The sequence below is a fragment of the Pongo pygmaeus genome, chromosome 16, assembly GCF_028885625.2.
Source record: "Pongo pygmaeus isolate AG05252 chromosome 16, NHGRI_mPonPyg2-v2.0_pri, whole genome shotgun sequence".
In the NCBI taxonomy this organism is placed as follows: domain Eukaryota; kingdom Metazoa; phylum Chordata; class Mammalia; order Primates; family Hominidae; genus Pongo; species Pongo pygmaeus.
This window is the reverse complement of record NC_072389.2, coordinates 44242247-44314335: the sequence shown is the minus strand read 5'-3', so window position 1 is coordinate 44314335 and position 72089 is coordinate 44242247.

Genomic DNA, 72089 nt, shown 5'->3' with positions numbered 1-72089 from the left:
ATTTGGCTCTCAGCTTGAATGTTATTGGTGTATAGAACTGTTACTGATTTTTGTATATTGATTTTGAATACCAAAACTTTACTGAAGTCATTTATCAGTTCTAAGAGTCTTTTTGGCAGAGTATTTAGAGTTTTCTTGTTATAGAATAATATTTGTCCATGAAGAAAGATAGTTTGACTTCTCCTTTTCCTATGTGGACATCTTTTATTTCTTTCTCTTGCCTGATTGCTCTGGCTAGGCTAGGATATTCAAGTACTATGCTGAATAGAAGTGGTGAGAGTGGGCATCCTTCTCTTATTCCAGTCCTCATGGAGAATGAGTCTAGCTTTTGCCTTTCAGTATGATGTTGACTGTGTGTTTGTCATAGGTGACTCTTATTATTTTGAGGTATGTTTCTTCGATACATAGATTCTTGAGGGTTTTAACAAGAAGGATGTTGGATTTTATCAAAACATTTTTCTACATGTACTGAGATTATTATATAGTTTTTAAAAATTCTATTTATGTGGTTAATCACATTTATTGATTTGTCTATGTTGAACTAAACTTGTATCCCAGGAATAAAGCTTACTCGATCCTGGCGAATTAACTTTTTGATGTGCTGTTGGATTCAGTTTACTAGTGTTTTCTTCTGGATTTTTGTGTGTATGTTCATCAGGGATATTGGCCTGTGGTTTTCTTTTTTTGTTCTGTCTTTGCCAGGTTTTATTGTGAGGGTGATGCTGACTTCATAAAATGAGTCAGGGAAAAACCTCTCCTCCTGGATTTTTTGGAATCCTTTCAGCAGTGTTTGTACCAGCTCTTCTTTGTATGTCTGGTAGAATTTGGCTGTGAATTCACCTGATCTGGGCCTTTTATGGTTACTAGCCTTTTTATTACTCATTTAATTTTGGAATTTGATATTGGCCTGTTCAGTGTTTCAGTTTCTTCCTGATTCAATCTTGGGAGATTGTTTCCAGGAATTTATCCATTTCCTCTACAGTTTCTAGTTTGTGTGCAGAGGTGTTCAAAATATTCTCTGAGGATCCTTTGTATTTCTGTAGGATCAGTTGTACTGTCACGCTGGTCATTTCTGATTGTGCTTATTTGGATCTTCTGTCTTTTTTGTTAATCTAGCTAATTGTTGATCATTTTTATCCTTGCAAAGAACAAATTTTTGGTTTTGTGGAATCTTTGTATAAATCTTTGGGTCTCAATTTCATTCAGTTCTGCTCAATTTTAGTTACTTCTTTTCTTCTGCTAGCTTTGGAGTTAGTTTGTTCTTGTTTTTCTAGTTCCTCTTGGTGTGGTGTTAGATCATTAATTTTGAGATCTAACTTTTTGAAGTAGGCATTTTATGCTATAAACTTTCCCCTTAACACTGCCTTTGCTGCATCCCATAGATTTTGATATGTTGTGTCTTTGTTTTCATTTTTTCAAATATTTTTTGAAATTTCTGCCTTGAATTCTTTGTTTACCCCAAAGTCATTCAGGAGCAAGTTGTTTAATTTCCATGTAATTGTGTGGGCTTAAAAGATCTTCTTGGTATTGATTTCTATTTTTATTCCACTGTGGTTCAAAAGTATGCTTTCAAATTTTTTGAATTTATTGAGACTTTATGGCTGAGCATGTGGTCAATCCTGGAGTATATTCTGTGTGCAAATGAGAAGAATGTATATTCTGTAGTTGATAGGTGGAATATTCTGTAGATGTCTGTTGGGTTTAATTGATCAGGTGTCGAGTTTAAATGCAGAATTCCTTTGTTAGTTTTCTGCCTTGATGATCTGTCTAATGCTGTCAGTGGGGTGCTGAAGTTCCCCACTATTATTGTGTGACTATCTAAGTCTTTTCATAGGTATAGTAGTACTTGTTTTATGAATCTCAATGCTCCAATGTTGGGTGCATATATATTTAGGATAGTTATGTCTTCTTGTTGAATTGAACCCTTTATCACTATGTAAGGTCCTTCTTTATCCTGTTTTTTTTTTAACGTTGTTGTTTTAAAGTCTCTTTTATCTAAGAATAGTGACCCCCTGCTCTCTTGTCTTTTCCATTTATATAGTAGATCTTTCTCCAACCCTTTACATTAAGCCTATAAGTGTTGTTGCATGTGAGATGGCTCTCTTGAAGACCGTAGATGGATAGGTTTCCTTTGTTTATCTAACTTGTCACTTTATGCCTTTTAAGTGGGGCATTTACACCATTTACATTCAAAGTTTATATTGATATGTGATGTTTTGATCCATCTTGAGGTTGTTAGCTGGTTACTTTGTAGTTTCTATTGTGCAGTTGCTTTATAGGGCCTGTGGGCTATGTGCTTACATATGTCTTTGAGGTAGCAGGTATAGTTCTTTTGTTTCCATGGTTGGAACTCCCTTAAGGATGTCTTGTAAGGCTGGTCTAATGGTAACAAATTCCTTTAATGCATGCTTATCTGGAAAAGATTTTATTTCTTTTTTGCTTATGAAGCTTGGTTTGGAGAGAGATGGAAATCTTGGCTAGAATTTGTTCTCTTTAAGAGTACTGAAAATAGGCCTTAAATCTCTCCTGGATTATAAGCTTTCTGCTCAGAAGTTTGCTGTTAGCCTGATGGGGTTCCCATTTTGTGTGATCCACCCTTTTTCTCTTGCTGCCTTTAAGATTATTTTCTTCAGTTTTGACCTTGGACAATCTAGTGACTATATACCTTGGTGATGTTCATTTTATATAGCATAAGCATTCTCCAGATTTTTTGTATTTGAATTTCTACCATTTCTAGAAAGATAAGGGAAGTTTTCTTGAATTATTCCCTCGAATATGTTTTCAAAGTTGTTTACTTTTTCTGCTTCTCTCTTGAAAATACCAATAATTCATAGGTTTTGTCACTTTACATAATCCTGTATTTCTCAAAGACTTGATCATTTTTTAAAATTCTTTTTTCTTTATCTTTGTCTGACTGGTTTAGTTCAAAAGACAAGTCTTCAAATTCTGAAATTCTTTCTTCTGCTTGGTCCAGTATATTGATAAAGCTTTCAATTGTATTTTGAAATTCCTTAAGTGAGTTCTTCAATTGCAGACACTCTGACTGATTTCTTTTTAAGATATTTATCTCTTCTTTCATTTCTTGGACTGCTTTATAAGTTTCCTTGCATTTATTTTCAACCTTGTCTTGGATCTTGTTTAGCTTCCTTCTAATCTACGCTTTGAATTCTTATTCTGTCATTTCTGAGTTTTTGATTTGATTAGGGACCATTGCAGGGGAGCTCGTGCAATCTTTTCGTCATGTCACTACATTCAGATTTCTCATTGTGCCAGAATTCTTGCACTCATTTCTTTTTATCTGGAGACTCTGGCATTTTTAATTTTTATAATTATGTTCATGTGAGTGGAGATTTTTCTTTTTCTCTATTTCTTTCCATATAATGTTGTTATTTTCTGTTTCCCTTTTCACCTCTCCCTAGGGGATATGATTATAGAGAATGCTGGATAGGGTCTTTTGGGTTGCTTCTATAGCCCTGCGCATTTCTTTCAGCAGGTTTTATATTGGGAAGTGCAGTTTGACCCATAAGCCCATAGATGACACTTATTAGTAAGAGCTGGCTGCAGCCAATGTGGCTGGGTATATACTTGATTATTCCTTACTGGCAGAAGTTCTCTGTTGCCTCAGGCAATGGGCTGATTCATGGAATACACAGTCATCTGAGCTCCCTGCTTAGCCCTCAGAGTGCAGGGCCCACTAAGTGTAGGACCAGACCAGGCAGGGCTGCCTACAGATCCCTCAATGGAAGGCACAAGCACCAGCACTGAGGGAGAATCCAGTGGGCAGCCATGAAGCACCTAGAGATGTGCCTACACATGGAGCTGGGAAACCTCCTTGGCCCCAAGTTCTCTGCACCCCTGGGTGGGGAATGGCCTAAACTTCTAATCCAGGAGGGTGGGTGCTCCAGTTACCTGGAGATCTGCCTAAGCATGAAGCAGAGAGGATCCCCTGACACCAAGATCTTTGCACAGGAGGAGTGGGGTGACTCAGACTGCTGAACCAGGAAATCAGTTGCTCTGAGTGACAGGACATCTGCCTGAGCATGGAGTGGAGAGGGCCCCCCCTCCTCCCCAGCCCCTGCATCAGGATCTCTGCACAGGACAGGTAGGATAACTCAGACTGTTGAACCAAGTGAACAGTTCCTCTGAATGCCTGAAGATCTGCCTGGGTGGGAGGCAGAGAGGGCTCTTCTGCACCAGGCTATCTGCACAGGAGGGGTATGGTGACTCAGACCACTGATCCAGGCAAGCTGGTGCTCTGAATGCCTTGAAATCTGTTTGGGCATGCAGTAAAGGGAGACTCACCACACAGGGTCTCTGCACAGGAGAGGTATGGCTAATCAGGTTGTTAGACTATACAAGTAGCTGCTCTGAATGCCTGGAGACCTGCCTAGACATGTGTCAGAGAGGACCCCTGCACCCCATACTACAATCTATGTCCAGGAAGGGTTGGGTGGCTCAGGCTGCTGAACCAGGCAAATGGGTGCTCCAGATACCTGCATTCCTGCCTGCATGTGAAGCAGAGAGAGCCCCACTGCACCATGATCTATTTTGAGGAAGGGTGCTCAAAATTTCCTATTTTGCTGAACTAGGAAAATGGGTGCTCCAAATGTCTGGAGATCTGCTTGGTCATGGAGCAGAGATAGCCTTGCTACACCACAATCTATGTACTTAAATGGTGGGGTGACTCAGGCTGTTGAAGCAGGTGAATGAGTACTCTGAATGCCTGCAGATCTGCTAGGTGTGGAGCAGAGAGAACCTGACTGCACCACAATCTATGTCCAGGAAAGGTGGGGTAGCTCAGGCTGCTGGTCCAGGCAAGCAGGTGCTCTGAATACCTGGTATTCTCTCTGGGGATGGAGAAGAGAGGACACCACTTTTCACCCCAATCTCAGGAAAGCAGGGTAGGTACACCAGCAGTGGCACATGCAGATCAGTTCCTGGTTGCCAAGCTGGCCTTTGCTGCAAGTCTTGCCACCCAGGAGAAACTGCAGCTGTAGCAGCTCTACTCCTGCCCCAGGCTTGGGATGGGGGATAGCATATTTCCAGGGTCTACTTCTGAGGCATTTCCCACAGTTGTAGCTGTGGATGTCCCATACCCTGCTCCAGAGCAGATGCTCCAATTTCTGGCCTGAAACTAAAATGCTTGCATAGCCAGGCTGCCAGGACACCAAGAAATGGCTGACTTTGTATGCACCTGGATTAAAAATGGCATCCTGCTTTGAATCTTGGGTCTAGAAAAATATCTGCAGCTTTTCCTGGTGTCTTTTCTTCACAGAGTCTTTAAGCCTCTCCCAAGTTAGCTGCAGGGCTTGGTAGAGACAGTGGAAAGGTGAGCCTGAGTTATTCCTATTCCTGATGGAAAGGTGATTCACAGAGAGAGGCTTTCTGCCTCTCTTGTGTGCTGGGGTTTCACTCACTTTTATCAGCTGATGCTGTCATGTGGGCTGTTTGCTGGCATTCTCCTTTCTAGGACCTGCAGTGTCCTTCCCAATTCCAGTGGACTCCCATTATCCTTCTTGAATTAAAGCTCACAGAGTTTATCTTTTTGTACTATCTTGCTATTTCCAAGTGGCTGAGTCATGCTGAAAGCATCTAATATGCCATGTTGGGGGAAAAAACCCTTACCGTCACAAAATCTTCATCTTCTTTGATTTTTGAACAAATGACATGAGCTGTCTAACATAAACAGGGACCTCTTGATCCTTTTAAAGCCATCCTACCCACTGGCTTCTAAGACACCAAATCCTCTGCTTTCTTCCTTTCCCTCTGACCCTTCCTTCCCAGGCTTCTTCTCTGTCTCTTTCACCTCTGTTCTCTGTCAGAGTAGCCTGGGGCTTACTCCCTCTACATGCTCTTCCTATGTGAATTCATCCGCCAGTGTGGCTTTAAATAAATAACTTCCCCATGTTGATACTCCTGAATCTTTTCCTTTACTTTTTTCTTTGTGTTATAACCTCTTTGCCATCCCCACTTGCATATCCTAAAACAAATACATCTAAAACAGAGCACTTATTCTTCCCCAAACTGCTCACTTGATGTTTTTCCCCATTTCAATAAGTCATACCTTTATTGACCCAGTTGCTCTTGAAGAAGCCCAGGAGTCATCATTTTGACCCCTCACACAAGCCCTTAATAGATCATATCATTTCTGTTCTGAAATAGATTTTTGAATCTGCCATTTTCACTGCCACTATCCCAATCCAAGCCACCATCATGTCTCATGTAGACTTCTGCAATAACCAGCTAACTGGAGACCTTGTATCTATTTGCCCTGTGTCCAGTAATTTCTCCATTCAACCATCAGAGAGATTCTTAAAAATATATATATATCAAACTGTGATACATTCCAGTAAAACCCTGCAGTGGCTTACCATTGCATTTAGAATAGAAACTTAAAATCCTTAACATGGCCTACATGACCCGCATGATCTGACCCTCGCTCATTTCTTCAACTTCATACTGTTCTAACATTTTCTTTCAATGCACTAGCCATAAGGACTTGCTGTCTGTTTCTCAAACATCTAAGCTATTTTTTGATTCAGGGCCTTCAGATGTATTGTTCCCTGCTACCTGGAATAGCCTTCCTTTAGACTTTCCCTGTGGAACTACTAATTATCCTACAAGTTTCAGCTGAAATGTCATTTCCTCAGAGAAATATTCCTTAACTCTTGTGTTAGTCCATTTTCACACTGCTATAAAGAACTTCTTGGAGACTGGGTAATTTATGAAGGAAAGAGGTTTAATTGACTCACAGTTCCGCATGGCTGGGGAAGCCTCAGAAAACTTACAATCATAGCAGAAGGCGAAGGGGAAGAAGACACCTTCTTCACAAGGCAGCAGGATGGAGATGAGAAACTGCCACTTATAAAACCATCAAATCTCGTGAGAACTCACTCACTATCACGAAAACAGCATGGGGGAAACTGCCCTCATAATCTAATCACCTCCCACCAGGTCCCTCCCCCAATACATGGGGACTACAATTCTGATAACAATTTGAGATGAGATTTGGGTGGGGACACAGTCCAGCCATATTAACTCCTAAATAAATTAGATTGCTATTTGTGCATATTTTACGTATGTTTAATACCTACATATCTTCCTAACTACTAATTTTGAAACATTTTGAGAATAAGTACTGGAGGACTGTAGGTCACACTCCTCACTATATATTATATTTCACAGATAACATAGTACTTGGCACATAATGGGTAATGGTTTGGCTCTGTGTCCCCACCCAAATCTTATCTAAAATTGTAATCCCCAGATGTCGAGGGAAGGACGTGGTGCAAGGTCACTGGATCATAGAGGCAGTTTCCCCCATGCTGTTCTTATGATAGTGGGGGAATTCTCATGAGATCAGATGGTTTAAAAGTGTTTGGCAGTTCCCCGCTCATGTGCTCTCTCTATCCTGCTACCTGGTAAGATGTGCCTTGTTTTCCCTACAACTTCTGCATGATTGTAAGTTTCCTGATGCCTCCCCAGCCATGTGGAACTGTGAGTAAATTAAACCTCTTTTGTTGAGATATATATATATATATTTCTTTCTTTCTTTCTTTCTTTCTTTTTTGAGGCGGAGTCTCACACTATCACCTGGGCTGGAATGCACTGGCACAATCTTGGCTCACTGCAACCTCCACCTCCCAGGTTCATGCTATTCTCCTGCTTCAGCCTCCCGAGCAGCTGGGATTACAGGTGCATACCACCACACCCTGCTAACTTTTTGTATTTTTAGTAGAGACGGGGTTTCACTATGTTGGCCAGACAGGTCTTGAACTCCTGACCTTGTGATCCACTGCATTGGCCTCCCCAAGAGCTGGGATTACAGGCATGAGCCACCAAGTTTGGCTGGGTAATATCTTTATAGCAGTGTGAGAATGGGCTGATAGAGTGGGCACTCAGTGCATCTAAATGGATTGATTGACTAAGATTTGGAAGCTCTAGGGCCTCTACAGAAGACTGTCTGATTAAAATTACAGAAGGCAGCTATGAATTCCTCTATTCTTTTCTTCATTTTCAATTCTAATATTGTCAGTTGCCAGGTGTTCTGTCTTCACAGTCTGTTTGGACTATAACAGTAGATCTTCTTATGAAATTCTTCAGACATAGATTCATAGGGTAGATGGAGCCTTCTTGAGTACTTAGTCAAATTATTATCTGGTATGTACATTTCATCTTCAAAATACTCAGCATGTAACTACCCTTTCTCTGCTTGAAAACTGTACCTGCAGGGACATGGAATGCTTTATTTTCTTTGACAGTTGATTGCATCTTTGGACATCTCTAATTGTTATAATGTTGTTTTTAAGTATTTATATCAAGTCAAAATTGATCTTCAATTCACCTGGAACTTCTATCCATTGATTTAATCATGCTCTGCAGAGTCAGAGCAAATAACTTTTTAGCTATAGTTGTCCTGACTCCACCAAAACTTCTGGTCTCCAAAAAATTAATTGCCAGTTTCTTCAGCTATTTCTGAAATATTAATTTTTTGATCAATCTCAGAATTCTACTCTTGGTTTTCTTGTTACAAAACAGTTTTCCAAGGCACTAAAACTTGTGTGACTCAAAACTGACCAAAATACTGGAGCCTTATGACAGGAGTAGAAAAAATCGTGCACCAAGTCACTTTTTTAATGGTACCATTGCTTTAATTGGTAGCATGCGTGGGCATGTGAAGTGGGCACAGTGAGCCTGGTGGGCAATATTGCCTTCTGGATCTTTGGTTTGGATTCGGGATGGGATGTTGAGTGTTTGTAGTCTGTAATTTAAGTTATTCCTACAAGGAAATTATATGTGAATTTGATCCTTAAAAAGTAGTAATCACCTCGGTTCCATCTCAAGAGTTATGGTCTTAGAAATCAGAGCAGGCAGCTGATATAAAGTGGAAAGAGATTAGGGCATGTGCTGTTTAAATGATCCACGGTAAGACAGTCTTGGTGGTAGGAAGAGCATTTTTTTTCTTTTGTGGTAAGAGGATAAGAAATGATGTGCTTTATATGCTGAAGGAAGGGGAGATATGAGTAATTCTTTCCTATGCTTTGGGATGGTGGTGGTGGATGTGCAGACAATAGACACAGAATGCCTTGAGCTTGAAATCACTGCTTGAAATGGAATAGTTAGATACCAGCCAGTCAAGAAAATTCTCCATTTTACCAAATTTAGAGATCTGATCTTGAGCCCTAAGCCCAGGAGAAGATGTATATAAAGGTAGAAGACGTGAAGGGGCCTTCACTCTCAGCATGAGATGCTTCCTTGATGAGGAGGCAGCAAGTCTGGTTTTCATTTAACTGCCTCCTGCTATCATAGCATATTAGAAATAAAATTACATTGACATCCAGTGTAGAGGAAACATACCTCCTCATCAATGAGACTTGTCAGTCGGAGGTTTTGCGTTTGAACCAAGGTCTTTAGCAGTTACCATATAGGTTGCAACTGTTAGAAGAAGGTAGGGACCTTCTGACTAAATCTGATGGCATATGTAACCACAAATATGGAGGAGAAGAGATGTATTAAAAATCTCCAACCTATAGTTTATTTTCTGACAATCTGATAAGAAACATCTCCTAAATTTTCTGGAATAAGTGAAAATTCCATGATTCCCATGGTAGTCTTAGGATCATTGCCAATAGTGTAGAAGTGTGGCCTGGTTTGACAAAGTAATCATCTCTCTTCCCAACACTCCTAGTACTGAGATGGAGACCTCACTCTGGCCTTCAGTCATCTATTCCACCTTTATACTGCTGTGTTAGAAAAATCTTCATGGAGTGGCAAAAGTTGTTTACCTGAAGCCCACAAGATGTATCCAGAAAAGATCACCAGTGATCAGATCAAGCCTGACCCTCGTTTTGTAAGTCAACCTGTCAGCTACTTGAATATGTTCTTCATGTTGCATAGGTAATGTAGTGGTGAGGTGTTTGGCTTTGGAGCCAGACTAGTGCATGTAAACATGGGGAACACTCCTTACAACATGGTAAATACACAGTAAGAATAAGCTGTTATTTTTATTCATATTCCTAATTTTCTCAAATTTTCTTTACAATATGATGTGCAACTTTGAGCATACAGACCTTACTTCTCTATATATTCAAAGTACAATTCTTGTCCTCATAGTGAAATTAGGTGTCAGTGTTCTTAGAGATAGGGTGGACTGAGACACTCAATCATTACCTACCCAGAACTTCTGACAGTTATGCTAGGGCTACGGAGAGAATTCTGGAGATGAGTCTCAAGTCTCCAAGCACTATAGATATGAGGCTTTTATTATCTGGCTCCCATTTGCAGCCCGCCATTGGTGACAGGTCTATTGTAATATGCCCAGAGAATTGAAATCTTTAGTAAAGTTACTAAACTCATGAAAGGTTAGATAAGGTGGATTTTTGGTGAAAACCAGAGAAGAGTCTAATCTTTGTGCCTGAAATGATGCATACAAAGATGTTCATGCATGGAGCAGAAAGAAGCATGAGGAATGAGCCAATGCCCAGAGATCAGGGGAAGAGCTGTGGGCAGTTGCAGTTTGGTTCAAGTTTAATAAGATCTCCAAGGTGCAAGCATACCTCAACTAACATTCCTACTTTCAATTCAATTTATGCCCTGATTGAATGCACTTTGTCCTAGCTCTTCCTTGTTCTCTCATATCAACATAAGAACTGTGACATGTTCATCTACTATAGTAACTAAGGTCTACTCTCCACCTGCTTGTTCTGGGCCAGTCACTCTCAGGATTTCCTTCTATTTCATTTTTCTGTCTCTCTTAAGTACTTCTGCGCTTTACCTCTCTTTCCCAAAGAGAATTACATCTGAAGAATTTGCAATGAAAAATTACTTCATGAAAAATGAATGTAAGTCTTTTATGGCAGTTCTACAGAATGCTGAGTTAAACAGAAAAGACTTTGGAGTTTGCTTCACTGAAGGGCTTCCCTGTGCCATTCGGTCTATTTTGTTTAAACATTCTCAAAGACCAGGAGCTCATGACTTTGGCTGGTTCCATTACTCTACCACTGGGCAATTCTGGTTGCTGAAAAGATGTTTCTTAACATCAGCAGAAATCAGCTTCCCTGTATTTCTTCTTGTTGGGACTAATTCATCTACTTGGAGCTATACAGAAATACCCTGTTTCTACTCCCACATAACAGAAAATACGTAAAGATAGTTTTAACATAGCAAGCCCCACTTCCTGTCAACTCTTCTGCTCCCTTTCTGCCTCCTGCCCCTGCATACACACACACACACACACACACACACACACACACACATGCACACACATATGCACAGGCATACTCGACCAATTATTCTTTTCTCCAGGCAAAAATCAGCCAGTTATTTCATATATTCTTCATATGACTCAATGAACCACTGATATGTCACCATTCTGGTTACTCAATCCAAAAATGGTTGAGCCAGCCTCATTCCTACAGCCAATTTAGCAAAGATGGTTAAGAGTGAGAGAGGAAAGTTGGAGGGACTCATATTTATGGAACACACTTACCAGATTCTTCAGATATCTTGTTCAGTTCAAGTTTTAGTGGGCCCCTCCACCCTTGGCCTGGTTGACAGAAATCAGTCATGCCTAGATACATAAAACCTTTCCTGCTTGATCCTGAATTGCTATTAGTTGATAACTCATGGCTCCTCCTGCTGTGATTTTGCTTCTCACTTTAACTTTTCAAGACTTACCATCATTCTTCTTCTGCAAGACAGTTGGATTAAGTTCCATTCTTCCAGCAGATAACATGAGGGCTGAATGTAAGAATTTTCTTCTTTAGCATTAAAGCCACAGAATGGAATTCATATCCTGAGCATTGAGTTGGCAAAGAGCTGCTGAATCCACCATGAGGAAATATTGGCAGGGAGGGGTAAACGGGAGAATATAGATAAAGAAGGAAAAATTTATCTGTACTGGCCCCGTACTCATCTTGGGGATAGGCATCAATAAATATAGTCTCTGCCCTCATACAGAAATCTAGTTCAGAAATGTTAGGCCACTGATCCTCATGTAATCCTTCCATAAGAAAAGCAATATGGTATCATGAAAAGTGCTAAATTGGAAAGTAGAAAACTGTGAACAAAATCTCTGATAAGTTGTCTTACTCTTCTTGGCCTCCTCCTGTTCCTCATATATAGACAAGGAAGATGGCACAAATTGAAAGCTCTGTAAGGACATTGGAATACTAAGGATTGGTGATTCTAAGGTTTTTAATGCATAGGGATTGTAAGATAATAAGGTAAATTGGAAGAAAAGCTCTAGGACTGAAATAGTTAATTCGTGACTTCACATTAAAAAGCATTCATTGAATATTTAACATTAAGTAGATATTAGCTGTTAATCTTTAGCCGGGCTGGTTTCAATATTTGACATTTAAATTAAATAATCATACCACATTTAATAATAAAGTCACTGTATGTTAAACAAATACTACTTAGTTATTGAAACCATATGTTAGTCTAACCACATTGTGAGGGATTCGCATGTTTTCAATAACCATCTGATCTTATTTCATGTAGAGCACAATGCATGTACTATACCATGAAAAGCAGAGAGGCTATTTATGTCGGCCCCGAATGATTTTAAAATAATTATATTGAGTTTTACTTTCCTACCGATCCCCCTATCTAATAACCTATCTACCCATTGTTCAGGTGCTGTCAGTGAGGTTTACTTGTAATAAACTGTCTTCCTGGGTTATTGTATTGTACCTGCATTGCCCAAGTGAGTACCACTAATGCCAATCAACCCTTCCCTTTGTTCATATGGTGCCAAACCACTTTGTTGAGTTGATTGGCAGGAACACAAGCATTTCTATTTTTAATGTTTCTCTGGGATCATAAAAGACAGACATTGCCTTAAACAGAGTGTTTCCATTTCTATTCTTCTCTCATTTAAACAAATTCACAGTTACCAAATAGGAGAATGTGAATGAGTTCTTATTGGGTCATTGTACTCCATTTTCTCAAGTACTGGTAATTTGTGTTTTTATTATGAGTGTATTGACAATGTCTTTGCAGCCCTAGTTTATACCAATGATGTACTAGTTGTGCCTAAAGCATCTGAGGTAAACGAAAGAAGAGAAAGCAGTGGGGAAAAGTCAGAAGAACAACACACCTCCCTTAAGATATTTTGGCGTGTTTCCCAGCCTGCTTTTGAGGTAGATCTTTTTGGGGAAGGCTGCATGTTTGCTAGAGTCAGCTACCTTGTTGAAGTCCTATACAAAGTCATATAATTTAATGAACGACTTGGAAAAGACTCCCTATTCAATACTTGGTGTTGGGATAACTGGCTAGCCATACACAAAAGATTGCAGCTAGACCTATTCCTTACACCATGCACAAAAATCAAGATGGATTCAAGACTTAAATGTAAGACTCAAACCTATAAAAACCCTGAAGACAACCTAGGCAATACCATCCCGGACATAGGAACAGGCAAGATTTCATGACAAAAACACCAAAAGCAATCACAACAAAAGCAAAAGTCGACAAGTGGGATCTAATTAAACTTAAGAGCTTCTGCACAGCAAAAGAAACTATCAACAGAGTAAACAGACAACCTATAAAATGGAAGAAAATATTTGCAAACTATGCATCTGACAAAGGTCTAATATCCAGAATCTATAAGGAACTTAAACAAATTTAAAAGAGAAAAACAACCCCATTAAAAAGTGGGCGAAAAACATGAACAGACACTTCTCAAAAGAAGATATACAATCCAGCCAATAAGCATATTTAATAAACATCAGTATCACTAATCATTAGAGAAATGCAAATCAAAACCACAGTGAGATACTATCTCACACCAGTCGGAATGGTTATTAAAAAGTCAAAAAGTAACAGATGCTGGCAAGGTTGAGGAGAAAAGGAACACTTATACACTGCTGGTGGGAGTGTAAATTTGTTCAACCTTTGTAGTATGGCAATTCCTCAAAAAGCTAAAAGCAGAATTACCATTCAACTCAGCAATTCCATTAATCCCAGGTGAATATAAATCATTCTACCATAAAGATACATGCATGTGAATGTTCATTGCAGCACTGTTCACAATAGTAAAGGTGTGGAATCAACCTAAATGCCCATCAGTGACAGATTGGATGAAGAAAATGTGGTACATATGTACCATGGAATACTATGCTGCCATAAAAAATGAGATCATGTTTTTTGCAGGAACATGGATGGAGCTGGAGGCCATTATCCTTAGCAAACTAACACAGGAACAGAAAGCCAAATAATGCATGTTGTCACTTATAAATGGCAGCTAAATAATAAGAACTCATAAATGCAAAGAAGGGAACAACAGACACTGGGGTCTACTTGAGGGTGGAAGGTGGGAGAAGGGAGAGGAGCAGAAAAAAAATAACTATTGGGTACTAGGCATGGTACCTGGGTGATGAAATCATATGCACAACAAACCCCCATGGCATGTGTTTAGCTGTGTAACAAATCTTCACATATATCCCCAAGCCTAAAATAGAAGTTAAAAAAATAAAATTAAAAAATTTCTAGGAAGTATATGAGATCAAGGGATGAATATACATTTTATGTTGTATTTCACATTAGAAATGACAAGCACTGGAAAAAAAAATCAGTGGAATGGAGCTTTAGAGACTAGTCCACATTTGCATTTTGTTTGTTTGTTTGTTTGAGATGAAGTCTTGCTCTGTCACCCAGGCTGGAGTGCAGTGTCACGATCTCATCTCAATGCAACCTCCACCTCCTGGGTTCAAGCGAGTCTCCTGCCTCAGCCTCCTGAGGGAGGCTGGGACTACAGGCATGTGCCACCATGCCTAACTAATTTTTGTATTTTTTTTTAGTAGATGAGGGGTTTTGCAATGTTGGCCAGGCTGGTCTCAAACTCTTCACCTCAGGTGATCCACCCACCTTGGCCTCCCAAAGTGCTGGGATTACAGGTGTGAGCCACCGCCCCCGGCCCACATCTGCATTTTAAAGATGATCAGCTATCTACAACATTTAAAGATTTGCCCCAAATCACACAGCTAGTTAGTAGTAGAGTTTGCAGTCAAATCCAGGACACATAATTCATTCCTTCCAATACATTACAGGGCTGTCAAATTCTGCTTGTCTTTTCAAGTCGGATTCCTATTCTTAATTTTTCCTTTTCTTAAATCAGCAGAGTAGAAGTAGTTGTAGTCCTGGTCGTCTCCTCCTGCTCCCACATGGCTGTGAACACTTTTTTTTTTTTTTTTTTTTTTTTTTGTCTTACACAGTTGCCATCTATTCTATCCCTTCCTTGAGTTCAGCCATCTGATCATGAGAACTTAGAGAGACAGGGAGGTCAGCATTGACCAAGGATTGTTTCCTCCTGTTATCTTACTTAATCTCCTTTTTCTTTTAGGAGGTAAAGGAAGGAAGAGAAATGGATAGGAATGGGTCAGAGGAACAACACACACTTTTAGGAGAAAGGAGATTAAGTAATATCTGCTTCCTGTATTCCATTGTGGCCTGAATTTCTCATGAATGTGGGCCCACTCATTGATTCTCTGCAGATGCAACACATGAGTTATCCTGGGACCTAAGATACTTCCTAAAACTTAGGCTGAATCTATGAAATCAATAGATAAGTCCTTCTAGAACAGTTACAGCTGCAAATTTAGACCAAACTAGTCAGTAACAGTGTCAGCTTGGTGACATGATTGAAATGACTGGCACCATTAGGATTCTATGAATGGGGCTTCTAGGCAGAACAAAGCTAAAGTCAGAATTTGTATTGTAGCACTGCACCTGATTCCTTAAACTAATTTATATGACAGCATAATGGATGCCAGGACCTACTAGAACTTTCTCAGAGAAAATGGTTTTGATTGGGGGAAAACAAAACCAAACTGAAGAAACTACAAGATGATCAGGGGAATCTGAACTCTGACTAGATGTTTAATGACACTAAGGAACTATTGTTAAATGTTTGTGGTAGGCTGAATAATGCCTCCTCCTCTCAAGGATGCCCATGTCCTAGTCTTTGGTACCTATAAATGTATTACCTCATATGGGCAAAAGGAATTTTGCAGATATAATTGAGTTAAGGATTACTCTGGCTTATCCAGGTAGGTCCTACATGTAATCGCAAGGTGTATTAGTACATTTTCACACTGACATATAAAACTGTGTGAGACTGGGTAATTTATAAAGAAAAGAAGTTTAATTGACTCACAGTTCCACATGGCTAAGGAGGCCTCTGGAAACTTACAATCATGGTGGAAGTCAAAGGGGAAGCAAAGTGTATTAGTCTGTTCTCACACTGCTATAAAGAAATACCTGAGACTGGGTAATTTAGAAAGCAAAGAAGTTTAATCGACTCACAGTTCCACAGGGCTGGGAAGGCCTCAGTAAGCTTACAATCATGGTGGAAGGGGAAAGAGGCACCTTCACAAGGTGGCAGGAGAGAGAAGAGTGAAGAGCAAAGGGGAAAGAGCCCCTTATAAAACCATCAGATCTAATGAGAACTCATCACTATCACGAGAACAGTATGGGGGAACCGCCCTCATGATCCGATCACCTCCCACTGAGTTCCTCCCTTTACATGTGGCAATTATGGGGATTCCAATTTAAGATGAGATTTGGGTGGGGACACAGAGCCAAACCATATCACAACGCATGTCTTACATGGTGGCAGGAGAGAGAGAGAGAGAGAGAGCGTGAGCGCAAAGGGGGAGGTGCTGCTCACTTTTAAACAACCAGATTTCATGAGAACTCAGTCACTATCATGAGAACAGCAAGTGGGAAGTCTACCCCCATGATTCAATCACCTCCCATCAGACCCCTCCCCCCACAGGTGGGGATTGCAATTCGAGATGAGATTTGGGTGGGTACACAGAGCCAACCCATGTTACAAGGGTTCTTAGAAAAGGGAGCCAACAAGGTCAATGAATAAAAGACCATACAGCCACAGAAGCAGAGGCTGAGTGATATAGCCAGCATCCAAGGAATGCCATTTGCAGGAAGAGGCAAGGAATTTATTCTCCCCTGTGGAGCCTTGAAAAGGAACCAGACCAGATAACATCTTGATCCTTAAGACTCATTTCCAACTTCTGACCTCCTGAACTATAAAATGATACATTTTTGTTGCTTTACGCTAGTAAGTTTTTGGTAATTTGTTACAGGAACAATAGAGAAGTAATAAAATGCAAGAAGTCTATTATTCTGTTTTAACAGTTCTTGTCTTTTATAAGTTCATGGTATAATATTTATATGTGAATAAAACCATGTCTTAGATTTGCTGCAAAATAATCCAGTGTATATGGAGAAAAGAGTGTGTGTGGTGGGGAATATTGATGAAACAAGATTGCAGATGTTGATAATTTTGAAGGTGGATAATGGGTACATGTTTAAATTTCTTTGCTCTTGTTTATATTTGAATATTTCTAAATTTAAAATTTAAAAAGTTAGGGGCATAATGACAAGTTTTCCCTATTTAACAAATCTTCCTAGAGCCGACTTGCCTGAGACGGTCATTTTGCCTGCCTTCATTCTTTCTCTTTCCCCCATCCTCAATATTCTTAGCAAATAATGAAGGAGGAGTTCTGGTAAGATTTCTAGTGACCTGGCAGACCTGGTTGGCAGGCAGGGTATGTAATTGCTACAGGAGAATCGTTCTATTTGGATACAACGTCAGACTGGATTTCAACGGTGCTGGGGAATCTTTCATACCACTGGTCCCTATTTTCATACAAAACTGAAAGAGAAAAGGTAGAGAATACCACTGCTTCTGTTATTCATGGTGAATTTATTTAATTCGGCATTTTTATAATCATAGGACATACACTAGGACAAAAAATAGTTCCATTTTCTTTGTTTCTCCCTGATAAGAATTTTGAGCACATTATCAGAGAAATGTCTGTCTATTCTTCAACTCTTTACATAGACAATTTTAATACAGTGGTTCTCAGTAGAGCTATGCATCAGAATTAACTGTAGATTTCTAAATTTTAGAATAATTTCCAAGGCTATACCCTAGTCAAAAATCAGAAGCCCCAGAACAACAGGGAAACATTTTTTAAGTACAGAAGTGGCACGATTAGATTTTGTTTTAGAAAGTCAATTTTGACAGCTGTGTGAAAGATAAGCTACAGTGGTGAGACACAAAAGAGAATCCAATTAGGGGAGTATTTTAGTAATGCAAGTGAGATATGATGTGCAGATGAAATAAGGAAATGTTATTGGAGATGGAAAAGAGAAGGTGGATTTGAAAGAGAAACAATACGTTTTGGTAACTTAAATGATGAGAGGAAATAAGTAGTGGAGATACATATATAATGTATGTATAGGTGTGTGCACATACACACACACATATATATACATGTATATAAAAGTGTATATAGACACATATATAAAACGTGTATATAGACATATGTATAAAACGTGTATATAGACACATATATACCTACATATTTCTCTATATACACATATATACATATATAATGGCGTATATATGTATGCATATATGTATATATAACTATATACATATACATATGTTATATATACATATATATGTATGTATATATACCAGGATAATTCTTGGTCCTGTTGTGATAACCAGTAGAAACACAGAGATGGCTTTTCTCCACTGTCCCACCATCTTCATCCTTCCAACTATAAGGAAGAGAATTCCTTCTAAAACATGCTCTTGCCTCTTTTTCCAGAAGGTAGGGAGTGGGACAAGATTTCCATGGTCTTATGCAATTTGTAAAGAAGAAAGAAACAACTGGAGAGGTTCCTGGGAAGAAACACAAGGTGTGGAAATGTGCCTCCACCAGGTCGCAGGATCCCTCAGTCTTCTTAATTTCCTCCTAGTGGTGATTCCAAACGCACATCACTCTCTTCATGACCATTTCTCCTTTGCTCACTATCAATGGCACCTTTCCAGTCATTCTGGTCTCTGGCTAACCTGGAAGATTGCCAGCAGCTGTGCACTTTCTGGACCAAGACTTCGTCCTTGGTTCCTACCACTGAGAAACAGATCCCCAAGAGGAAAACCAACTGTCTGAGTCTTTTCTTTTTCCTACATAAATCACTATTCTCTGCATAAAAAAATTAGAGTGAAAACATGTATATTTTATTCCTATATAACTCATAGCTAAAGAATGTCTCTAAACAGAGAGTTACTATTCACAGCCTAGTAACTCCCTCTCTAAACAGGGAGTTACTATTCACAGAACTCTAATTAACTAGAGTTCTGTATATTCTTTTACTGTCAAATGTAATATCTGAGTTTTCCTTAGTTTACTACAGCCAGGACATCCCGTAAGGAAGAAATGCTGCACTTGAAATTCATGAGTACATGTGTGCTGGATGAATATTCTAGCAGAAGCCTACCATTTGTCAGCATTTTCATAAAAAAGAAGCTCTCATGACAATATATGATGATACTTAAGCTAATAATTGCCTCTCCTTCCTAATGATGAGGGGACTCGGATAGATTATTTTAGTAAAATTTGGTCTTAACATAGGTTTCTTCATCTAGGGAGTTACCCCAAGCTGTAGTAATACCACAGTTATCACTCCCCTTGCCAAAATTTGATGGGAATGCCCTCAAGGTGGGAGAGACTCACCAGAGCTGGATGGACACCTTGGGAGTGAGTGAAGGACAGGGAAATGCTGCATAGCAATGTCTTGGACCATTCTTTTTGATAGAAGAAAAGAACACAGTGGAACATTTTGTTATCATTAGCTGTCAGGCTGTGGCTATTCCACGGTTACTAGTCAGAAGGCAAGATGGCCAGCTTTGTTAAATATAGCAGTAAATTCTTTCCACATGTGTTAGGAGAGGGAAAGTGAAGTAGGTAACAACATTTGTCAGACTACTTCGTTGTCAGCTTCTCTGATGTGATAAAAATTGTCTAAATCCTTCCTGGCTTGCCTTTTCCCCACTTTGAAGGGCAAATATTTTAAAGACAGGATTTCTTAGGATTCTTTGCACAATGGGAGAGCCTTTAGATAATGCCATAATGCCAAGTTGTGTTTAAATCTCCAGCAGCCCTCAAGTTCTTCACAAAGAGCCTCAGAAACCTCCTCACTAGAATGGCTTTGGTGTGAAGACTGGACTGACTCACTCTGTTTGTCACTAAAGGCTTTGTGCACTGGTGCTTCTGGACAGTTATAGAAGAAATTTTACAGTGAGACCCCTCTCCAGCACTTTATGTTGGTAATCATAAAAACAAGCCATTCTTTGCCTTTACTTTGCTGACCCATTGCTAGACAGTTTTCTCTTATAATATCAATGATGTTGCCACTCTTGAGGAATAACCCGTTTTTTTTTCCCATTGTAGTCCTCAAAATACCATGAGTATAACACTAAGATTAGTGTAATTAATTAATTAGCTACCCCAGCACCATTTATTGAATAGGAAATCCTTTCCCCATTGTGTTGTTTCTTTACTTATTTCCTATTACTAAATATTTTGATTTATTCATTGGGAGAAGGTTCCTGTCCATTGTTTGGCGTAAAAATATGAATGAATTCTCAAGTTTAAGCAAATTTCAAGAATATAGAAATATGTGGAGTCTGCTCTCATCTTGGGCTAATTTTGAAAGTTTGACAAAATTACAGTAATTAATTGTGACTTGTGACTGTAGTCACAAGTACCTTTGTACTAGGTGATTGCCGTTACCCATTCTTGTACCTAACAGCTAATACTGTTTTGACTTCTAATGATATCATCAAATAACAGAATATAAAAATGTTACAGCCTCTACTTGTTGATGATTATAATCCAATTCAGTTGTTTTGTAAAGAGTCTGAGTAGGCAAAGCAATCCTAAGCAAAAAGAACAATGATGGAGGCATCACATTACCTGACCTCAAACTAACTATAAGATTACATTAACCAAAATAGCATGGTATTGGCAAACAAACAAACAAAAAACAGACACATAGACCAATGGAACAGAATAGAGAACTCAGCAATAAAGTTGCACATTTATAGCTGCTAATCTTGGACAAAGTCAACAAAAACAAACAATGGGGAAAGGTCCTATTCAATAAATGGTGCTGGGATAGCTGGCTAGCCATGTGCAGAAGAATGAAACTGGATCCCTACTTTTCCTCATATACAAAAATTAAATAAAGATTGATTAAATATTTAAATGTAAGACCTCAATCTATGAGAATCCTAGAAGAAAACCTAGGAAACACCATTCTGGATATTGGCCTTGGGAAAGAATTTATAACTAAGTCCTAAAAAGCAATTGCAACAAAAACAAAAATCGACAAATTTGGACCTAATTCAACTAAAGAGCCTCTGCATAGCAAAATAAACTGTCTACAGAGTAAACAGACAACCTACAGAATGGGAGAAAATATTTGCAAAGAATGCATCCAACAAAGATCTAATATTCAGAATCTAGAAGGACCCTGAACAATTGAAAAAGCAAAAAGCAAATAACCTTATTAAAAATATGCAAAAGACATGAAGACACTTCTCAAAAGAAGATATACAAGCCACCAACAAACATATGAAAGATTGCTCAATATCACTAATCATTCTACCAAAAAGACACATGCACTTTTATGTTCATCAAAGCACTAATTCACCATAGCAAAGACATGGAATCAACCTAGATTCCCAGCAGTGCTGGATTGGATAAGAAAATATGGCACATATACACCATGGAATACTATACAGCCATTAAAATAATGTAATCATGTCCTTTGCAGCAATATGGATGCACCTGGAGGCCATTATCCTAAGTGAATTAATGCAGGAACGGAAAACTAAATGCTGCATGTTCTCACTTATATGTGGGACTTAAACATTGGGTACTCGTGGACACAAAGATGGCAACAATAGACACTGGATACTAGGAGGCGAGGGCGGGAGAGAGTCAGGCAAGGATTGAAAAACTGTTGGGTACCATGCTCAATACCTGGGTGATGGGACCATCCATATCCCAAACCTCAGTATCGTGTAATACAGCTGGGTAACAAACCTGTACATGTTCTCCCTGAATCTAAAACAAATATTTTTTTTCAGTTGTTTGGTGTTGTTTCTTTACTTCTTTCCTATTACTAAATCCTTTGATTTATTCATTGGGAGAAGATTCCTGTCCATTTTCTGGCATAAAAACATGAATGAGTTCTTAAGTTTAAGCAAAATTCAAGAATATAGAAATATCTGGAGTCTGGTCTCATCTTGGGCTAATTTTGAAAGTTTGACAAAATTACAGCACTTATTGTATAAGAATACTGAATTTTAGGTGATATGTAATCAGCTGTTGCTGTTCAAAGACTAACATCATTGCAGCCAATTTTAGAAAAAATTTAGTCCATATTTTTGCTAGTTGCACTCACACCTAATATTACTTCTAATGACACATCTTTTAACCTCCATAATGTTAATTATTGTCAAAGTTATTTCACTGATCACAATGTGTCAGGCACAGTGATATTTATTATCTTCCTTAATCATCACTATTACCCTAACAAGTAGCTTCTATTATTATTTTCATCTTACAGATGAAAAAGTCTTAGCAAAGTTAAGCAATTTTACCAAGTTTACATCATTAGACTCAACTGTGCTGGATGCTGAACCCTATGCTTGCTACACTAATGTTTTACTGCTTAATTGTGCAACTAGAAAGTCATTGTCTCACTAGGGTAAACCATAGCAGCCCTAACTGCTTAGGAGTGCTAAAGTGTCTCATTATTAACCATTCTTGATAGAACTCAGTGCGTTTAAGCATGAGATTATTGGTACACAGAGCAGAAGGCATGTTTCAGTAAAGGGCCCTGAGTTTCAGAATCAACCTGCCCACATCCCATCCCTTCTATTGTTAAACATAAATTCATTATCAAACCCATGACTGCTCCCTTCCTCTAAAGTAGCTGGAGTTGTGAAGGCAGCCTATAGTTTTGGAAGAACAGACTAGGCTTATGCCATGGCTTATGTCATTACTTGAAGTGAGTACCAAGTAGCCACTAGGTTCTTTCTAACTCAATATCATCTATTTCAGATTCATCTGAATTGAACAACAGCTGAGTGCCCAGAAATTTGCTGGGTGTTGTAGGCTACATTTTCACAATTTAATGCTCATGATTACTCTATCCTTACCTTAAAGAAGAAAAAATTTAACCTTAGTAGTAAAATGACTTTCCCATGATCAGAACAAGTGGATAGCTAAGCCAAACTATGAATTTCAAGTCTAGTACGTGTCTGTTTCCTACACTGCTTCCTAGGACATAGGTAAATCCCTCTGAAACCTAATATGAACACTGCATATTCTCATTGTTTTGAAGTTTATTGACCTCTTTCTGGGTATTTGACATTTTGCTAATTTTCTTGACTGTTTTTTTTTTTTAAACGTAAGAAAAAAATTCTTTTCCAGTACTTCCACGGAGTAGTATTTTTAGAACTTTCAGTGTCCTGGGTCCTTAAAAGTTGAAGAAACCCTTAGCAGTTTTACAGTGGTCACATGTTGAGAGCAGAAATCCCATCTACCATTTGCCCTCACGGTACTGACTGGGCCATAGACCCAAAGTTTGGGGCATTAGGGTCTTTGTTACTGCTTTCTATTGGCTGTCCTGTAAAATTGGGCTAAGCTGCTGGTCTGCCTCATGCTTTGCATATTTGTGAGTCAGTAGGATTTGTTTTCTGTTAAACCGCTCAATCACAGGGAGGGATGGGGGTAGCAAATTCACCTTCTATTTACTGGTTTGACCAGTTTAAAGTGAATAGGAGCCCAGAGAGATTTCTCACTTTCCACATCCCGCTGTCAAAGTAAGCAGTGGATCAGGGGTGTGTTTGGAAATGGCAGCTGTCTGGTGCCTCCAGGGCAGCTGAGGGGGAACAGTGAAAGAAAATCTGGCATGGAGAGACCCACAAGTGTCCCATTTCATCCTGAATCCGGGTTGGTCTGTTCAAGGTCGTGCACAAAAGCTGAACCAGTGACCCACAATTTGATTCCTTCAGTTTGGATATTCAGATTTGAAAAGACTTTGCATTCTCTGCTCTCTGCTTCTCCCTAAGCCTCCCCAGGCCTCTCTACTCTCATTCATTCACACAACACCCCATTCTTTGAGCTGTAAGAATAGCTTCAGTTTCAGGAGCCTCAGGGTGCCCAGGTGAATGCATCTTCTTTGGGGATTATTGTTCCTTTTCTGATTAACATCTCCGGACAGTTAAAACCATTTTGTATCACCAGAAATATCTTTAATCATTCTCAGCTTTATTCTTAAATGGCTGCTGTAGAGTTTACTTTTTTTTAAGCAATGATATTAATGAGATGACTAAGCTGGGCAAGGGAGAACTTTCTGGAAAGAAGCACAATAAAAATATTTTCTCCTTTATAGAGGTGTTGCTGGCTCAAAGAACACAGGTGAGGGAAAAGAAAAGCAGTAACAAACTGTAAACAAAGGAAAATCCACTCTGAGCTCGCCTTACCCTGCCTAGCTGCAAAAGGCAGTGCTGAAAACTCAAAGTATACACAAACAATAACTCTGATCCATGGTTTGTCTGATTTATATCATATTCCACTCCTCCAAGCCAGCATGATCTTTCAATCTTAGTCCTGACTGATACTCATTTTATCTGTGTATTTCTTTTGCTTTTTAATCTAAGTTACTTTTTAAATCTGGTATTATATGTAACATTCTGTTAATTATTTTATGTTCCTTTTAGAATAAGGTTGAAATGCAAATAAAATATATACTATATGCATGTATATGAATTATAAGTATAAATTATACATTTACATAATTATAAAATAGATGAACAAATTAATAGTATTTTATTTTGAACTACCAGTAGTAGCCTTTTTATTTCTAGGTTATATTAATGCAGTTGTTTTCTGCCTGCCTATAATTCAGAACACTTAGGGAGATTTCAAATATATAGTTCTGCAGCCCAGACCTACTAAATCAGAATTTAGATAGTTAATATCCACAGGGGAAGAAATGCCAGGTGACTCCTTATTAGCAGTAGTTAGAGAAGAATCATTGCTTCCTGCTCTTTTATTCACTCATCATTTAGTTTTCCATTCAATTGCATATGAATTCATGCATTCAAGGATATAGAGACCAAGTAAACACTTTTCTTCTTCTTGAAGAGCTCATTACTTTATGACTGCTGAGTCTTCAGAAGATATAGCAGAAGTAATGCCAGCTGATCCTGTAAGAAAAATTCCTAGCCTCATACACTTATAGGAATTCTGTTATAGTTAATGAACATGGTAAGCAATACCCCATGACTAAAGTCCTGAGACTTCATTCATAACATGAGCAATTCACTTGAATTAGTTCCATATTTCTTATTAAATGAGGAAATATTAATAATTCCCATTAAATAAACAGATGGTAAATATAAAAAAAATAGACTATAATCTTGTCTCCTAAGTGTTTATCTTAGTCTAGGAGATATTCTATTTGTATTACTATCAGTACATACACTTTCATGAGAAAATCAAGGTTCTCCCACTTAAAAGAAATTGAACCATTGATCTTCATCACATTCATAGTTTTACAATTTGTTGGGGGTCACAAGTATGAGTGGCAGCAACTCAGATGAGGGAACACGTGAACATCTGAACTATACAGACCCATTGTCAGAAATGAAGGGGAGTTATAGTTACAATGCAAGGAATGAGATCACTGAAACTGTTTGATGTGGAATGTACTGAAATTCTTCCCCTGGAATGCTTCTTCATAATCAGTGCAAATTCTTACTTTCATTGATTGGGGAAGAAATTCTTATAAAGGAAGAGAGGTCAGAGGAGCTATTTTTGATTGCCTGGCATATGTTGTGCTCTTTTATGATATGTTTCATTTTAAAACCTATTTTAAACACCCTGGCAAACTGTCCAGTACATACTGTTGCATAAATGCTGTAAAGTCCGATGGCTAAGTCCCTGATCCTGGGAGTCCACCAGTGCTGGGTTCAACTTGCTGAATCCCTTATTATTGAGGGACCCCATTACTAAGTTCTCTCCAAGCCTCAATTTCCCTATTTGTAAAATTCACATAATAATAAGTACCTGCCTCTGTGGTTGTTGTAAGGATTAAATGTAAAGCAGTTAGCATTCTGCCTGGCACCTCATGACTGCTCAATTCATTTTATCTACAATATTATTGTTATTGTTGTTGTTGTTGTTTTATTAATACATGGGACTTGACCAAAATAATATGGTGGCAAACCAATAATTTGTGTACATTTGGAATACTTCATGAATTTCTCTGCATCCACCTTTTCCATACCTAGTGTATATCACGTGAACAGTTACGATTCTGTATTGATGTCAACGGGGGTCATCTGGAGTGGCTGCTGCCATTGTGCTGGCTGCAACAGGGAGGCGCTGGCTGCAACAGAGAGGTACAGCTGGGCTACATGCCCTGCCCCTTCTAAGTTGGGGTGGCAGTTCCCCAGGTGCCACTCCAGCTACCCAAGCCATGGCTGCAGACCCGGGCATCCCTGTGCTCTCTGGGCCAGGAGTAGGCAGGAGCCCCACCCTTCTGAGTGCAGCTATAGCCACCCAAACCACTGCTGCAGACCCAGGGACCTCCTGCTCCCCAGGGTAGGCAGCCGCCCTCTCCCCACCACCACTGCACAGCTGCAGCACCTAAACCATGGCTGCAGATTCAGGCATCTCTGCACTCTTAGGGGATTGGGAAGGCACCCCCTGCCCTTGCAGGCTTGGAAGTGCCTGCTCCCACTGCCTGGCTTCTCCCCACTGTCAGCAACTGCTCTGATCTCAGAGCAAAGTCAAGGCTGAGCCTGGGCACTGTCACAGCCTGGCTGGGTGTGCACATGCTCAAGGCAGTGCTGACATGTCAGCCTCCTGCCGCCTTGGCCCCCTCCAGACTTTGGGCACTGAGGAGCATGGGAGGGAAGCCAAGGGGGCCTGAGGGCAGCTTGGCACTGGCCTGCAGGCACCCCTTTGCACCTACAGCTTGGGGGCCATGAAGGGCAGCAGAAGGCAGACAGGTTCCTGGGCAGAAGTGGGCGGGTTCCCAGTGAGACCCTGGCTTCAGGTCAGGGAGGGTCAGAAGGCTGGAGGCTGGGCTGCCAGTCATGCATACTGGAGTGGGAACTTGTGGTGCCTTTTCTGGGCCTGCTCATGGCCACCCATGGACCAATCAGCATGCACTTCCTCCCCTCTTAGGCCCACAAAAGCCCATAAAATCCAGGCTCAGCCAGAGCTGAGATGACGTTGGGAGGACCAGCTGCAGAGAGGAGGCATCCACTCTAGGGCCTCTCTGCTGAGTGCTGCACAGAAGATGGGATGACCAGCTGCAGAGAGGAGCTACCCTCTCTGATAGGAGTTGAACACTCACTGGGACACCTTAGTGGTGGAAAGGAGCTGCCCCCTATGGAAGACTGAGCTTTTCTATGGCTCAATAAAGCTCCTCTTCATCTGGCTCACCCTTCACTTGTCTGTGCACCTCATTCTTCCTGATCACAAGACAAGAACTCAGGACCCACCAAATGGTGAGGCTAAAAGATCTGTAACACAAACAGGGTTGAGACATGCCGCTTGCTCACCACGTTGTGGGTGAAGAGAAGGAGAGAAGAGCTGCGGCCCTTTGGGGATCCCAGACCTGGGAGCTCCCCAAGCCAGGGTTATGACTCCCTCTTTAGGATCCTGTGGTTCCTGGTGTCCCAAGCTTCCAGGGCCCATCACATTCCCTGGTGCCAGCTGTGGAAGCTGCTTGTGGTGTGCTTAGTCCAGCTGCAGCCTCACAGAGAGCCAGCTACCATGCCAGCACCTGGAGTTGCCTTCCCTGAGGCAGCAGCTGGCGTGTCTGACTGTGTGGTGGCCAGACCCCACACTCATTCACACACCCCAGCCCCCCACCCACTGCTCCACACCTGACTTGCAGTCTCCCTTGGAGGCGTGGGATCCAGGCCAGTAGTGTGAGCTGAACACAGGCTGCCAGGCCGAGTGGGTGGAACAAACCCAGTGGGCCCAAGGAAAACTTGGGCAAAGGTACCACCAGCCACAGGTTTCCAGCCAGAAAAGCGACACCCCAAAGATCCCATAACAGTATTATGTATGCTATTTGATCCATTTTAAAAGGCTTTTCAAGGAGATCCTTGAGGTTGTCCACACGATATGTATTAAGCACACAGCAGTGTGCACACCACAGAAACCATGGCATCTGTCACTCAAACTACCTAAGAAGACATGTCTACTCAGCAACTGGAACCAGGGTAATAGTCTTAGGTTGCCATCCAAGGAGATAATGAGAAAATGTCTTAAGATGTAGATATATTTTGTTTTAACTTTATTCTCTGATAATCTTCATTCCTTGCCTCCATTACCTTTTTTTTTTTCTTTTTTTGATACAGAGTCTTGCTCTGTCAGGCAGGCTGGAGTGGAATGGCACAATCTCGGCTCACTGCAAACACCATCTCCTGGGTTCAAGCAATTATCCTGCCTCAGCCTCCTGAGTAGCTTGGATTACAGGCATGTGCAACCATGCATGGCTAATTTTTGTAATTTTAGTAGAGAGAGGGTTTCACCATGTTGCCCAGTTTAGTCTCGAACTCTTGGCCTCAAGCAATCCACCTGCCTTGGCCTACCAAAGTGCTGGGATTGCAGTCATGAGCCACTGTGCCCAGCCACCTCCATGACCTTTGTGAAGCCAATTGACATTGCAAATGACAGCATCTAATTTTTGTATTTTCTCCCACACAAAGTCAACATATAGTTTTTTTTCACCACTGATTTTTTGCTTGAGACAGCTAGGAGAGTAATTGTGTTCTTTTCTGTAACAGCATTCCAATTCTGCAGAAATAACTGCTCTACCCTTAAAGATTTACATGCCACTTTTCCATCAGAGCTCTGGCTATCAACTCATTGTCTTGGTTGTGTGGTGGTGATTGGGGAAAAAAGATTCATCAATAACTTCAAGACATTAACAACCAGGAGACATAGTAAACTGGAACCAGTATCTGCTTGTACATATAGTAATCCTATTGAAGTAACTTTTGTGAAAAACAGCAACTCTCCCCTAGTTTAAGTAACAGATGATAGATGATTGAAGAAGGAGGAGGAGGAGGAGGAGGAGGGAGAGATAAGAAAAAATGAAAAGAAAACTTACATATTTTTGAGGTAGAGAGTTTGCCAAATTCTAAAATTTAGACTCAAACCCCCAACAACTGAATGACTAACAGATAACCTTCCTAAAACATCAGCCTATCCCGGTGAGCTGTCCTCACATAATCTGAGATCTCATTGGCTCAGGAGATTAGCTTCCAATTTAGTCCTTCAAGAATGCCTGATAATTCAATGAATGGCGTTACTTCTGTATTACATTTTAATGCGGTACAATAACTCAAAACAAGTTAAATATATTAGTATAGTCCCCAGAAAACTCAGGGACTATATCTATGGCACATATAGTATCATCTAAGAGTATTTTCCAGAAAAATTCCATGGATTTCATGGGTCCACATATCAGAGGCATGGCTGTCAAAGTAGCAGGAGAATTTTCTAACTCCCAGAAAACATTAAGGTCTCTGCCATTTTTGTAAAGCTACATTCTATCAATTGCATTGTTTTAAACAATGACTATACTAATATATTTAATTATCTCATTTTAGTTATTGTACTGTATTAAAATTTAATACAGAAATAAGACCTTTCATTGAATTATACATCTATTATAAGAGATCAAAATATGCCACCCAGAAATATACCACTTTGGCATATTGATTGTTGATATTTGCTAACTCAAAATATTGATTACTTTGAGTTAAAGACTCTTGAAAACAGGAGATTCAAGGTCACTCTAACCTTCCTTATTTTTCCTGAAAGCAGGAACTAAAAGCCCCATGTGAAAAGTTCCCTCCCTGTGCCAGGAGGAAGAAAGACATTCTTATCACCAGAGATGGGGAATCAAGATCAAGAGGAATCTGTAGAAACAAACCAAACTAACCTTTATGTTTTTAGTCCCTTTTCCACAATTAACTTCTCTCCCCAAACTCCTTTGTTATTTCATATTTTCACCATTTACTACTCTTCATCTAACCTAGCATATAATCGTTCAACCCTAACTGCTGTCTTTGGGTTTTCATTTCTTTCGTAAAGGCTCCTATGTACATGTAAAAATTCCTAAATACAATTTGTATGCTTTTCTCCTGTTAATCTGTCTAATGTCAGTTTAATTCTTAGGCCCAGCTGGAGGTCCTAAGGGGATAGAGGAGAAATTTTACCTCCCCTGCACCACCATAAATCCCACTTTTAGGTATTGCCTTTCTCAATCCCATTCCTAATTCAAACCATATTTTTGACACAGCATGAAGTTGCTCCCAAGTGCTGGCTTGCCTTTCAGTGTAGAACTTTCCCAACGTCCTGCACTTCTCATCCCATCATTGTCAAAGGATCTGTGGTCAGCTGACTCTTTTCTATTCTTTACCACTTTGGTTTTCTAAGGACCACCTTTGTTTTTCTCTCTTTTCAGTTTTCTTCCTTATTGCACTCATCTCCTCCTCCCAACCTCACAACTCTGCTCCCTCCTACTTTTGTGCTAGAGCCGTGTGTCTTTCAAAGACAACAGTTATTAGCAATTGGGTGATCTTTTTCTTTCTTTGTGATCAGTACCAGTATAATGACCAACAACATCACCTCATTTTGTTTCTAATATTTGGCTCATGAACTATTTTCAGCATAAGGGCTGATCAATGGCTTTAAATAATAATAAATTTTTAAAACCTTCAGTATTTGGATGTTGGAGTTTACCAAAAATTAGTATTATATGTAACCAAGAGAAACAATATTAAATAATATTAAGAAAAATTTCCAAATTAACTGTAATACTGTGGACCATGCTACCTGGCTTTCATATTACAAATAATATTTTTCTCTTTTGGGCTTCCTAATGTGAAATCTAAGGCTTTTCTTTCCTCATTACTTTCTCTCTGTCTCTCACACACACATACTCCAATGCAGAGACCTACTTGAAGAATGATAGATTGAGGAGAAAAAATAATGACTGGAAACTATCTAGATATGAAGCAAGAGAGGGACTAAGCAGGTGCCTTACTCAGTTATGAATTATTTGGCAAAATATCTCTGAGAGAGATCACAATTCATTCTAAAATGTTTGCATAACTACAGGCTGCTACATTGCCTGAACTCGCTATTTGCCACCATCTGCTTTCCCATGAATTTATTTTCTGTGCAATTTGTTTTGACAGAGTCTTACTGTCTAGAAATTCATTTTACATATTTTCATGGTTCTCTGAAGACTTCCGTGATAATGATTGGTTCTATAATTAAGATATTGTATACACAAATGTCTATGGAATGGGTGTGATGGCTTTAAAAACATTTTTTAATATCCAGCTTGCCTTGAAAGCAATTCTCTAGATGGATTTTTAAAAATATTCCAAGATATTTAAACTACTTTGAAAGGCCATTGGGAGGAGAGACAAATAGAAAGAACTTATAAGTAATAAGTAGATGCTTAGTAAAAATAAAACACCAGTTGGTAGAGTAAGTGCTGGATAGAGCTTCATCTATTTAGCATTGTCTCTGCTTATGTAAAATCATCATCAATTGTAGCATACAGTTGGTCAAGAATCTTTACAATGGCTTACAATAAATATCTAAGCCACTTTAGAAACACAGGCCTGGAGAAGAATATCATAACCAAGAGAAAAGCTCTGAAATAAGAAATTTCTGATCATCTAAATATTAAAATATGACCCTACTGGTTACGTAATATCAGTTTTTTACTGCACACAGCTATATTTATGAGATAAAGTCTCTATTTAGATAAGTTTGGCCAAAAAGATTAGACTTCAACAATCACAGTTTTGGGGAAACAGTAAAATAAATATTTCCAAATAACTTCTGTGTATTTTTCACTTGTCAGATTCTTTGTTGTATAATCAATGTTTTCCAAATCTAGCATCAGTGTAACCTGGGGAGATCTTGAAAATACAGATTCCCCATATGAGCCCTAACTCTACTGACTCTGAACCTTCAGGTGGGACCTGGACATATCTATTTTAATGTGTCTCCAGAGAAAATTCTTATGGAATGATCCAAATGCCAGTCCAAAGAGTTTAGGAATTAATGAGTGGACCCTGAAGAACATGTGCTGAAATGCTATCAAGAAAAATCAGATTGGCTTCTCTGTCCATACATGTATCCCCACCAACACAGGCACGTGCGTGCGCGTGCGCACACACACACACACACATCATGCAAAATAAATAAATACATGTGATGGTTATGTATGCCTGACAAGAGGGGAATTGAGCTAGAATACCCATGTTTGATCTGCTCCAATTACAGAAATAGCTGCACATAAATAGTCTGCCCTAAATGTGACTGACCTGCCAAAGCTCAGTTTACCTTTGCAGTTGAAGTCCTCAAAGGGCACTGTACTTTGGCAAGTTTGCTTTGCATTTAGAGTCCCTGGACTTTGGGCAATATTAGGGTCCTTCTGTTCCAGGGATATTTCCAGGGCGTGGCTCTTCTCACAGCATTTCGACCACCTTGTATTGCTTACCTCCTAGCTCCTTTTTTAGCACCATTCCAGAATCCTGGACTGAGAAACATATGCTCTACTCAGCAACACAGCCCCCATTTGTTCATAGCCTCACTGGGAAGCAGTCTCTATGAATTCCACTTTAGCATGAACATGAGGAAGAGCACAAGTGTATGTTTTCAGTCTTTTCTAACCAACCAAATTACTTGGTTCCTTTTCCCGAGGAAGATTTAAGAAACAGACAGACAATGTAGTTCATGACTTCAATTTGACATTTTGATTTGGTGTAAACAGGAGAGAAAGGTGAACAAGAGAGTAACAAGCTGCAGTTAGCTTGGAGATCCTCCCCTCTTTGGTTTTCACTGGTCAAGCACCTTGTCTAATAGCTGGGGCTATCAGCCTCTGTGTTGCCTGTCCCTTCCAAACAGATACTATTCCAAACTTCACTGACTTTTTGTCTCCAAGGCCTTTGTTCACTCTACTGAGGGAAAGGGTTAGAACAAATATCACTGATAAGAAAATTTAGTTCCAAATCAATTCTGCTTTCCCTTAGATGCAAACGTTTTAGTGGCAGCTTAATATAGTCCAACTTATTGAGAAAGAGATGCTATGAAGGATAGGCAATGAAGCACGTTTTCCAGGAAAAGGGCTGCTCCAGGTCACACAGGCTGCTGTCTACAGATCAATGGACAGGCAGGAGGCAGGCAATCGCTAGCCAGGGTATCAACCTCGTGGAGGCAAGCCCATGAAGGCCTGCTCACAGTTGTCCTGCTGGCCATTAGAGGGAAACAGAGGCTCATTTGGCCCAGTTGAAAGTCAACTTGTAGATGGGTCTCTGAAGTCTAATCGTATCACTTTGAATAGATCTGATATCTGCTTCCATCTCTGATTTCTCATTTTAAATTTCTCATTTAGACATGTGGGAACATATTTAATTGGCCATATGTCAATTTCAGGACTCTTAAGTGCAAACGTAGCTGCTTTTACATTCAATATTTATATATTCTACCTGCAGACTTGCACCCTAATTTCTAGATGCTGGGGAAGGAATAGCCATTATGCTATAATTTATCAGGGGACTGGAGCTAAGTCACATGCCCTAGATTTTTCTCATGTCTTCTTATAAATGTAAACTGAGAGGGTCTCTGTTCTTCACAGTGGCTTAGCTAACATAGAAACAAAAGGTAAGTCTGTGCTACATGTGGATTGCTCTAAATCAGAAGCTGTTTCTAAATGTTCCTAAACTTTCATCTCAAAAAAGAAAATATTTAGTTGTTCATACGAGCTGTCTGTTGCATATAAGTGGAAAGAAACCCACACCCCTGCTCTTCTAAATTTACTTTTAAAAATTTGTTCTGTCCTATTAGTATGTGTGTGTAGACATGGTATTACTGCATTTCAAAGTGTGCGTTCTGTGTATGAACTTGAATTTACACCGTGGGTGTTTATCTTTCCTGGTAACCTGTGCAAAGAACTTCCCCATTTCTCAATCCACCAGTGTTTGAGTAATTCAGCCCTCCTTTCCAATGGGTTTGTTAACAATCTATAGGTCAGATTCTATTCACCTCTCTGATGATCTCATGTGAAAGCACACATAACATTTTCTCTTCTCTGACCCACATCCTGGAAGTGGGCCACCCTCATCAGCTACTGGCATGTCCTCTCACAGGATTCAGAATGCACTGGGCCCAGCCACGGATAAGCATTTAATTGCAGACCAACCATCTGTTTAATATAAACTACATCTGCCAGCAGCCTCTTGGCAGTGTGAGGAATGAATTTTCTAAAGGAAAATGAGAATTGCTCATCAAATGGCAGCCGGGAAATGCTCTTCTTAAAGCTTTCCCACTTTGACACCCTCAGGTCTAGGCCAAGGCCATGCTAGGAAAATAACATCAGTGTTACTCGACTTCACAATTCAAAGAGAGTTAAATATTCCCCAGAAACTTAAATCAAGCTGGTGTGGATTATTCAGGCATTTTTTTTTTTCATACTAACTCAGGCTTTGAAGACAGTAAGCTAAACAAATGACCTAAGGGACAAGAGCTCACCAAATGTAGGCGTGATTTCCCCAGCAATAGTCTGATCATAATCTCATAGTCTGGAATCAGCATCATATTGCAAAAGGTTATCATATTGCAAAATACCTTGTTCTAGATCATAAGGTTGTAAAGGTCGAAAAAAATAGTAAAGTGTAGGATAATGGGGGTTGACCATCCTTATTTCTTTTTTTAATTAATTTTTTGGAGACAGAATCTCACTCTGTCACCCGGTCTGGAGTGTAGCAGCATTATGTTGGCTCACTGCAACCTCCACCTTTTGGGTTCAAGCGAGTCTCCTGCCTCAGCCTCCCGAGCAGCTGGGATTACAGGCATGTGTCACCATGCCTGGCTAATTTTTGTATTTTTAGTAGAGACAGGGTCTTGCCCTGTTAGCCAGGCTGGTCTCGAAGTTCTGACCTCAGGTGATCTGCCCACCTCAGCCTCCCAAAGTGCTGGGATTACAGGTGTGAGCCACCATGCCCAGCTTACCATCCTTATTTCTTAATGACATTTGGCAAATCGATTCTTACCTGTTCTCACAATCTTTTAGGGGGAGCTGCTGAGCCACAGTCCTGATGGAGTTTCCAGCCCAGGCCACTGTGTTTAGTACTATTCAGCCTCAGAATACAATGAGATCTAACTGGACCAGGGGTGAGTGTTGATGCTGGCAGCCCCAGGCTGGCCAGCATCTTTTGATCTGGTTGGTGTAGAAGATGAGCGGCCCTAATCAGCTGCTGCCCAAATTAGGAATCATTCTGCTTCTTTTATTCTAAGGTGCACATTTCCCTTGTGGTAATTATACACCTGAAATCAAGATGTCACACAAGCTACATAGGCATTTAGTGTGACTGTATTATTCTCTCCCTGCTAGGTCTTATTAAAATGATGGTACATTAGATCATCAATGACATATTTGAATGACAGTGGGAACTGAAGCCTACAGAGTAGGAGAAGTTCCTTGGGATAGTCAAGACCACCATGGAGAACAAGCTAAAAAATGAGCGAGAAGTTATGAGTAAACAGAGGAAGCTAGTCAGTGCCCAAAGGAGGATGAATACACAGAGAGACACTGGGCACAGTGGCCTGAGAGGAAACAGAGGGGATAACATCAGGTCTCCAGAGTCTTCTCAACAGCCTTGGCCTTGAGGCTCCTCAACAAGAATATGAAGAATATGAAGAAGGGAAACTTAACTAAGTCTCTCTTACTTCTTAGCAAGATTCTGAGACTTCACATTCTCAAAAGACTTTTGGGATATTTGAGAATTCTAAGTTTCTATGCCTAGCCAAGCCTCTCATTATCCAAAGTAATTCAAAGCTGGTGGTTCTCAGAGTAGTCTGATTGATAACAAGAGCATAAAGTTGAGGTTCACACCTAGATTCAGTCCCAGCAAAAAACAAAAACCCAACATGAGAGAACAGTTTCCACCAGTGTGGTTGGCCAGTGCTGGCTAGGGTGGAAGATGGGCTTTTAGATGATGTTAATATGTATGATGACAGAATCTTTTGGCCCAGAGTGAGCTGTTTGATAATTCCCTTCCTGTGATGAAACACTGTGGCTAACTCAGTGAGGTAATTCAAGTTGAATCATACATTGATATTCACAACTTTCTTTAGACAATGGCTTAAATTGTCTTTTGCTAATTACTATATTGCAGCACCATGTTTATTGCTTTAAAACATTTACCAAGAGGTGTTTTTATGTTATTTTTCTACTTGGTTATTGTCTCTCATTAAAATATCTGTCTCGTTCACCAATATATTTTAAGCATTAAGTGACACATAGTAATACTTAATATATATTTGTTAGGGAAATGATAGGAAAGATAAATGTAACTAGTTTATTGAACATGTTAGGCTTGGTAGGGAACAAACAGAAGGTAATTTTATGAATTAGTATGCAAATTTTCTTGAATATAGTAAACAATGTGTTGACTAACCAAATAATAACTACTATTATTTCTCATTGCTGACGGCAACTACCCTCTCAACTTTCTTGTCTTCCTCACCAGATAAAACCTTGGACAAGTTCCTTGGATTTTCTGGTTACTCTTGTTTTGGCAAATGTCCAAGGCTGACTCTCATTGAATGTTTTTGTGGATTTTATAGAGACCCTGACTCATCACTGGGACTCTCTAGCCTGAAGTCCCATCTATTTAAGCAATGCCTCCTCTAAAGTATACTTATAATCTGCTCTTCATTACTGGTTCCTGACCATGTCCTCCTCTATTGGGGTCACTTCAGCATGCAGGCAAGCTTCTTGGGCTCACTCTTAATATGACCCAGTTTGGCTCCCTTTTTTGGAATCCACATCTGGTACATGGAGAATACCAAAATAGGAGGGCAGGCTATTCCCATGACAGCCACTTCCATTACCATGCCACTTTTAGATTCCCCCAAGTTGGAATTGGATGCAGGTAGTATGTTCTCAAACTTCAATGGGTGAATGTCAAGCTCTACACCTGTTTCGCTTCAAGCTTCTCTTCAGTTGACTTGAGATGAGGGATAACCCCTTTCCTCATCCTCTAGGAGAGAGTTGACATCATAGAAGCTGTCCATGACATTCTTCTCCACTGATCTCTTCAATGTCTCTCATGTAGTTAAGAGGTGGGTGAGGGGCTAATGTTGACAGAACTGATTTTAGAATCTTTCAGCTTGCTCTGCATAGGTATCCTAGCACAACACTCTAAGACCAGGGAGGTGGAGGGTGGTACCTGGCACTTTTTTTTTTTGTCATTATTGGCCTTCGTATCATCCAAAAAGCTCTGAAACCAAGAATTCTATTTTAACATCCTATTACCAGAATATAGGTAAAAATGACAACTCTGATAAAGTCTTATTACAAAGTTAGACTAATCCTAATTAATAAGAGATTATCAAAGAACTTATTTGATAAATTCTAAACTGTTCTCTATTCCAAACCCCAACCCTAGGAGTGGCTATGATTTAAGAGGGTGGAAATCTAAGGTATAGAATTAGGATTTCTTTGCAACTGAAATTAGTAAAAGTCAATCAAATTTAAAGGATGAGATTTGCTCTCCTGGTTTGTAAGTCATGAATGATGGAGATCTGAAAACTCAAATTGAAATGGTATGAATAAAGGCTGCTATAACTTATTGATGGTGGCCATTCGGATTATGTCATTCTTCACTTGGGCCACTCAGCAATAATTATTTTTAAAGTTTGACTGCCTAAGTACCTTTTTCTATTGAAAGAGAGGGAGAGAGGGAAAGAGACAGAGAAAGAGAAGATAGTAAAAAAAAGAGAGAAAGAGAGAGATAATGCTAACTTGGTAGTACTTTCTCCTTATAAATTAATAAATTGAAAATGTGGCTTTTAATGCTCATGTTTCTCCCTAGGTTTAACAACACGAATTAAACTTGAGTATAAGATGGATTAACCCTGGCTTAGCCTAAAGAATATTGGCTGGGTGTGGTGGCTCATGCCTGTAATCCTAGCACTTTGGGAGGCCGAGGCAGGGGGATCACCTGAGGTCAGGAGTTTGAGACCAGCCTGACTAGCATGGTGAAACCTCATCTCTACTAAAAATACAAAATTAGCTGGGTATGGTGGCACATGCCTGTAATCCCAGCTACTTGGGAGACTGAGGCAGGAGAATCGCTTGAATCCGGGACACAGAGGTTGCAGTAAGCCAAGATTGTGCCATTGCGCTCCAGCCTGGGTGACAAGAGCAAAACTGTGAAACACATACACACACGCTATTAATATATATATTTTATATATTAATATATATTATATATATTATATATAAATATAAATATATATAATATTATATATTATATATATTATATATAAATATAAATATATTATATATAATATTATATATTATATATAATATATAAATATATATAAATATTATATAATATTATATATAATATATACTGTATTATATAATATACTATATATAATATATATTATATATAATATATAACATAGTATATTATATATAGTATATTATATATTATATATTATATGTAGTATATTATATATAATATATATTATATATAGTATATAATATATATAATATATATTATATATAGTATATAATATATATAATATATATTATATACTATATATAAATATTAATATACAAAATATATAATATAGTATATGATATATACTACATTATATAATATAGTATATGTTATGTATACTATATAATATGTATATTAATATTTATATATAGTATATATAATATGTATGTTTACATATTATATAGTATATATAATATGTATGTTTATATATTATATATTATGTATTATATGTGTTTATATATTCTATATTATATATTATATATATGTTTATATATTCTATATTATATATAATCTATATGTTTATATATTCTATATTATATATAATCTATATGTTTATATATTCTATATTATATATAATCTATATGTTTATATATTCTATATTATATATAATCTATATGTTTATATATTCTATATTATATATAATCTATATGTTTATATATTCTATATTATATATAATCTATATGTTTATATATTCTATATTATATATAATCTATATGTTTATATATTCTATATTATATATAATCTATATGTTTATATATTCTATATTATATATAATCTATATGTTTATATATTCTATATTATATATGTGTTTATATATTCTATATTATATAATATGTGTGTTTATATTATATATTCTATATAATATATATGTTTATATTATATATTCTATATAATATATGTTTACATTATATATTCTATATAATATATGTTTACATTATATATTCTATATAATATATGTTTACATTATATATTCTATATAATATATGTTTACATTATATATTCTATATAATATATGTTTACATTATATATTCTATATAATATATGTTTACATTATATATTCTATATAATATATATGTTTATATTATATATTCTGTATATCTGTTTATATATTATATATTATATATATTCTATATTATATATTATATATATGATATATCTATTATAACATATAATATAACATAATATAACATATAATATATTATATAATATATAAAATATATATTATATATGATATATATATTATATATAATATATATAATATATAATATTATATGTTATATAATATTATATATATGATATATAATATATAACATGTTATATATATAACATATATAATATGTTATATATAACATATAATATATAACATGTTATATATAACATATAATATATAACACATTATATTATATATGACATATAGTATAACATGTTATATATGACATATGATATATAACATGTTATATATGACATATCATGTGTCATATATAACATATATGATATATCATGTGTCATATGTAACATATATGATATATCATATGTCATATGTAACATATATGATATATCATATGTTATATGTGACATATATGATATATCATATGTTATATGTAACATATATGATATATGTTTTATATATGTATACCATATATGTTATATAATATATAATATATATTATATGTTATATTATATATATTTTATATATATTATACATTATATATTATATATAATATATATTATACGTTATATATTATATATAATATATATTATATGTTATATATGATATAACATATAATATATTATATATAATATATAATATATGTTATAATTACATATTATATATGATATATTATATACAATTATAACATATATAATATATAATATATTATATAATATACATTATATAATATATATTATATAATTGTATAATATAATGTATATTATACAATTATATTATATATTATATATGTTATAATTGTATATAATATACTATATAATTATGTAACATATATAATATAATATAGTATATTATATAATATATTATAATTATAATATATTATATAATTATATTATATATTATACAATATATATTATATAATGTATATTATATATTATATACATTATATAATATACATTATATAATGTATATAATATATAATATACATTATATAATATATATTATATATAATATATATTATATATATATATGAGCTTTGTGGTATGTCTGGTTAGGATGTGGGGTTGTTGGCTCTGAATTGGGTTTTGATTTATTTTGGCTAAAGTATCCACAAGAAGTTCTGTGCACAGACACGGGAGGCAAGGGAGAGAGGACAGGCGGAAAGGGCTATTCTGGTACCACATAGCGCCCTGTGACCAGTTTTTGAGCACCGATGGAGAGCAACGGCCGAATGGAATTCAGGCCTCTGCTGTTGCTTTGAGCAGTGGGAAAAGTGGGAAAAGCTCCCAAGGAGTGGCAGCATTCCTTGGAGGGTGTGGAGATGGTGGGGGTCCCAAGGGTTCACTCGATGCACCCATTGCTCAGGTGAGTCGGGACAGCATGAGCCAAGGCCCTGTGGGAGTAGCATGGGCAGGGCCTGCTTGAACACACCTGAGACATGCGTGGGGAGCTCTGAAGTACCTGGAGGAGACTCCTCAAGTGGCCAAGGTCCTCCCGTTATATGTGGTCCTCCTGATATACATGGTCTTCCTGATATACATGAAGGCAGCAAGCCTACAGTCTTTGAGTAATACACCAATGTAAATGTGTTTGTGCTCACAGGCTGGGGGCATTCAGGTTGTGTGAAACTCTGGACCCGCAATATAGAGGACCAGGCCTTAACATAGTGTCTGTCTACTACTTGGAGAGCCCTTGCTTAAAAAATCTGTTGCCAGCTGGGCGCAGTGGCTCATGCCTGTAATCCCAGCACTTTGGGAGGCCGAGGCAGGCAGATCATGAGGTCAGGAGTTCGAGACCAGCCTGGCCTATGTGGTGAAACCCCGTGTCTACTAAAAATATAAAAAGCCAGATGTGGTGGCGGATGCCTGTAATCCCAGCTACTCGGGAGGCTGAGGCAGGAGAACTGCTTGAACCCAGCAGGCGGAGGTTACAGTGAGCCCAGATCACACCACTGCCCTCCAGCCTGGGTGACAGAGCAAGACTCCATCTTGGGGGGAAAAAAAAAAAAAAATCGATTGCCCTCACTCTGATCTCAGCAAGGTCAAATTTGAAGAAAAATCAATTACCTGTTTTTTTTAAAAAAACCTATTTTGCATTATTGAAAATCCTAGCTAAGGTCTCAATTGATCATTAATATTCGTTCTGGAATAGAAGTTTCAAAAGACAGAAGAGTCCTCAGATTACTAAAGCTATAAATAACAGTGAAAGGGCAGCATCTCCACACTTTCCCTGAGAGGCTAACATATAAGAAATTCCCATATATGGGAGCCAGGATGAAGGAGGAAGTTTGGGCAAACATCCAGGGCTGTCTGTGGAATAAGTAAAATGGGCTTTAGTAAATTCCCAGCACAGAGGTGCTGACGGCCACCTAACTGAGTCATGCACCGGTGCATCATCAAAGATAAACTGTTACAAAATGAATCAAAATTCTTAAGCCACTGAGGTAAAAGAGCAGTTTCTGAGCTAATACTATGTCTAGGCAAGCTTTTAGTTTTTTCTTGGATGGATTCCACCCTCATCTGCCTGCTTTAGGTGGCAGACTACACAACTGTCGGCAGAGACTGGCACATTGAAGGGAGATCCTGGAAGGGGTCCCTGTGCTTGGGGAAGAGTTTCCTTCTCCCAGCTTGACTGGGAGGAATGGCAAATCCCAGCAACAGAGAAACGCCTTGCTGCCTCCTTTCCTCTGACAGCCTGCTTCCTGACCTAGGGGTTAGGCCCGCGGATGGCATGGGCATTGGCTAATCATCAATCTGATTGCAGAGTCCTGCCCCCAACAAGCTTGTTAAACTCTTCTGCTGCCAGGCTTTCCAAAGATACTTTTAAAAAATATATACAACAGCTTTTATGAAGTATAATTCATATACCATAAAATTCACTCATTGGCAATTCAGTGTTTTTTAGTGTATTCACAAAGTTGTACGACCATTACCCCAGTAAATTTTGGAACATTCTGTCACCCCAGAAAGAAACCCCATGCCCGTTAAGCAGTCACTCCCCATTTCTTTGAAACCCCTTCAGCCCCTGACAACCATTAATCTACTTTCTGTCCTTATGGATTTGCCTATTCTGGACATTTTATCCAATGGAATCGTGCAGTTATGTGGCCTTTTGTGACTTGCTTCTTTCACCAGCATAATGCTTTCAAGGTTGATCCATGTTGTGGCACGTGTGGTTATTTTCATCCTTTGTTATGACTGAATAATTTCATTGTCTAAATATGGCACATTTTATCTCTTCATCAGTTGACAAGACATTGGGATTGTTTCCACTTTTTGGATATTATGAACAATGTGGGCTATGAGCTTTTGTGTCTACATTTTAATGTAGACATATGCTTTCTTTTCTCTTGGCTATATACCTAGGAGTGGAATTGTTAGGTGATACGGTAACTTTGTGTTTCATCTTTTGAAGAGTTGCCAGATGATTTTCCAAGGCAGCGGACCACTTTACATTTCTACCAGCAGTGAATGAGAGTTAGATTTTTTCATATCATCACTAACATTTGTTACTAGCTGCCTTTCGGCTTATAGTCATTCTACCGGGTGTGAAGTGGTTTTTGTTTGCATTTCTCTAATGGCTAATGATGTTAGGGATCCTCTTTTGTACTTATTGGTCATTTGTACATTACAAAACTGTCCATCCGGTACCTTCCAAAGATGCTCTTAAATCCATGAAAATGCTTCTGAGGGAGCTGGACCTTAGGCTTGGCCATGATAGGGAAGCGTCACGCAACAGATGCCAGGGGCAGGATCCAAAATTTATTTCTCATGGTTCTGAAAGCTGGGAAGTTCAAGATCAAGGCCTATGGCAAGGCTGAAATGAGATGAGCAGAAGAGTGTCCTGGGTTAGACTCCAGAGCCTGGGGAGTAACTTCTGGAATGCTGCAGTGGTCAGTTTTAGGTGTCACCTTGGCTAGGCTATAATCCCCACACTATGATCTGAATGTTTATGGGCTCCTCAAATTCACATGTTAAAATCTTCACCCCCAAGGTGATGGTATTAGGAGTGGGAACTTTGGGAGGTGACTAGGTCGTGAGGGCTTTGACTAGGTCATAAGAGATTAGTGCCCTTATAAAAGAATCCCCAGAGACACCCTTCACCCCTTCCATCATGTGAGATTGTATTGGAAAGATGGCCACTAGGAAAGGGACGCTTACCAGACACTGAATCTGCCAGGGCCTTGATTTTGAACTTGCCAGCTTAGAGAACTGTGAAAAATAAATTTCTGTGACTTGTGACCTACCCAGCTTGTAGTATTTTGATATAGCAGCCCGAATGGACTAAGATACCCCCGTGATTCAATCAAACACTAACTGAGTGTGACTGTGAAGATATTTTGTACATGTGATTCACTTGAAAAATCATTTCAGAGAGAAGTAAATGTTATCCTAAAGAACCTGGTGAGCCTGATCCCATCAGCTGGAAGACCTTGACACAGAGCCGAGGTTTCTTGGAGGAGGAACTCCTGCCTGTATACTGAAGCTTCGGCTGCTGTTCAGACTGCCTGCCCTGTGGAATTAGCCAATTACATCAACAGGGAAGCCCCTTCCTTGCTTTATATTTATGTGAGAGATACATATGTATATACAGATGTCCTACTGGTTACTGAGGAGTTTCTGAGACATCTAAAAGGACTTATTTTCCTGGTATAGGAAGATGTAGGAAGCATGAGTGATGAAAAAGTACTCTCTGTAAGCAGGCCTAATCCCATAAAAGTATTGTGAAATTGGTCATACCTCCCTTTGATGTCCTCACCTCTCAGACCACAGGTCCTCCTCTACCATCTCTACCTGCCTCTATCCTCTGGCCCTTTCTAGCAGCAATGGTTTTCAACCGGGAGCAGTTTTGCCACCCTGGGGACATTTGGCATTTCCTGAAGACATTTCTGGTTGCCCTGACTAGGTGAGGTGCCATTAGCATCTAGTGGGTAGAGGCCAGGGGTTCTGCTAAACATCCTACATGCACAAGACCGTCCCTACAACAAAATGTCAGTAACGCTGAGGCTGGGAAACCTTGTTGCACAGGTTTACCTGAATGTCTCCTGGCTCCTACTTTACCTAGGAATAGCTAAAGGAAACATCTGTAATGCCTCTAAGGGGTATCTCCACTTTTTAAAAGACTGCAGAGGTCAGAAAGACTTCAAGTTTCAAAAAATTGAAACTATAAAATGGAGTTTCAGATCTTCTCAAGGGAGGTTATTTACTTAGAACAAAGTTTATCTATTGTTTAAAGGAATAGACTAGGTGGTAGATCTGCATAGCTAGAAACTCATTCCCAGGAAGGCTGTTATATGAAGACACCTGTAATAGCTAAATCCCTTCCTGAGGAATGAATCTCTTGTTATTAAACATTAAAAGTGGTCTGCTTTATCTTCATTTATTCATGATAGAATATTAATGTAGCAAGGAATTGCAGAGGTTGTTAAATACATCTGCCAATTTATTTGAATGTAATATAATGTATACTATAAAATAACACAGGACCTGTGTTATTCCTTTTAGGTTGTCCCTGAGCCTCAGTTCCAGAGCTGGAACACTCACTGCCTTCTGAAACAACTTGCCCACTGCCCCACTAAAAACAACTCTGGTTGCTAGAAATTCTTAATATTGAAATGAAATCTTCTTTGACTATGAAATCTTTAACTGTGTTAAACTCATAACTCCTAACTTGAAATTATGACTTCTGAAGGTGGAATGATCAATTTATGCACATTGATTCACAAACAGTTACGCAACTCCACAAAATGTTAAGGGTTAAGAATTTGCTCATGATCACTCTACTATTGGAGAAGTGTTTTTGGAACAGTTTTTTTTGTTGTTGTTTTTTTAAAATGAGGCTACTGAAGAAAGCAGGGTGTCGTGGTGGATGATGTTGAAACTACAATGTCTCTGGGAAGCAGTCAGGGAAGGCACAAAGGCTGGGTGGCTTCTGGCAGGTTCCTAATGAGACTTTCCTTAATCTTTTCATATCTTCAAAGTCTTGTTCCAGATATCTTGCTTTGGCAAAGTGTGGTTTGCTCTTAAATTTTCAGCTCTCCTGGCTTTGAAAGGAAGTATATTTTGTCAGGGAAGGAGATGTTTCTGATCCCCTTACACTTACATCATCAAAGCGTGTTTTTACTCTGCCTATTTGATGTCTGAGAGGCCTCATTAGGAGCTCAATTTATTAGCCCTGTTAAAAGAATTTCTTTCCTATAGAAACAGGAAGTTACATTTTGTAGCATGTAACCCCCTAAAGTTTCTAAAGAATCTAGACAGATTTGTAGTTCTAGTCTCAAAGGCTCCAAATCCAGACAAAATTCTTCCCTAATGTACTCCCCAGTGCTCTTAAGAAATCAGTTCACACCTGGGGGCCGGCATCTTGGCATGCTCGCTTTATAGGCTCTGCCTTTCATGAGATCTGGAGAGTGATTCCATTTGTGGTATTTATAATCTGTGCTGTTGGTAACCTTGATTTCTCTGTCACCTTTTAAAGGACTCTAAAAAAAGATTGCATTTTAATAGGTCATTGGACCAACTCAATAACTTCCTGGCAGGTCTGGCTCCTTCTTCAGAAAGGAGAAATGTTGGGAAACCACAGACATTGAAATCTTCATGCCTTTCCATTTATAAAATGGGAAAGATGGGGACTAGCCAACTTTTCAGAACCTAGGATCAAAGTGGTCAGCAATGCTAGGGATTCTTTTTCTTCCGCTCATTTAGACCTGGTTCCCAGATACATCATGTTCCCCTAGGTACCTAACAGGAACTGGGTCACCTTGACATCATGAGTATCCTCCTACATCTGTCTGTCTGTCTGTCTGTCTGTCTGTCTATCTATCTATCTATCTATCTATCTATCTATTTATTTTGAGATGGAGTCTCACTCTTCCGCCCAGGCTGGAGTGCAGTGGTGCGATCTCAGCTCACTGCAACCTCCGCATCCCAGGTTCATGCGATTCTCCCACCTCAGCCTCCTGAGTAGCTGGGATTACAGGTGCATATCACCATGCCCAGCTAATTTTTGTATTTTTAGTAGAGACGGGGTTTCACCATGTTGGTCAGGCTGGTCTCAAACTGATGACCTTGTGATCTACCCGCCTCAGCCTCCCAAAGTGCTGGGATTACAGGCGTGAGCCACTGTGCCCAGCCCCTCCTGTATCTTTATCCACCTTCTGTGTTTTTTTGTTTTTTTTTTTCCTCCCTTAGGATCGCTCTTGTGGGGGTTTCCTCATTGTATCCATAGCTCCACTCTCTAGCACATCATAGCTGGTAGCTGAATCACACAAATGCATATTTATATGTGTATCTATATCTTTATGTACATTCACCAAACCTTCGTGTTACCACTCAAAATGAAAAAAATAAACTTCACCAGAATACACTTCAATATTTAAAAAGAAAATAACTAAAGCAGTTTATCTTCCCCCCTTAACTCACCCAATATCTCACATGTTTGCTTCACTTCCTGGCAGAGCATAAACTTGTCCTACAGTGCAATCTTTTGTTCTGAGTGGGTCAAAAATTCTTTCCACAGATAACCTTTCCAAATATTATGTCCCTTCCAGGGCATGATCATTTTATGAATAAACTGTGTAATGCTTTTGTTAGCTTCAACCAACAAAAATGGTTTTACCTATATTAGGTGATAATATAATCAATTCCTGTTTTTCAAGTCTTTTCCCAATTTTTCTTTCTTAGATTTATTTCTGTCTCCCACTACAAAAAGCTCCCAAAAGTAAAAATATGATTTTTGCACCCCCCTAAAGCTTACAGATTTATAGGGACATTATGTATCAATTTATGCCAAAAAGGAAAAAATAAAACATTGATATATCTGAGGCTCTCCTTCACATCTTCACTATACTAACATTTCTGTTTGTCCAATGGATACACATCCTTCTATGATGTTATAAAGCAATGAGGAGATGTCATTGTAGAAGATACTTATTGGTCTGTAGGTAGTTGTTTGTATAAATCATCTTAGCAATCATTTATTAAATGGTCCTTATGTTTCCAGAGAAGAAAAATAAACAGAAACCAAAGCTTTATATATTGAGAATGCATTAATATATGGAGTTGATTTTCTGTGCTCCCTTTTCTAAAAGTTTCTGTTTCTTTGCTCCATGTAATGTGTTCAGACTTTTAATTAAAACGGTAACAATCACCAAGTATTTGTAGTCTCATCAGCCATGATTGATCCTACACTAATAGGGAGTCTCCTCCACCCACTCCCAGTGGTTAAAAAAATCAGAAATCAAGCTATTGCCAACAATCTGGGCTTTGCTAGATAGTGACATTTCTCTCACATGATACAGTGGAAAAGAAATTTTCTGCATGAAAACAAAAGACTCTAATTCAGCACAAATGTTATTGTAAGTTCTGCTTTTTTATTTTATGGAGATTTAAGCAATTTGATTATTTTTATTAAAATGAAGGAAAATGTCAAAATCTCCTCTCCATGAAAGGCCTAATAGTGTGACCACTAAAAGCCCTAATGCTTCTTCAGCATTTGATTTTCTAACTTAGGTTTGAGAGATGTTTAAAACCATTTTCTTTGTTTGTAAAATAGGAATAATAATTTATGCACTAGAATGACCTAGGTGGTTTGACCACTGGGCATCCCAGATTATACTAAAATGTGTGGTGCAGCTAATCAGTACTATGGAAGAATGAGCAGGGGCTGACATAGTAGTAGTCAAGAGGTTTCAAGGAGGGGGAGGTACCTGAGTATCACTGAAGAATGGTAAGATGTGACACTGACATGTTAGGGAGAAACATTCTGAAACCATAAAATAACAATTACCCATAGATGTAGAAGTGTTGAACATACAACAGATTCCTTCACTAGGGGCAAAATTATTGTTTCAGTGAGAAACATTTTATATCTGAGAGAAACATTTTATATTTGGTGAGAAACATTTAATATCTGGGAAGCTGAAATTAACTCTGCCTCTACTGATTTCCTTGGAACATATCAAATATTTCTCCCCAAATTCCATCAGATCAAAGACTATATAATATATTTCCTTTGAGTCCCGCTGAATTGATTGTTTTTTGTTTCTTTGTTTGTTTGTTTTTGTTTTTTGATACGGAGTCTCACTCTCTTGCCAGGCTGGTGTGCAGTATCTCGGCTCACTGTAAACTCCACCTCCTGGGTTTAAGTGATTTTCCTGCCTTAGCCTCCTGAGTAGCTGGGATTACAGGCATCCGCCACCACGCCCAGCTAATTTTTGTATTTTTAGTAGAGACGAGTTTTCACCATGTTGGCCAGGCTGGTCTCAATCTCTTGACCTCGTGATCCTCCTGCCTTGGCCTCCCACAGTGCTGGGATTATAGGCGTGAGCCACCACACCCAGCCTGAATTGATTTTTAATGGATTCTTATTGGAAAATAAAAGACAAAGATGACTTACAAAGTTGACTAATGGACAAGGTGAAATCCTTGTAGATTCTATTGTTTATAATAAATATGAGAAGTACTGAATTCTATATAGATAATCTGTATGTTGTCTTAAAAAAAATAGAAGGCCTAGCTGTTTCCCAGGAAGAAAAAAGATTGAAAGAGAAATGAAGAATAAAGACATTTTTGCTTCACCCCTTAGCCTGCATTCACTCACCTTGTTGAAAGTTATGTCGTCTGATATTCCTTGGCCCATTCATGGAAATCCTTATAAAGTTTGTTCGTTGAGAACAGAACTTAAGATAAATGGCATGATTGAAATAAGTTGCTATTTCTCTTCTCATGTAGTCATCTGATTCTACCATGTATAAAATGCAAATTTTATGATAAGTACTTTCATCTTTGTTTGTATCTTACATCCTTAGAGCCTTGCTAGGACTTTATTCAGCAAAAAGGGCTTTGTATTAGATGAGACTAAGTATGATTAAATTGTATTGTTACTTGAGAGGAATCTGAAACAATTTCATATTTTTCACAATGTGCATCTTTTAAGGGCATGCAATAGGCCATCCATAAGAGCCCTTTCGACATGCTTCCTCCCCAGTGCAGCTTTTTTTATGGGAGAAGCAACAGCAAACACCTAGATGTATTATCAGTTTTATCCAAAGGAATTAAAATTTTGCTCCATTTGATGCTTAATATAGAAAATAAAGTATGAAATTGGATGCTCAAACCTGCAGTAATGCTATTTTGAGACCCGAGTTAAACCACAGGAGGAAATTCTCAAGTCCTTTTCCCAACCCAAGTCCCTTTCCCAACTTATACTAATTGGTTTTCATTTTCCATGGTTCATAGAGGAAGCAATTTAATATGCTAAGGAGTAACTTAAATGTCCCATGCAAATCCATGTTGCATTTGAAACCATGAGCTAAGATTCTGGCTCTTCTGAACATTGCCTCACTGGGAAGATTGTTGTTTTTTTTTTTTTTAATTTTCTTTTATTTTACCTTTTTCAGACATCTTCTGTAACCAGAAGCACTCCAAGAACAACACTTTCATTCATGGATTTAACAACTACATTAGATCATACCAGCCTGTCACTTCAAAGTCACCAGTGTCAAGGTAAAGAAACTATCTGCCAATTGCAGTTGAAATCCATCAGCTTATGGAATTCTAATGGCAAATTCACGCCCACTATTTATTTTGTCTAGAATATCACAAGCTACTTATTTAAGTCCTACTGTTTCTTCAAAGCCCACCTCAAGTCTCACCTTCTCCCAGTCTTTATTCCAGCCCAGCAACCTTTGATGTTTCTCTTAAACTTATTATTATATTATATTATATTATTATATTATTATTACACTGACACATAGGCTACTGTATATTTGTTAAATATTTGAATATATGTTCCTTATTTCTCATTATTTCTAAAATATTCATTGACTATAAATTGATCACTCTCTCTATCTCATGGACCTCATAGTCTGGTGAGACTTGTAGGTCAGAAATGACCAATAGCAAGGAAGGGAGGTAAGGGCTTGTGTAGGGAGCTGTGGTAACCCAGGAGAGGGGCATTCACAATGGAATGGGGAAGTGAAGCCTTCTGGGAGACATCAAGAGTCTGGAAGAAATAGGAGGGAGCCAAACAAACATGGGAAGGAGGAAGGGCATTTCAAAAGCTAGAACAGAACTAACAGGGGCCTGGAGATGTTTGAAAGTCCAGTGCACATTCAGAGAATGGAAGGCTGTTTGATATGACCACAGTCCAATTAGAAGATGGGGAAATAGTGGGACATGAAGATGGCCAAGCCATTCTAAGGGGTTTGAACCTTTGGGTAATTGAGAGCCCTTGAAGGATTCTAAGCAGAGAAATATTCTATCAAAGTTAGATTTTAGAAATATGGTGACAATTGCAGCATTATGGGATGGTTTAGAGAACAGTTAGATTGATGGAAAACTACCCCAAGCAGGTAAGACAAAGTTGCTAAGGACCTGATCTAGGAAGATAGTGGATTCAGGGCAGTTTCAAATAATAAAACAAACAGGGCTTGCTAAAACATTGGCAATAAGCAGGAAGTGGGGGATAGGGATTCTTGGATGACTCAGGTTTTTGACTTTTGTAATTTGTCATTGGATCAAAAATGATGCATGAAAATATATAGGAAATAAAGGATGAGTGGTAGAAGGAAAAGTAAAGGAGAATAATAAAGAATAGAAAGGGAGTTTAAAAATGAGTTTAGTTTTGAGTATGTATTTTTGACATTAGTTGTTGATATCTAATAAGATATTAAAAATCACTCTAAAGAGAGAGGTCTGATTGTAGCTTTATGTGTGTGAGCTGAGAAGTGGAGTTTAAAACTATGAGATTGGATAAGATTACCGAGGGAATGTGAGGTGAGAAAATCCAAGGACAGAATTCTGAGAAGTGCCATAATTTAAGCTGTGGGTAGAGGACAAGGAATGGCAGAAGAAAGTGAGGGGTGGCTAGAAAGGTAGGTGGGAAGTTGGATGAAAGCAGGGTCCCAAAATCCAGAGGAGGGAGACTCCAACCAGATGATTGTGTTAGTTTCCCAAGGCCACCATAAGTTATCACAGACTTAAAACCACAGAAATTTATTCTTTAAGAATTCTGGAGACTTGAAGTCCAAAATCAAGTTATGGGCAGGGTCAGCCTCCCTCTACAGGCTCTAGGAAAGACTCCTTCCTTACTTTTTCCTAGCTTTGCTGGTGGCCCCCGGGAACCCTTGGTGCTTCTTACAGCTGCATCTCTACAGTCTTTGTCTCTGTTTTCCCATGGCCTTATTCTGTGCATGGGCTCTACATTTTTTTTTTTTTTTTTTTTTTTTTACAAAGATAGCAGTCTTTGGTCTTAGGATCTACCTTAATTCCAGTATGATCTCATCTTCATCCTTAATTGATTACCTCTACAAATACCTTATTTCCAAATAAGGTCACGTTCTGAGTTTCCAGGTGGATATGAATCTTGTGGGGACGCTATTCAACCCTCTTTGAGAGTTAAGGATTATATCTTATGTCCTTCACAGACCTGTAAGATCTTTCAGCCTCATCAGAAACCATGACATTTCTCTGGGAATTTCTCAGACCTATCAAAAAGAAAATGAATTTATTGAGGGGGGCAGGGGCTCTAAAGGAGACAGCAGAGTCAAAGCATATCCTTTACCAGTTTTATTCCCTAGGACACATTTAGATGCTCCCGCTTTCTGTACTCCACAGGATATGCATTGAACAGTTGTCCGAATATGTTGCTAAGACCTCCCACACTAATGGAAGTAGGCCCAAGAAGGCAAATCAGACGTTGGCCCTTGCAGACTGATTTAGCAAGACAGAGTCAAGAGAATTGTATGGTTTTTGACTTGGGGCCCTAGTGTTCAGATTCCCAAATGATTTCTTCTGAGATTTGGTATCTATATTATCCTTTTAAAGTAAGTTGCTTTGTGGTTTGCCTTCCGATTATTACATCTGTATATCTATCACTGATTCAGCCAAAACACAGAAGTTATTTCCCGGTAATATTAAAGTAAGGTCGAATGTATAACTGCCTATACAATCAAAGATGAACTGGTCTCTGAACTGGTAACTCATAAAAGACAAATCCCACAGTACATAGGTAAACATGCACATCCAATCCCAAGTCAAAAAGTGAAGACTTTAAAACTGCCTATATTCTTCAGTTAGGTACTAGGTCAGGATTTGGTTGTAACACATATTGGAAGAAAAGAGAATGAAGAAAATGAACAGTTACATTTTAGCAGAAAGAGCAGAAAAGTGACAGATTTCTGCCACTTAGGTAAATATTCAGACTGAGAATCTTTCTTTACCAGCTCATTTGCCACTATCCAATTAAAATCCAACACCAAATATCAGTAGAATAGATCCTAAACAATGATTGAAATCAAGCCATGCTTTCTCTGCATCACCTGTTCATTAGATGGGCAAAGAGCAATGGTGACCAAAGTATGTGAGCAAACATGAATTTCATGGCTATTGCTCATGTCTGGGCTGGACCTTAAAGACAGCCTTGACTCAATGGTACTGTTACAAAGTTTTTCATGATGTTTCATCTAAAGGGAGTTTACCTGACAAAGGATCATCGTCAATATTGTCACTTATCCTCTCCATCCCACCCTTCTCTTGAAAAAAAGTTGCATTGATGTTGCTTATTATAAATAGAGTGGAAATAGAGTGGAATAGTTTGGTCCATTATGGACCAAACAGAAATGAATTTAGCTATTAAATTCACAGAGAGAATCATTACATGTCAGTTTCAAAGGCAACACAGCTTTAGCAAATGTAGACTGCACTATATGAACAAAATTATGACACCTATTTAACTACACTATTTAGAACAGAGATTTCAAAGTTTGGCAAGTAATCTCTCCCTCCCCACACTCAGATGCTGCTGACAGCACTTTTCCTAACGAGCATGACATAGGCTCAGAATACTTAGGGTAGCAGCCACAGAAAGTCAGAGCTGACATGTTAAATTTGCCATTCCTACTATAGGAACTTATTATGTAAGATTGGCCCTATTCATAGGGAGAATAGAGTGTTTACAATAGTGTTGTCAGTACTAGGGAAGACACCATGATCCAAACCTTCATTTCCCTTACCTGCCACCAGAATGAAATTCGGTAACCAGGGACACAATGTTTTAGATATAGCAGTGCCATTGGATGCTATTATCCATTATCTTCCTAGCAAATTTGACTTGTCACAGCACTGCTGGTTGAGAACACATAGAGACCCAAGGGATGAGTTACCCAGGGTAATGAAGTTCAGATAATTCTGAAAGGAAAGAAATCCAAAGATAGGCACTGTTTGTGCGGGGCAGAAAGAGCCAGGGTGCTATGCAGTGTGGTTCCATGTACAAGACAAGAGCCTGAGACAAGAAGGACCCATGAGAAGAAGGTGGAATGTTATGCCTGCCAGGGAAACAAATCTTCAGTCAAACCTGCTGTTGAGCTTTCAGTTGATGACAAGTCAGTTTATATGAAAATGAGTTGTTTGCCTAATTGTGTGGGCAACATGTTAGCATAACCTGACAGTGTCCCTGAACCTCTGAGGGATCTGCTTAGTGCAAACCAGGAGTTCACAAACAGCTAATAATATTTAAAATATAATACCTGGTACCAGCTGCCATCTGTCAGTTAAACTTCAGAACACACATACCATAGGGATGAAGATAAGAAAGGAATGATTGTGACTCTGGATCAAAATGCTCCCAGTTCCTGAAGGTGCATGATTTAACTGTGAATGCCAACTGAGATCCTAACATCCTATACAACAAAAGATGAACTAGTCTCTGAACTGGTAACTCATAAAAGACAAATCCCAGAGTACATAGGTAAACATGCAGATCCAATCCAGTTATGTACTATATCAGGATTTGGTTTGTTAAATCTCATACTATAGAATTATCCCTTTTATGGTATCATTCATATATAATGAATAAAGGAGTTAGTTTTAAAATCAATCATGGAATACCATGACGTGGTAGTTCCCACTTATGATTCAGAAACGCCCAACCATTTGAAAAGATGTTCCAGGAGATTTGCCTTTTTAATAATGGCATCACTTTCAATTTTTATATCAATAAATAATATAATTACTTTGGCATTTTATAATATTGTAGCTTAGGAGGTCTGACTGTGTATTGTGTATGGGCAATAGTCAATAGTGATCAGGAAAGAGAGCTTTATAACTCATTCACAGCTCAAACTGTTTATTGCTTTTCTCAGCCTATTAGCCCTCAATGGTTTTAAACATTATGATTGTTAGTCATAAAGCATGAGTAGATACAGGAAAGCAAGTGGAATTATGATGTTCAAATATAGTTAATGAATAAAGTGGAAAAATGATAACCATGAACATCTATACATGTTTCTATTCACCAAGGTTGTAATTTTTATTTCTCTGCTAAAAAAAAAATCGCCATATAGCACATCTGGAATTTCAAAATAAAATGCTGGATAAAAAACAATTACAGCAATAATGAAAAACATTGATTTCTTATTAGTAATAAAGACTATCTGTTCCTGTACCAATTAGTTACTAAGAATTACCTACAAATGTCATCTTGAAATCTTGAAAGGCCTTTATCTTAACATTTGAAAGGAAAATTTTATGTATGTATGTATGTATGTATGTGTGTGTGTTTTTGTGTTCTCTTAACATTTGAAAGGAAGATTGTATGAGTACGTACATATATAATCACACATATCTATCTATCTATATATATCAATTGGATTTTTGAAGTGTAAAATGCAGACAATTTAAAGAAGAAACACGAAATTATTTCCCCCAATTTTGATCCTTTAACACATTGTTAAATTTCAATATATATTTACATGTACTTTCACCCTAAATTCAAATAAACTATTATATGTCATTTATAAAAAATATAATATCAAATCACATTTTATATTACAAAATTTATTTAAAGAATATGTATTACTTGTTAATTTAAAAATCTACGTGTTATCTCTACACTAAGCAGTTATTAAAATGAGATTTATAATACAACAGTTTGCTAACCATAAAAATAAAATGTTTACTTAAAATTACATCATGTACCACACAAAAATAACAAACTAATTTTTTAGATTCTTTAGATTATTTTCATTATTATGTATTAGTAGTAGAGGAATTTCCAACTCAGATCATTTGGAAACACCATCATAGATTATGCATATAGAGAAAAAATAAAACATTTCATGGAGTAATAATTGCCCTAGATGACAATGAAAACATTTTCTATTAACACCAATTCACTCAAGGAGCATTTACTGATTCTATTACGGTGCACTAAAATATTTGAAGAAGAATAAATAATACATGATCAACCATTCAACATTCACAAAACACCTATTTTTGTGATAGTCACTCTGTTGGGCTCTGAAGGTATAATATTGAAAAAGGTGGACAACATGCTCACTTTCATTAGATGTATAATTCAGCAAGAGAGACAAATCAACAAAAAATTAAAAATTGTGAAGAAAACTGGAAGAAACTAAATTCATAATAATATAAATATAGTTTCTTAATGTTCTGCATTAGGACTGACCTTCAACATAGCATGGAAGGTTTAACTATACTTATGGATAGCACACTAGTAGTTCTGATTTGGGCAATATAAATGTAAAGGTACAGATAATGAAGGTTGTAAGATGAAAGGGAGAGGAGAGGTGAGACGAAATGAAGACAGCTAATCTTTTCATCCAACAAAATCATGGTTAAGAGACATTTGTAGCTACACTGCCCAATGAAGCTACTATTAGCCACATGTGGCTACTTAAATTTAAATTAATTAAAATTAAGTACAATTTCAAATTCTATTGTTCCTAAGTCACACTAGCCAAATTCCAAGTGCTAAATATTCACCTGGAGGTAGTAGCTACCATATTGAAAAGAGGGGATATGCACATTTCCATTATTACAGAGAGTTCCACTGGACAGTGCTGGCCTACAGTGAACAGATAAAGCAGCAAGGATTGAAGAATGCCATTTGGTGGAAGTGGGATTAGTGATGTAACTAGAATGAGAGAAGAGGAGACAGGAAGGTGGCTCAACCATCAATCAAGGCAAAATGTCAATAGTGAAATGATAATGCTCAGTTGAATTATGTTTTTATAAAGCACTATATTTAGAGTCATTGAAATAACCACCATAAGCATTAAAGATAGAAATTGTTTCTGTAGAGAAGTCTTGAAGGGAGAGGTACAGTGGGGCTAGGGAATACTGTCTTTCATTGTATATCTCTCAGTACCATTTCATTTTTAATCATCTGTATATATCACTACATTTAAATACATTTTTGAATTTTTGTAAAAAAATTTAAAAATATTTGAGAAAATAAATTGACTTAAGTAGGCAGACTATTCTGGGGATTTTGCAGTAGTTCATGGGAGGAATAATGGTTTTTCTCTACAATCAGTAGACAGCCAAATGATCAGTTTAAACAAAGTGGCTGGGAGGACAATAATGAAAGGGAAGAAAGAATACGAACAGGATTTTTATGGAGCAAAGGGCTTTGATGTAGCCACAGGTTGGTAAATAAATTAAATTCAAGGTATTGTCCTACTTGTGTCTAACAATGATTTGGGGAAAAGATGTGTGGTCTTTCTCAGGGCCTTAATTTCAGCCCAAGGAATAGAAAGCTATTCAGGGGAAGTCCTCGTCTGACCCATACCCTACCCCTGGTGCACACACTTACCCAGCTAAAATGAGTAGGACATGACAGATACAGCTGGAGAGTGTGCAACCTCACCAGAGAGTTCTTAGAAAGGATAAGTTAAACCGTCCCATTTGTATGCTAGAGGAATAAACAGTGATGTTCTATGCAATGTTCCGGTTTCTTCAAAGACACGCAATTAGGAACAAGCAGTAAGTATTACATTATCATGTTAATGTTCCAATTGGCAGGCTCCAGAGATAATAGGGTCTCCCAGAGTATATGTACGAATGGAACTCAATGTCCTAGAGAAAAATATTCAATACGCAAGTTATCAGATCACTTTTATGGCCAGCTTCATACTTACTGCTCTACTTGTTTCCTACTGGCTGTTGTTTCCCTTTTCCTGCTTATTCTTTGTAATTTCCTCAAAACAATATTTAGATAGGTGAGGAAGGTAGCATGCAGCCTTTAAGGAAGGCAGGGGAATAAAGCAATTAATGAAATGCTAGATTTTTTTTCAGAAAAATTAAACATTATTAACTTGTAGGCAAATTTTCTACAGTAAATTAGAAATATAATGCATCTCCTCCACTCCAAACACACAACAATAATATATAAATAGCCAACAAAAACAATATAAATAAACTCAGAAACAAGAAAGAACTCTGGGGACCAGAAACAGAACTGATACCTAAAATCCATGTGTAAGGCTGAAGTCTCAGTTGTGCTGGGCTCTGAGTCTGCAGCAAGTGATGATAGTAGGACCTTAGCTCCTGCAGGATACACAAGATTAAAATTGTTTCATGCAGGTCAGGGAAACACTGACCCTTGAAGGTGCTTGAAGTCATTCTGTACTCAGAAGATGGAAGTAATACTAGACCAGCATGAGTCTGCAGCTTTGAGCAAGCTACAGGCCTGTCATTGCTGGAAGACATGAGCAGAGCATAACAAACCAGACAGTGGTTAGTAAATGGGACACTGAATCCCACTGCTTAGTGACTGGATCTGTGATATCATCATAATCCACACAGTGGAGATAGTCTCACAATGGCCCCAAAATGCCATTATGGCAAACCCACATGATGAGTGGAAATAACTGCACAATCTCTAACCAGGAATAGTAATATCCTCAATACTAACTTATTGTCTTTATCTAGTCTAGAGTTTAACTAGAAGATAGAAAGTAAAAAGACACATAAAAATGTCCTCCCCAAATTACACAAACAGCAAAATTTCAAAATACATTAAAACATCTAATGTTAAGAAAAATAAACAAATGTAACCATATGAATATTTCATTTTGGGTGAAATTAATTTTGTGTAGCAGTTTGACAAAGACTTTAATACACAGAGTACTCTGAGAATTAGGTGAAAGAAATATTCTAAGATGATCAAAAGTTTACGAATCAAAAAGAGAAATTTAAGAAGAAGAGATGAATATGGGAAGATCTAATTAGAAATTGGGATGAAATAGTATATAGTCATTGATTTAAAAGTACTTGATAAGTTGGTTAAACTCTACGTTGCATACATAAAAGTAAGTTAGTATTGAAGACATCACTAACAATGAAGATGAGGAAACAAAAAGATGAAAAATAGGAATAAGGAATAAAGAGGAAACAAGGGTGGATTAAGAGGCTACAGCATACATCTAATAGGAATTCCAGAAGAAAATAAGAAAATAAATGGAGGGAAGTAACACCCAAAGAGATAATAGCTACAATTTTTCCATAATTAAAGAGAATTAAAAAATATTAACCTTCATAGCAAAAGTACACGTTAAGTACCAATATGAATAAAAATAAATCCACATCAAGGTACATTCTTGTGAAACTATAGGAAAGCAGTGGCAGGGAGAATTCTTTAAAAGTTGCCAGACAGGAAAAGACAGATTACTAATAAAGGGATAACCTTCACACATGAAACAGGTTTTTATATTGGCAATGATAGACGCCAAAATACAATAAGATAATAGCTCCAAAGTGCAGAAGAAAAATAACTGGCAATGTAGAATTGTATATACAAATGAACTATCATTAAAGAGCAAAGGCTAAATAATGGCATAAAATAAAAACATACTATGTATACAAATGCTGGGTCCATCCCGCAGACTCTGGTTGAGCGATGGATGAAAGGAGCATGCAGACACAGGTATTTTACCTGACAGTGTGGCTAGGGGACTGCACTGCTTAGCACCACCGATGAGAGTGCAGCCACGATAAGCCGGAGCCGTTTTTATTTATTTAGTACAGATTTAATGACAAAGGCTTGGAGCAAACACAATTTGTGGGCAATTAACATTGTCGACCCCCTGAGTAGAGAGCAGTCCTGCATGTGAATGATCAAAGGTTGGTTTCTGGAGACATAAGTAAATCAATTTATCTAGATAAGTTTCTTTACATTCCCTTGTTATCTACCCTTTACCCTTAAGAGAATTTAACTGCCTTCAGCTAAATTCTCTTTCGAAGCTTTTGCAAAACTTCCCGGCCTTCCAAGAAGGTTTTTGTCTTTCCCTATAATTTTTCCCACCACCCTGAGCAATCTCCTACATACAAACACAATAACTTACCATCCATAGCCCTCACAAAAAGTACTATTAAAAGATAAAGTTAAGCCAGAAGGAATGTGAAACCAGGGAAACCACATGATAAAAAACAATAGGCAGAAATTGATAAAACAAGTAATTCTAATTAACACACTGTTTCTAAAAAGTAAATTTTTATAATATGAAGAGAAAAGCTAAAATGTGTTGCTGCAGGGGGGGACATTTAGTTTTAAATATGTAGTTTTAGTATGTAAAGCTCTCTATTGTGATTAGTAGAAAAAGACAAAGGCTGATTAATTGTAGGCCTTGTTACACAAATTTATATTGAAGCAAATCTGTTTAAATATTTAAAAGTAACTACTAAAATAATAGAAAACAATTTCATTGCATTGAAAACAATTTCAAATTGCACTGAAAAAATGCTGCTACTTTTTACCTTCTGCTGGTTTGGAGGCAATGGAATTTTTATCTATTATTTTAGTGATTGGAAATATACACAATGTAAATAAGTGAACAACATGCAAAATGGAGACAAAAGAGGCAAATAAAAAAGGCATCTACAAGTGTAATATGATGGGATAAATAATTGCAAATATATTAAAAATCCAATAAATAAAAGTGGGTAAATCTCAATATTATAAGAAAATAAAAGATCAGATTGAATTTCCAGCTACATTCTGTTTACAAAACAACATAGAAAGAGCAAAATAAATACATAAACTAAAAAAAACATGGTCTCATGAACAGCCCACAGTGAGTGTTTCATCAGTGGCAGCACTTCTTTTAATGGTGATTCAGGAACCTAAGCTTTTTTTTATCTTGAGTCTCCTTCATCTTCAATACATTACTCCCAATTTCATTTTGCTTTGGTTCACCAAGTGAGTAGGAAAGAAAGAATGGAGAATTAGGCATAAGAATATTTTTGTGTGTGGACCTGGAAGTTGCATGCATTACTGTCGGTCACATTCCATTGGCTAGAACTCACTTAAGAGCCCTAAGTCAACGACATTAGAAAGGAAGCTATTAAGAAAGGTAGCCTACTGGATGCCTAGGAAATAGAGGAGAGGGAAACACTCTGTTTTTCTATTCTCAACATTTCACATCTGACACCCAAGTGTCTGGGATTTTCCCTCCCATTAAGCAATTCCTCAATTCTCTGTCACACCAACTGGGTGTCCTACAATCTAATTCAATTCAATTCTAACACTGTCCACCTAGAGTTAGCATCAGATCCATCACAAGTTAGAAAGCTCAGTCCCACACAGCTGCCCACCGCTTCAGATGCCAGTTGTAAGTCCCAGGTTGTAACCTGTATTTTTGACCAACTGGCTACAAATCAGGGCTTCCTACAACCCCCTCCTTGGGTTTGGTAATTTGCCAGATTGTCTCACAAAAGTTAGGGAAGTTACTTTACTTGCATTTACCTTTCTAATGCTTCCTTTCTAATGTTTTATTATAAAAGATAAAACTCAAGAACAGCCAGATGGAAGAGATGCCTAGGGCAAAGTATTGGCAAGGGGGTTCCATGCCCTCTCTGGGGTGCCACACTTCCAGCAACCTGGAACCCCTTCCATTAGGGTTTTTACTGTAGGCTTCATGACATAGGAATGATTTGTTAAATCATTGGCCAACGGTGATTAACTCGGCCTCCAGCTTCTCTCTTCCCTGGAGGTCTGGGGGTGGGGCCGAAAGTTGCAGCCCTCTGATCACATGGGTGGTGTTACAGTGGCAACCAGCCCCTCATCCTTAGGAGCTTTCCAAAAGTTACCTCACTAATATAAACTCAGATGTGGTTGAAAGGAACTTGTTATGAGTAACAAAAGATGCTCCTGTCACCGTTATAGCTCCAGAGCTATTTCAGGAGCTGAGGAGTTTGTTATGATTACTGTGGGAATGGCTGACTAAGCCAAAAATTGGTAAAAGAGGTAGGGCATAAGCACTGGGAACTGGTAGTTAGAAAACTGCTATATGATGCTGATAAATGGCAATCTGTGTTACAGAGTGGAAAACATTTAATGAAAGTATTGTTTGCTATTAATATAATGAACTTCAAGGTTTTAAGGCAGAATATTGCAGTGGTAAGCTCACTGCTGCCAGCTGTCTTTAATGAGATATTATAAGAGAGCTGAAAATTAATTGGCTGAGGTGCAAACTGAATTTATGAAGGATTGAGAGACTCAAAAAAGCACTTGAAGGGTTGGAATGGGAAACAATTTTCAAGTCAATGGTGTGACCATTATGACATAGACTCACGGAAAAGACCAAACCCAGGACACTATCAGTAAGACATGGCCTCGAAGTAAAGGACATACTAAGATTTTGGCTACTAAAATCCCTTGTGATGACTTCTGAAAAAAGTTCTTCTCTGCCAGAGTGTTCTTAGAAAGATTAAGGGTATGTCCCACAGAAGCTTGATATGCCCAAACTCTCTGTAATTAGGTCTCAAGAGAAGGTGCAAGTCTAAATAGTATTGTGGATGTAGCTTTTAGCCCATGGGATTGAAGAGAATAAAACAAAATAATATGAGATATTTATCCTGACAAAAATGTCATCCTTCAGCCTGAGTAAAAGGAGACTAATAGTAACTAAGATGTAAAAAAAAAAAAGTATCCTAGACCTCAACTTTCTGCAGGCAGGAAGTAGGCTGATAAAACTGCTAAGTTGCTAAGAATGAAATACACTCAATGCCTTCTTCAGAAGTGATTTAAAAAGCTGGAAGAAAAAGAGAGGGCACAACCAAGCACCACAGGGAAAATATGGGCTGGAGAGCCATTCCAGTTTCAAACTGGAACCTAGTGAAGATATATTCCCTAGCCTCAAAAAAAAAAGGTACTTGGCCATATTTTTTCAGTAGTATTCAAAATCTCTATAAGCCAGTGACTGCTATGTGTTATTTTCTTTTTGTGAATGGGAGAGTTCATTGCCGTTATTATTCCCATGTTTCATCATTGCTGGGTGTGTGGGAAGCAGATAACTTGTCTTTTTAGTTCTGGAGTTGCATCCAGACCCAACACCGATAATTAGGTCCTTGCTTTAGAGCCTAATGCTTTGAATGAGTCTTTTGGGGGTATAATAGAAAGGGATTGAGTGAACTTTTTATAAAATGTTATTGTAACTAAGAGCATAGCCTGTGGTAAATTTCATTATTGGTCCCAATATTTCACCCCTCCCTGCAACCACACCCATTGCTAATAGGACACTGCAGTTCTTTCTACTAGAGGCAGCACGTATTTCCCCATTCCACTGATTCCAAGCTTGTCCATGTGTCCTGTTTTGGCCATTAGAAAGTCAGCAGATGTCACATAATCAAGACTTGAAGTGTTCTAATGAGTTTGGACTTGCTCTCTTTCATTTATGCCTTTGTCCTGGGTAGCCTACTGCTGCCAGAATTATGGCAAACGTGTGAAGCCAACTTCACACAAAGTCTGTATCCAAACTCAGCTGAGCACAGCCAACATTAGCCAAGCTCTAGTCAAACCAAAGGTGTTTAAAATATAAATAATTCTTTTTTTGTTACAATCCACTGACGTTGTGGATTGTCTTAAGCAGTATCACTGTGACAATACTTCATTAAAAGACTTTATTTTTTCCTACACAGAAAAATTAATGCTAGACAGTTTATTTTTATTTCAACAGTTTTGGGGGAACAGGTGGTTTTTAGTTCCATGGATAAGTTCTTTAGTGGTGATTTCTGAGATGTTGGTGCACCTGTCACCCAAGCAGTATACACTATAACCAATGTGTAGTCTTTTATTCCTCACCCCTCTCCCACCCTTCCCCCTGAGTACCCAAAGTCCATTGTATCATTCTTATGCCTTTGCATCCTCGTAGCTTAGCTCCCACTTGTAAGTAAAAACATACAGTATTTGGTTTTCCATCCCTGAGTTACTTTCCTTAGAATAATGATCTCCAACTCCATCTAGATTGCTGCAGATGCCATTATTTCATTCCCTTTTATGCTGAGTAGTATTCAATGGTGTATAGATACCACATTTTCTTTATCCACTCACTGGTTGATGGGCATTCAGGTTGGTTCCATAGTTTTGCAATTGTGAAATGTGCTGCTATAAACATGCGTGTGCAAGTGTTTTTTTCATATAATGACTTCTTTCCCTTAGGTAGATACTCAGTAGTGGGATTGCTGGATCCAATGGTAGTTCTACTTTTAGTTTTTTAAGGAACTCCATACTGTTTTCCATAATGGTTGTACTAGTTTACATTCCCACTAGCAGCATAAAAGTGTTCCCGTTTCATCACATCCATGCCAACATCTATTACTTTTAAATTTTTAAATTATGGCCATTCTTGCAGGATAAGGTGGTATCTCATTGTGGCTTTAATTTGCATTTCCCTGATAATTACTGATGTTGGACATATTTTCATATGTCTGTTGGCCATTTGTATATCTTCTTTTGAGAATTGTCTATTCATGTCCTTTGCCCACTTTTTGATGGGGTTGTTTTTTTTTCTCGCTGATTTGAGTTTCTTGTAGATTCTGGATATTAGTCCTTTGTCAGGTGCATAATTTGCTAATATTTTCTCCCACTCTGTCTGTTTACTCTGCTGATTATTTCTGTTGCTCTGCAGAAGGTAGATAGTTTGAAGATGTAAATATGGAACAAAAATTTTTAATATATATGAATAAAGAGAGGAAAACATTTTTAAGAATTTCTGAAATAAACCAAAAGCACAAAGCATAAAAATGATTAATTTTCCTACATTTAACTTTAAAACTTTAACAAAAGACATTGAATATTAAGATAAATTATGATGGCCAGATTGAAATATTTGCTTATGTTTACCAAAATATTATGCAGAATATATAGAACTAACACAATAAGAAAAAGAGAGCTAGACAAACTAGAAACTAAAGCTAGACAAACTGTAGCTAAACAAACTAGAAAAATAGTCAAAGGATATGAACAGGCCATTTACCAAAGAAAAAATCAAATGACCGATAATCACATGGAAAAATTAAAAAAATCTCACTAGTAATCAAGGAAATATGAAATAAGATGATGAGATAGTATGATATTTTATACTTTCAGAATGGCAAAATGTTTAAAAAGACAATACTAAATCTTGATGAGGACATGGTTAATTATGGTGGGATTTTTAAATGGGCACAACCGCTTTGGAGAATATTTGGCATTGTATAGTGAGAACTAAATTCAACCTGATTCCCTCTTTTCCGTCTTTGTGTCAGACAAGTCTGAGATAAGACATACTTTTCTGCCTCTTTGTGAAACAATACTTAGCTACTTGCTCTAGGAAATATTTGCTCCTGGAAGATAAGGTTGTGAGGCTACAAAAATAACTTACTTATCAAGACTAATAGCTTGCTCATCAAGGCTTGCTTCAAGAGCCTTGCTTCACTGTGCCCACCAATTCAAAGCTTTTATGTCATAAAGGCTACTTAATCCCCTGACATAGAAGTTCTATCTTAAAATCACCTAACCCAGGTCATAAAACTCTATAAATAGCTTCTTCTTAATTCACCGTCTTGAGGCACTATTAAGACTTGGCCATGAGAATGTTCTTTCTTATTGCAATGGGCCTAGAAACTGAGATTTGTTTATCAACAGTAGTTTTTGTTTTTATCTTCTCTTTGGGGGTAGTGTTTTTGTTTTCTTTTCTGGGGATATTTGGGGAAGCAATAGAAGTAAAGGCAAAGATCCATACACTATTTGATTCAGGAATTCATCTTTGAGTATGAAACCTAAAGCAATATAACACAAACAATGAGTTTAGACTAATTAGTGAAATGGGAAATTAGTTTGATGAGTCACAACCTACATCTTATTTTTAGAATAAGACAGAATGAACAAGAATGAACAAGAATGAAATGAAAACAGGAAATGAATAGAAAATAATAAAAATAGCAAAACAGTAAGAAGTTGTTTTATAAATGTTTGGTTTCAGTATATGTCTAAGTGTGTGTATGTGCATGAGTACACATGTATATTAAGCCACTGCCTTAAAAACTTTTACATATGTACACAAGAAAACCTGTATATATTCAATGCAGAAGATCTATAATAATAAGCAACTAGAAAAACCCCAATGTTAATCAAACAGAATAGATAATACATATTTATGTAGTGAATACTATAGAGCAGCTAAAATGAATAAACTGCAGTTATGTTAAGAAAAAATAGATGAATCTCAAAAACATACGGCATGAAAAAGGAAATTATACAATGATACATATACATATTTATAAATAAGGAAAACTACACTAAATACTTGTTGGGAATTCTATAAGCTAGAACAATATGATGCAAATGTATAGAAGCTACAATAACACACAAAATCAGGGCAGTAGTTTTCTCTGCAGAGGGTGGAAATGAGAATGAGAAAGCAAGGGACAAGTTGGAGCAGTGAGAGGAGGGAGAAAAGGAAGAAGGGGAAAGATCAAGGAGGGACAAATGGGCTTCAAATGTCTTGGTGTTTTGATTTCTTTAAAAAATCTGAGGCAATAATGGCAAAATGTTAAAACGTAATGAAACATGAGGTGGGAATAGCAAAACACAATAACTGTTGTCTATAGCCTGGGCACTGTTCCAAGCCCTTTACACATTTCATTTGCGAAGTTATTCGTTAAATATTTTCCCTTTACTTTTCTGTCCATTTGAACCACTTCACAATTTAAAAAATAAAAGCAGCAGCAAAATGATAACATATTAAATGTAAATGGTGGATATATCGATGTTCGTTGTAATTTTCTGTGTGGCTAAAATCTTTCATTACAAAGACACATTTAAAGAAATCAGTTGTTATGACAGGACTGGTAATTAATTCTTAATCTGTGACCTTAAAATATAAGCAATGCATAAAAGTGTTTATGATGGTCTAGGCACGGATCTCTAGTATTCTCTTTCTTAGCAGAGTTCCATTAAAATGTTTGCTGTTGTTTGGTAAAGGATCTGACTGGTCATCCACAGAGATTACAGGGTGTGGCTCTTTTCTGTAGAAGCACAGAAAGTTGCATCAAAGCCATACTGGTCTTAGCCCTGTGCCATCTAGGATTAATTGTCTCCATTTCCCCCCACCCCTTCTCCTCCAAATAACTGAAAGGCATATTCAGCAATGATGGCAGAAAAGGGCCAAAGTTCCCACACCCTGCTTGAGAAAAAGGCTGGATCTGAAGAAAACAGAAATCAATAACATCACACTGGGTGGGCTGTGGGAAAGAAAAGAATGATCTAGTGTGAAGCTTCATTTGAACAGAGTTTTTTGTGGCCTTTATGTGTGGAATTTCTTCACCAATCTAAGGCTGAGATCTCAACTGGTTTTATGATGAGATGAAAACAGTCAACATTAAAATCATTCATAAACTTCAGATGAGTTATAACTCAATCACCAGCTCTCTGAGTGGGATGTGCAGCTTCTCTTTGAGTTGGTTGTTTGTGTTGGCTTCCCAGGTGGCTTGTCTCCACCAAAGATGATCCTCCAGTTGGACCATTATTTCACAGCATCGACCAGTTGTTTGATAAAACCGGCTGAACTAACCTCTTGTTTTGATATCACATAAATACCGCCCAGCTCCCTTCCCAGCTCTGTGCCTTCTCTCCTGGAAGAACTTGGCTAACAGACAAGTTCTAGATACAAAACTGAAGATACAGATCCAACTCTTTCAGATTCAAATCAACACCACATCCTTCTGTGTCTTTCTCTTAAATGAGTAAGAATTTTCTTTAAAACAAATGAAAATAATAAGTTTTTGGACATAGTTTTGAAGCTCATACTTGAAAGTATAATGTAGAACTGAAGTCAATATAAATCTGAAATATTTAATGATAAAAGTAACAATACTCATACAAAAGAGCATCGTACTGGTTATGGTATGCCATGTCTCTTCCAAACATTTTACAAATACAAACTCATCCTTCCAACAACTCTATGAAATAGGCGATTATTACTCCCATTTTATAGCTTAGGATATTGAGGCTTGAATAAATTAAATAATTTGCCCAGGATCATAAAGTCAGCGATAGATCTTAGTGGAAACTTAGAAATTGCATGGTTCAACTCCTCCTCTTAAACATGAGGGAGCTGGCAGTACTAACAGGCTGCATTGTTAACATGAGGAAGTCCACTTGCTTCCAGGGATATTACACTTTTCTCTTGGGAGAGAGAGAAGGATACTTGTCTAGGTCCCCAACCCAGTTATATCAACACTGGGTTCACACCCTTGCCTCCCAGTGAGAACATTTAGGACCAGAGAGGCTGAATAACTTGCTCATGGTCAGGCATTTAGTAAATAGCAGGGCTAAGACATAACAGCTCAAGTCTCTAGAGTATTGACCTGGTTCTCTTGACTGTGAATTTGGCTTTCTCTATCAATTCTTTTTTTCCAGAATGATTTTAATTTGCTTTATTCTCCATATTTTAAAATTTTTATCAGAAATGGGTTTGTCTTCCCATTCAGCCTCTAGGGTAAATTCTTTTCAGAATTCCAATTCAAATAAGGTTTCATTGATCATTTCACCGTAAAGAACTCATCAAAACAAACCTCTAATTTGATTGGGGGTTGGAGATTTCTCACCGATTTGGGAGTCTTCTTGCTTTTTTGTTTAGTTTTGGGCAACATTCATTAGTTGCCTTTCCCCAGACCTTGTAATGAATGGCACACTGAAACCTGGGTGATGCAAGCCCTTTGACCTTTCCTATGGGTGTATGACAACATATCCCTTGACTCCTCTTATTCATTTGTCCCCTTTAGAACAGAACTTGGCTTGAAAAGGTAGCTGGAGAAGATCCAGAGATTGTCCCTTTAAGAATTTATATTGTGCTGAGAAGTATTAAACAACAGAAAACAGATACCAAAACTACTCAAGACACTCTCCACACTGTCCCCTCCCCTCAAGAATTTACTTGAAAATTGCAACAACAACAAAAAAATCAGCTAACTTTTCCCCTCCCTCCAACTAATATTTGGGCACAACAGTGGTCACATCTTATCCTAAGGTGTTTCTTTTTAAGAGATCTTTTCTAAAAAGTCCACATGTTTGGGAAAATTGATATACCAAACTAGACAGAAAATAGAAGAACCAAGACATTTGATCATGAGAACAGGTTTACTCAGAGTCAGCCAAGTATCAAAGGAATACAACCTGGCATTACTTGAATTTTTTCAACCCAATGTTAATGTAAACATAAAAGCTGGGGCATTGTCCACAATGTAATGATGCTAGTATTTCTCTAGTAGCATAAATATGTACTGAATGGCACTTTAGGAAAAATCTTCTGGCTCTTCTGGAAAGTTCAAAGTTTCCCAAGTAATGAGAGAGGTGAATATAGCATGTATTCAATTTCCCTTTCACATATTCCTCTCTCCTTTGGCATGGCCTGGAGTCCATCTGCCTGCACCATCTGCCTTGCCCTTAATTGCCAGAATTGATTTGTCAGATATGAATGCATAACTAGTAACGGGGGACTTGAAAAAGCATTGCTTTAATTGAATTATTTACTAATAATAATATTAGGGTAGTCTGAAGAATGTATTCTGCTGAAAAAGCCATCTTGGAAAGTTGAATTTGTTGACCCTAGAAATAAGGTAGTGATTAGGAGAAAATATTTTATTGGATACCTATAATTTTCCATGATTTTTAAAGACCTTTATGCTAATAAAGCACAAAACCGCCACTGGCATCTCATTCAGAAAGCACACAGATCTTCAAAGAGATGGTATCTGTCTAAAACTGGTGTCACTGCGAGACAAGAGAAAAAAAGTGGTCAAAAGAAAGCACTGTGTAGTGACTATGCGATTTAAATCCCAACTCCTTCAAGCAGTGGGGCATCTTGGAGCAATGTTGCTCAGCTCTGGCTACACAGAATCATCAAGAGATGTTTTCAAAATACTATTGGTGACCATATGATCCTTTTCAGGTGCAGTTGCGTTCAGTTTGTTAGTATTTTGTTGAGGATTTTTGCATCTATATTAATCAGGGATATTAGCAGGTAGTTTTCTTTTCGTGTAGTGTCTTTGTCTGGCTTTGGTGTAAGGATAATGCTGGCCTCATATAATGAGTTTGGAAGTATTCCCTTCTCATTTTCAGTTTTTTAGAAGAATTTTAGAAGAATTGGCATTAATTCTTGAAATGCTTGGTAGAATTTACTTGTGAGGCAATCTGGTACTGGGCTTTTCTTTGTTGAGAGGTATTGAATTCCTGATTCAATCTCCATACTAGTTATAGGCCTGTTCAGGCTTTCTAATTATTTATTATTTAGTTTTGGCAGTTTGTATGTTTCCAGGAATTTTTCCATTTCTTTTAGGTTGTCTAGTTTTTAGTATGTAATTGTTCATAGAAATTTCATATAATCCTTTTTATTTCTGTGGCATCACTTATAATATCTCATTCATTTATAATTTTGAGTCTTCTTTTTTTCCCCTTAATTTAACTAAGGGCTTGTAAATTGTTTATCTTTTTAAAAAATCAACTCTTAATTTTGTTGATATTTTTCTGTTTTCTCTTCCATTTATTTCTGCTCTAATCTTTGTTATTGCCTTCCTTCTGCTAACTTTGAGCTTATTTGTTCTTCATTTTATTTATACCTAGAGGTATAAAGTTTGGTTGCTTATTTGAGATCCCTCTTCCTTTTATTGTGTGTATTTATCACTATGAACCATCTTAGTGCTCCTTCTGATGGATATCATAAATTTTATGCTGTATTTTCATTTGTCTTAAGATATTTTCTAATTTCCTTTTTTATTTCTTCTTGACTGAAGCTTGTTCAAGGGTGTATGTTTAATTTTCGTTTTTTGTGAAGTTTCCAGTTTTCCTTTTGCTATTGATTTCTAGTTTCATTCCATTACAATCAGAAGAAATATGTGATATGATTTCAGTCTACTTAAGTGTGCTGGGGCTTGTTTTATATCTAACATGTGATGTATTCTGAGGTAAAATCCATGGGCACTTGAGAAAAATGCGTATTCTGTTATTGTTGGGTGGAATGTTTTGTACACATATGTTAGAGTCATTTGGTCTGTAGTGTTGTTCAAGTCTTCTGTTAACTTACTAATATGCTGTTTGGATGTTCTATTCAGTATTAAAAGTGTTATTATTATTACCATTACTGTATTGCTATTTCTCCCTTCAGATTTGTCAGTGTTTGTTTTATATATTTAAGTGCTCTGATGTTGGGTGCATATGGATTTATAATTGTTAAATCTTCCTAGAAAATTGACCCTTTTGTCATTATATGGTATCATTATTTCTCTCTTGTGATGGTTTTTACTTATAGAGTATTTTATCTGATAAGTATAGTCATCTGTGCTCTCATTTGGTTGCTATCTGCATGAAATAGCTTTTTTCATTCCTTTATTTTCAGTTTATTTGTGTCCTTAAATCTAAAGTGAGTTTCTTGTAGGCAGCATATAGTTAGGTCATTAAAAAAATTCATGTAGCTCCTTCATATATTTTATTGAGAAATTAATCAATTTATATTTAAAGTAATTATCAATAGAGAAGGATTTACTATTGCCATTTGTTAGTTGTTTCATGGTAGTCCTGTAATTCCTTTGCCTTTTTCCTTTTGTGCTGTCTTCCTTTGGGTTTTGAAAGTTTTTTGTATGTATTGATATGCTTTGATTCCTATCAGCTTTTCTTTTACATAAATTCAATTGGGTTTTTTGTAGTTACCTAGGGGCTTACGTAAGGTATCTTATAACAGTCTATTTCAAGTTGGTAACAACTTAAGCTCAATCACATACAAAAACTCAACATGAACTCTCCCCTCCTGATTTTACGTTATTGTTGTCATGATTTACATGGTTCAAATTGTATATCTTTAAACATATTTTTAAAGTTGTTTTTAATACTTTTGTTTTTTAAATTTTACATTTGAATTAAAAATAATACCAACCACCATTATAGCAATGCAGTATTCTGGATTTGCTTACATATTTACCAACATGTTTCATTTTTATGCTATTATGTTACTGTTTAGCTTCCTTTTGTTTCAACTTGAAGAATTCCCTTTAGTATTTGTTGTAAGCCATGTCTAATGGTGATAAACTTTCTCAGTTTTTGTTTATCTAGTAAAGTTTATCTCTCCTTCATTTCTGAAGGCTAGCCTCGCTGGGTATAACATTCTTGGTTGTCAGGGGTTTTTGTTTGTTTGTTTCTTTCAACATTTGTCTCATTCCTTTCTGTCTTGTTAGGCTTCAGGTTCCCTTATACATGATTAATTGCTTTCTCTTGCTGCTTTTAAAATTGTCTCTTTGCCTTTGACTTTTGAAAATTTGTTTAATGTCTCTCAGCATAAATTTTGGTGTGCTATTTCAGCTTCTTGGATAGATAACTGCTTTTTTATCCAGATTTGGGGATTTTTAGCTATTATTTCTGTGAATAAGCTATTTCTTTCTCACTCTTTTCTCCTTCTAAAACTTCCATAATGTATATATTATTCTGCTTGATGGTGTCCCACCAATCCCCTAAGCTTTTTCATTCTTTTTAATCCTCTGACTAAATTACTTTCAATGA